This window comes from Benincasa hispida, chromosome 3 (genome assembly GCF_027475165.1).
Source record: "Benincasa hispida cultivar pf3 chromosome 3, pf3_genome.v1.1, whole genome shotgun sequence".
In the NCBI taxonomy this organism is placed as follows: Eukaryota; Viridiplantae; Streptophyta; class Magnoliopsida; order Cucurbitales; family Cucurbitaceae; genus Benincasa; species Benincasa hispida.
In genome coordinates, this window is record NC_143480.1 from 9042106 (window position 1) to 9114194 (window position 72089).

General features: G+C 37.6%; 4 protein-coding genes and 1 long non-coding RNA gene across 6 annotated transcripts; 2 read left to right on the forward strand and 3 right to left on the reverse strand.

Annotated features, from left to right (window-relative positions):
• The first annotated feature begins 1851 nt into the window (after nt 1–1851).
• Nucleotides 1852–2427, forward strand: LOC120073423 (uncharacterized). Its single transcript, XM_039026275.1, has one exon. The coding sequence runs from the start codon at nt 1852–1854 to the stop codon at nt 2425–2427; it is 576 nt and encodes a 191-aa protein (XP_038882203.1).
• A 14639-nt stretch (nt 2428–17066) lies between these two features.
• Nucleotides 17067–30511, forward strand: LOC120073791 (deneddylase). Of its 2 annotated transcripts, none has more exons than XM_039026634.2 (8): nt 17067–17626; nt 18200–18403; nt 18554–19042; nt 19700–19810; nt 20000–20188; nt 20293–20517; nt 29853–29973; nt 30054–30511. In XM_039026634.2, the coding sequence occupies exons 1-8, from the start codon at nt 17198–17200 to the stop codon at nt 30176–30178; spliced, it is 1893 nt and encodes a 630-aa protein (XP_038882562.1). In that variant the 5' UTR covers nt 17067–17197; the 3' UTR covers nt 30179–30511. The 2 variants fall into 2 exon arrangements, with proteins under 2 accessions (XP_038882562.1, XP_038882561.1); XM_039026633.2 differs by having other exon boundaries at nt 17073–17626; nt 18551–19042.
• A 1298-nt stretch (nt 30512–31809) lies between these two features.
• Nucleotides 31810–35816, reverse strand: VOZ1 (vascular plant one zinc finger protein). The gene is made up of 6 exons (XM_039026636.2): nt 35703–35816; nt 35402–35502; nt 34734–34989; nt 34382–34531; nt 33132–33654; nt 31810–32987 (listed from the first exon to the last, which is right to left on the reverse strand). The coding sequence occupies exons 3-6, from the start codon at nt 34959–34961 to the stop codon at nt 32437–32439; spliced, it is 1452 nt and encodes a 483-aa protein (XP_038882564.1). The 5' UTR covers nt 34962–34989; nt 35402–35502; nt 35703–35816; the 3' UTR covers nt 31810–32436.
• Nucleotides 35817–37117: 1301 nt separating this feature from the next.
• On the reverse strand, nt 37118–39004 carry LOC150037005 (uncharacterized). Its single transcript, XR_016528308.1, has 4 exons — nt 38687–39004; nt 38393–38588; nt 38224–38311; nt 37118–38133 (listed from the first exon to the last, which is right to left on the reverse strand). It is a non-coding gene; the product is annotated as an uncharacterized LOC150037005 (long non-coding RNA).
• A 2932-nt stretch (nt 39005–41936) lies between these two features.
• On the reverse strand, nt 41937–59091 carry LOC120074575 (Optic atrophy 3 protein (OPA3)). Its single transcript, XM_039027733.2, has 4 exons — nt 58555–59091; nt 44656–44790; nt 44130–44216; nt 41937–42335 (listed from the first exon to the last, which is right to left on the reverse strand). The coding sequence occupies exons 1-4, from the start codon at nt 58681–58683 to the stop codon at nt 42177–42179; spliced, it is 510 nt and encodes a 169-aa protein (XP_038883661.1). The 5' UTR covers nt 58684–59091; the 3' UTR covers nt 41937–42176.
• Nucleotides 59092–72089: the final 12998 nt, after the last annotated feature.

The following is a 72089-nucleotide window of genomic DNA, read 5'->3' on the forward strand; positions in this document are numbered from 1 at the left end:
ATTTGCCAGTGCAAGATCCTGTTCTTCTTGCTGCTAACCAGAACATCCCTATGAGGGAATATGCAGCACCAGATTTTTATAATTTTTCACCAGGGATTTCAAGACCAGTAGTAAGAATGCAAGCTTTGAAATAAAGCCTATCATGCTTCAAATGATTCAGAATGTGGGACAATTCAGAGGATTACAAGGAGAAGACCCACATGCACATTTGACTAACTTCGCAGACATGTGTAGCGCATTCTCCATGCCTGGTGTAACTCAAGAAAGTCTTAAACTGTATCTATTCCCGTACACATTGCGGAATGAAGCAAAAAGGTGGGCTCAAGCATTAGAGCCGGGCGAAATTCATGGATGGAAGCAGTTGGTTGATAGGTTCATAAACATATTCTTCCCTCCATCCGTCAATGCAAAGAGGCGAACAGAGGTGTTGAATTTCGAGCAAAAGAGTTATGAAACCCTAAACACCGTTTGGGTGCGATTCCGACAGTTAGTAAAGAACTGTCCGCATATCGGGATTCCTGATAGTATCTTGATGGAAACCTTTTACAATGGCCTGGACCCATCAACGCGAGCAGTTGCCGACTCCTCCGCAGAAGGAGGATTAATGAATAAGTCATATACGGAAGCAAAGAACATATTGGATCGCATATCGTGATATTCTGACGAATGGACTGATAATGGGCTTGAGGTAAGATGTCTGGATCCAGAAAGAGTAGAAAGGGCCGATGTGCCAACGGACACAATAAGCGCATTGGTCGAGCAAATGACCACGATGACATCGCTCCTCCAGACGGTGGCTAATCAGTAGAAAACTCTTTCCCAAGGAACAACGCAAGTTAATGCGGTGACTTATATGACCGCTATGGATTGCACTCAATGGGGAGAGGTACATCCACTAGACGTCTGCCCATGGGATCCACAACTCGTATATGTTGTTTATGATGAATCATGGGGCAATAACCACAACCTTGGTTGGGGGGGTCACCCAATTTTTAGTTTAGGTGAGAACCTCAATCATGAGGGCCATAGTTTCTATCGATTTAGTTATCAAGAGGATCGAGGCAATCCTCTGGTTTTCACTACCCCGGACTGCAGACCAAGTCATTCTCAAGGTATGCAACCATGTGACCAATTGTTCGCATATGATACCTCTTGTAGCACCTCGTCTCTAGAGACATCATTAAAGCATTATATTGAAAAGAGCGAGGCGATGCATCAATCGCAAGTTGACTCTCTCAAAGAATTAGAAGACCAGATAGATCAGCTTGCGAGGGAATTAAAGAAGAAAACGCCTAGTATACAACAAGGAAGTTCAGGAACGTTAGGGTAAAAAGGAAAAGAACAATGTCATGCAATGACATTGCGGAACGGCAGAACAACAGCCCCCATTATACCAAAGGTACCAGACGCAGTAACAACACTAGAGGAATTAACTATTGATGATGACCAGTTACAGAATAACGGAAGCAACCCCAATTCAAAAGCAAGATTATCTACAAAAGATGAAACTTCTCAAGACTTGAATTCTTAATCAATGTAACCTCCGATCAATGACACACATCAAGCACAAGACCTCACCAAGTAGCAAGGCGAGCAACAAACACGACGGGATCCTCCACCTTTCTCATCCAGGCGAAAAAAGAAAGACGATAGTAAGCAGTTTCAGAGGTTCCTGGATGTTCTTCGATAGCTACATATTAACATTCCCTTAATAGAGGCATTAGAGCAGATGTCGAGCTATGTGAAATTTCTCAAGGATATTCTCACAACAAGAGAAAGATTGGGGAAAATGAAACAGTTGCATTAACATATGAGTATAGCGCTTTGTTTCAAAACAATCTCTCTGCTAAAATGAAGGATCTGAGGACTTCTACATTACCCTGGACCATAGGAGGGAAGATGGTCGGAAACGCACTGTGTGATTTAGGGACGAGCATAAATTTGATGCCCTTGTCAATTTTTAAGAAGTTGGACATCGGCGAAGCCAGGCCAACCCCGATCACATTACAGCTAGCCGATAGATCAATAAAGCTTCCGGAGGGCAAGATAGAAGATGTTCTTATGCAGGTGGACAAGTTTATCTTCCTTGCAGATTTTGTTATATTGGATTATGAGGTAGATAGAGAAATTCCTATCATCCTGGGTCGCCCATTTCTCGCCACAGGGCGAGCATTGATTGATGTGCAGAAAGGGGAATTGACCATCCAGGTCGTTGATCAAGAAGTAAAGTTCAATGTACTCAATGCGTTGAAGTACCCAGAAGATATAGAGAACTGCCAATATATCAAAGAACTGCGGGGAGAACAGTGGCACGAACCTCTGAAGGAAATGGAGGAGGTAGATTTGGAAGGCGGCGCAATATTGGAGGAGGACTGCGCTGCAATTCATGTTAAATCTAATTTCGAACCGCTCAAGTTATCTGAATAAACATCGCAGCAAATTAAGCCATCTTTAGAAGAGCCACGTGTGTTAGAGTTAAAGTCGTTGCCGGTGCACTTAAAGTATGCTTACTTAGGGAGTAACGACACGTTACTAGTTATTATTTCTACATCATTGAGTAAGGAGAAAGAAGATGCTCTCATACGGATCCTAAGATGAACGAGAGGATTTAGTCTCTGTAATGCACCAGCACCTTCTAACGTTGCATGATGGCAATATTTTCAAATTACTTAGAGGATTTAGTCGAGGTATTCATGGATGATTTCTCAGTCTTCGGCAGTAATTATGACGCTTGTTTGATTAATCTCGAAAAAGTCTTGAAGAGATGCGTGGCTACAAATCTTGTCCTGAACTGGGAGAAATGCCACTTTATGGTGAAAAAAGGAATAGTTCTGGGTCACAAAATCTCCAAGGCAGGATTGGAAGTCGATCAGGCAAAAATCGATGCAATTTCCAAATTACCCCCACCTGTGAATGTGAAGACACTTAGGAGCTTTCTGGGACATGCGGGATTTTATAGAAGATTTATTCGCAACTTTTCCCAGATCGCAAGACCCTTAAGTGCGCTTCTAGAAGCTGACCGCGAGTATAATTTTGATGACGATTGCACCAAGGCATTTAACACCTTGAAAGAGGCACTAATCTCGGCACCAATTTTGATTGCGCCTAATTGGACGCACCCATTTGCATTAATGTGTGATGCTAGCGGATATGCTGTGGGTGCAATTTTGAGTCAGCGTAGGGAAAAATTGTTGCATCCTATTTATTATGCGAGCAAAACACTGAATGACGCGCAGAAGAACTATACGACCACAAAAAAGGAAATGCTCGCAGTAGTATTTGCACTAGAGAAGTTCGGACAATACTTAATCGAAACAAAAGTGGTGGTATATACGAATCATTTTGCGATCAAATATCTAATGACGAAGAAGGATGCAAAACCAAGGTTGATATGGTGGGTGTTGCTTCTACAAGAGTTTGACCTAGAAATCAAAGACCGGAAGGGCACCGAGTACCAAGTCGCAGATCATTTGTTAAGATTGGAAAATTGCGAGGTTCAAGGGACAAAAAGATATTGAAGAAAGATTCCCCGATGAGCTACTAATGGCAGTAGACGTTATTGTTCACTGGTATGTGGACATAATAAACTTCATAGCTTGCGGTCAAGTACCAGATGATTATACATACCAGTAGAAGAAGAAGCTAAGACATGACGCAAAATTTTATTTCTGGGATGATCCATTCCTATATCGACAAGGACCTGATCATATAATACATCGATGCATTCCTAAGCATGAAGCCAAGCACATTTTAGAGCTCTGTCATGAGTCTCCATACGGAGGACATTTTGGGGGGCAAAGGACTGCAGCAAAAGTCTTACAGTGCGGCTACTTTTGGCCAACTCTGTTCAAGGATGCCTATGCCCATGTTGTGCAATGTGACAGGTGTCAAAGGACAGGGAATATGTCTAAAAGAAATGAAATGCCATTGACGTCAATCTTAGAAGTTGAATTATTCGATGTTTAGGAAATTGACTTCATGGGCCCGTTTCCACCATCTGAAGATCATCTATATATTCTGGTTGCGGTTGATTATGTATCCAAATGGGTTAAGGCCATCGCATGTGCTAAGAATGATGCAGCCACTATGGCGAAGTTTCTGAAGAAAAACATTTTCGCTCGATATGGGACGCCACGAGCTTTAATCAACGATGAAGGTTCTCATTTTCAACAGCATAATTGCTAACCTGTTGACTAAATTCAACGTCAGCCATTGAGTTGCAATTGCTTATCACCCACAGACTAATGGGCAGGCAAAAATTTCTAACAGAGAGATCAAAACTATCTTGGAGAAGGTAGTTAATATTGCCATAAGGGATTGGTCACCCAAGCTTGATGAAGCACTATGGGCTTACAGGACAACCTACAAAACACCAATCGGCATGTCTCCGTACGCCTTGGTCTTCGGGAAAGCTTGTCATCTGCTACTTGAGTTGGAACATAAGGCAATGTGGGCATGCAAGAAGCTGAGGTTTGATTTAGCCAGTGCGGGGAAAGTCTGGAAGCTGCAATTGAATCAACTAGTCGAATGACGAAGGGATGCCTATGAAAATGCCAAGATATACAAAAAGAAAACGAAGAAATGGCACGACGACCGCATCAATGACCGGACATTCACCGAAGGTCAACAGGTATTGTTATTTAATGCACATTTATGACTGTTCCCAGGAAAGTTGAAGTCTCGCTGGTCGAGGCCATTTCGAATCAAGACAATCTTTCCTCACGGCGCAGTGGAATTAACAACTTTAGACGGAAATAGCACATTCAAAGTCAATGGTCAGCTGATCAAGCCCTACTATGGAGGCGACTTCGATCGACACATGGATACCATTGACTTGGGCAAGCAAGATTAGACCGCTTGCAGGGAAAGCGATTGCAGTAACTTAAGAACTTCTTTCAATCGACCTTCCTATCTATGTTTACTTGCTTTCTTTATCGCTTTCTTTGACAGTTTTCTTAATTCCGTAATTATTGTGTAGTAGGATTAGTCTTTAATGTTTTGGCAATTTAATTTCGCATAGGTTTCCATACTTTAAACGTAGTAGTGACGATCGTATAATTTTGTGAATGTTGAGATAAATTACCGCAAGGTATTTTTTACCTACATTTTTTATGAATTATGAAGAGAGGAAAATAAACTGGTATGAAACGTGAGAATGGGTGTAGTAAGTGGAAATAAGAGAAGATATGCGTCTAGTACACCCAAATGCATTGCGGTGAGGGGTGTGTTGTGCAGCATACGTCCTTTGCCCGACCTTAGTTAAATGCACCATGTTGAGGTACCCTCCAGTAATGTGTTTAGGTAAGGGGCGTGCTGCGGGGATGTATGCGTGTTGCCCGTCCTTGGCAAAAAGGTATCTGTGTTTATTGGAAGCATAGTGTGAATTTTAAATCATGCACTCTTCTTTTATTTTGTAAGTTAATCAAATTCTTTGACTCTTATACAGGCAATAGAAATTTTTTTGTAATGCGTTCATTTGTATGATATTCGCATACTTTGTTAATAGTCAATACAATCAGAGTACATAATTCACTATACTCTTTGTCTGTGCCTTTTCCTTTATCTTCCTTTATCTTCCTTTGATAATCTTTGCTATATTCTTCCTCTTTTATTTTTACGATCTTCATTGCGTTGCTATGATGTATTATGTGTTACACTTAGAAACATTTCCCATACTTAGTAAAGTCTGACTAACACTTAGTTAACTCTTAGTTTAGCAGTACTTTATCTTTTTTCTTTCAAAGTTCTGCTCAAACCTTCTTTTTGAAATTTTCTTCTAAGTGTTTGTCTAGTCTGTCCAAACAACGCAATGAGGACCTTGCTCATCTTTAAATTTGGGGGTGGGGAAGGTCTGAGCAGATGAGATCAGAAATATACAGTATTTAAGAAAATGCATCCATTTACAAATAAAAAAAAAACAAAAACAAAACAAGAAGGAAAAAATAATTTTATGCAAAACTCCAATGTCAGCGCAAGGGAAAATTTCAAAACTGTTCCCAGCCTGATAAGAGTTTAGTTGTGAAAAGAGTCTGCTCGTAGTTGGATGTTCGTATGACACCAAGCCAAAACGAAGGTGGGTTTCCAACAACAACGTAGTATGAATCAAAAAGAGAAAAATAAAAGAATGCAAGGGACAACTCCTCTAATTATCATGAGTTAAAGTTGAAACTGGCACACAATTGCAGTTGGATGTTCGCATGACACCCGTGGGGACAAGCCAAAACGAAGAGTGTAGCCATGACCGACTGTCTCTAAGTGAATAAATGACGCAGAGTATTGCTCACCGCATATAAATACATCAAGTTGCTTTGATAAGGAAAAGATAAACATTCTATTTTGGAAAACTAGAAAAATGTCTTTGAGCAGAATTTTGTTACATAGAAGAATAAAGTAGGGCTTGCTAAGAATTAGCAAGGATAGAAGGAAAGTGCGATGCCAGGTAATGTGCATAAGTGTAACATTCGGAGCAACCAATCATCACATAAATATAGGATAGGAATGGAGCATGATTGCCTTGGTAGAAGATATGCTTGAGGACAAGCATATATCTAAATTTGGGGGTGTGATAACTTGTAGAAATATAAGTTATTTATGTCACCTTATCTAGATATTGTGGCCAAAAGTTAGTAATTATGCGCCAATTATATGAAAATTAGCCTAGTATGAAAATAATTATAAATGTTTGCGACTACACCCACTAACGCCAAAAAGATGGAAGACAAGCTGAACTTTACTCTGTTTTGCAGGAGACCAAGTCACCACTTGCGCTCAAGGCTCATGATAGACTAATTAACGCATTTTTGTCACATTGCGCCCGTTGATCAATCATGAAAAGACGATTACCGCAGTGACGATGCAATGTGATAGTCGGTCTAGAGCTATGCTTCAACCGCATGCGGTAATAAACAAACACCGCATGCGAACCTATGATCGAAAGATGCAACTGAGCAACGCAAAAGCGGAGGATTAAGACACGCACAACTAACAGTTGTGCATAATTGATGGTCTGATTACATGACAGAAGGAATAATGTCCCTCCATCTTCGAAATTACCATAACAATCAAGTGGGGACCACAAGGCCGGAGTCAAAGATCTGCACCTATAAATACTCCATTGATGTTAGAGAAAAGGTATGCTATTTGATACTATGCTAAGTGCTGCAAGATTTTAGAGAGAAAAGGTTGAATTGAATACTTAAGAGAAGAAATCCGGGAAGAAAACGAGATAAGGCCGAGAGGTGAATCTCAGATCCGTCCTGCCATACACCCGATTGAATCTCTATGCAAAGAGCCATGCTACTGGTGGAGCAAGCCTGAGAGGGAAGCTCTTTCTGCCATCGAAACCATCCTATTCGGCAAGCAAATCTCCATCAAATCTGTGCCAAGACATTGGCACTTGTTTGTATCTGTTCTATCTCTCTTTCACTCTGTATTTCATGTTTTGTTTATCTCTTCATTCACACATCATGTATCAAACTCTTAGTAGAAATATTAAATGTTTCGATAGATTTCATTTACCATTTTCTGTCTATTTCCGTTCACCCATTAGTCACTTTCTTCATGATGTCTTCTTAATCTCTTGATGAGCAATATGAATCACTAAGAACTTTATCTGTATTAAAGTTATAAAATACGTTTGGCTAAAGCATGCTAGACGACATCTTCACCTGTGAGAGCAGAAGTGAAGATGTCATTCTGATATATCGAGAGAAGGTCAGAAGAGTGCGTTAACTAAAGTAAGTAGTAATTCCAGACATGGAAGCAACCTTGCGTTCATTATGTTAATCTCTGTTTCACCACAGACATGTGGGAACGCGACCGATCGCTGAGAGGTGTACGCCAAGAGAAGAGTGGAACAGTATTTGTACCTTCAATCCAATTAAGAACTTGCGTTGTTTGTATTATTTGTCTTTCTCTTTCTATTCTGTCCACAAGACTTGTCGCCGCATCCCACGTCTGTGCACAACTTTCACAGCCAGCCTTAATCCCAGCATCTTGTACATGAAGTCTGTATCTTGTAACATCTAGCTTAGGTTTATTATATTTTTATGTTTTATCACATCTTTACTGCTTTCCTTTATTTTATCGCAATTTACATACTTGTACAAACTCATTTTTAAAAGATTGAAAACCTGGTCGCATATACCATGAACATACCGCAATAACCTAAACCATTTTCCCGTGTTCGACCTAGAATCACATCGAGAAACTTGTGGTGGAATTACACTTGGTTCCATCGTAAGGAAACTTGTGACAATGCATGGCATACTACGTGAACACCTATAATTAACGTATAAATAGAAGTAGTATCGCATCATTGTGAGCACTTATATCATACATCCCATAAACGTTACAATCGGCCGCCAGGAAGACAGAATCCTAAGCCGGTTGGACAACCCCTTGGTTTACCACTGGCATCGCGTTATCGTTATTGTCCGCCATGTTGGCTGCCTTCTTTCGCCGAATTCTGTTCTGACGTACCCTTACGTGGAAAGTTCACTCGATCTCAGGGTCAACTACGAATTCCGATTCAGCACCAGGACTCATAAACCGTCAGGCTGCTCTCCACGTTGAACACACTCAAACACTAGAACAGCCAGTACAATGAGATCTGTCGTGTAAAATACCAAAAACACACTCAAACAATAAACCGTTAGCCATAGTCCCTGGCAACGACGCCATAAGCTTGTAACACATTTGGATGGATGATATAAATTGCTCACAATGATGCGATACTACGTCTAATTATGCGTTAATTATGGATGTTCATGTAGTATGCCATGCGTTGTCACAAGTTTCCTTATAATGGAACCAAGTGTAATTCCACCACAAGTTTCTCGGTATGATCCGAGGTCGAACACAGGGAATGGTTTAGGTTATTGCGGTACGTTCATGATACATGCGACCAGGTTTTCAATCTTTAAAAGTGTATTTGTACAAGAATATAAATTGCAATAAAATAAAGGAAAGCAGTAAAGATGCGATAAAAAACATAAAAAGACAGTAAACCTAAACTAGATGATACAAGATACATACTACATATACAAGATGTTGGGATTAAGGCTGGTTGTGAAAGTTATGCAAAAACATGGGATGTGGCGACAAGTCTTATGAACAGAATAGAAAGAGAAAGACAAATAATATAAACAACGCAAGTTCTTAATTGGATTGAAGGTACAAATACTGTTCCGCTCTTCTCTTGGCGTATACCTCTCAGTGATCAGTCGCGCTCCCACATGTCTGTGGTGAAACAGAGACTAACGTAATGAACGCAAGGTTGCTTCCATGTCTGGAAGTACTACTCGCTTTAGTTAATGCATTCTCCTGACCTTCTCTCGATAGATCAGAATGACACCTTCACTTCTGCTCTCACAGGTGAAGATATCGTCTAGCATGCTTTAGCTAAACGTATTTTATATCTTTAATACAGATTAAGTTCTTAGTGATTCATATTACTTATCAGAGGATTAAGAAGATATCATGGAGAAAGTGATTGGTAGGTGAACGAAAATAGAAAAAAAATGGTAAATGGAATTTATCGAAACATTTAATATTTCTACTAAGCGTTTGATACATGGTGTGTGAATGAAGAGATAAAGAAAACATGAATTACACAATGAAAGAGAGATAAAACAGATACAAATAGTGCAAATGTCTTGACACAGATTTCATGGAGATCTGCTTGCCGAATATGATGGATTTGATGGTGGGAAGAGCTTCCCTCTCAGGCTTGCTCTACCGGTAGCAGGGATCTTTGCACAGAGCTTCTGATCGAGTGTTTAGCAGGTTGGATCTGAGATTCACCTCTCGGCCTTATTTCGTCTTATTCTTGGATTTCTTCTCTTAAGCACCCAGCTCAACCTTCTCTCTACAATCTAGCAGCACTTAGCCCTGTATCAAGTAGCATATTTTTCTCTGAAATCAATGGGGTATTTATAGGTGCAAATCTTTGACTCTGGCCTTGTGGTCCTCACTCATGGTTATGGTAATTCCGAAGATGGAGGGATATTATTCCTTCTGTTATGCAATCAGATCATCAATTCTACACAACCGTTAGTTGTATACGTGTCTCATTCCTCCGCTCTTGCGTTGCTCAGCTGCATTTTTCAATCATAGGTTCGCATGCGATATTTGTTTTTATTATCGCATGCGGTTGAAACACAGCTCTCGGATCGACTGTTGCATTGCGCCGCCATTGCGGTATTCATCTCTTCATTGTTGGTTGATGAGCGCAATGTGATAGAGATGCGTTGATTAGTCTCTCGTGAGCCTTGAGCGCAAGCGGTGACTTGGTCTCCTGCAAAACAGAGTAAAGTTCGGCTTGTTTTCTATCTTTTTGGTGTTAGTGGGTGTAATTGTAAACATTTATAATTATTGCAATACTAGGCTAATTTTCATACAATTGACGCATAATTACTAACTTTTGGCCGCAATATCTAGATAAGGTGACATAAATAACTTGTATTTTTACAAGTTATCAGAATGCTTGAGGACAAGCATTGTTCAAATTTGGGGGTGGTGATAACTTGTAGAAATACAAGTTATTTTTGCTCTTAAGTTGGAACAACTAAGGTTTTTAATGATAAATTCTCCTCATTTTTAGAAGAAACACATGGATTTATTCAAACATAAGCAAACTCATGCAAAAGAAGTTTTATTACTAAATATCACGGCACTAACGCATTGTATTGTAGGATCTTTACAAAATGCTAACGCATAATCAAGAAGGTGCCACAGGGAAATGCATCGGAGGGAGTTTAACATAGAGAAGATTCATTGATCCATGCTGAATGTGTCACATCACCATTTGCAAGTATGGGCACCTGCAACAAGCGGCGTCTGAAAAGCTCCCGAGAGTCAGACGGCTGACCAGGGCATGGACTTTAATGTTGACAAGGGTATGGACTTTAATGCTGCCCATTCACCAAGTGGACATGACCAACGCCTATAAATAGATGAAGTCCCTACAGAGTTCGTAGGGAGGAAATTATCCAGTTCAGAAATTATCAAGATCCTTACTCTCTGTAATTAGTGTAGTCGTAGTTTAAGCTGTGCTGTGGTACCAGGACAATTGGAAGGGTTGAGAACCACCACCACCGCCGGTCAGGGAGCGAAGAAAGCCAAGCTTGAGAAAGACAATTCGTCCTTTTCCTATACAAGTGATTGTACACAACAGAATTGAGCCAAAGAGATACAAGAGATTGTACTCTGCGGCTTGACTCAGTTCATTTCATCTCATTTATCACTTTTGTTTCATTTGATTGAATATTGTTTTTGTAAAGGCAATTTGCTTCTTTATAAAATTCATATATTTGATCCATCACATTTTTTGCCATTGTTTATTTCTTGTTCATGTTGAATGCATTTATACTTTATGCAAAATCTCATTTCGAACGCTTAAGCCGACTTGATCAATTGGTAAAAGCATCTTTAACTTAGATTATTCGAGAGAATAACTAAGCTGCATCAAGTAGAATGCCTAATACAGCTAGAGATAGACTTACTGGTGTCTATTGCATTCTGTGGTAGACGCATGCATCTTAGAGATAGGTTTTGCTTGTTATTCGTATTGAGAAGTGTTGAATAAAGTCTAACGCATAAACAAAAGATAAGCAAATCATCCCATCTCATCCACATTACATTCTTGTTTGTGTACATTCATCTTAGACCGACGCATCCACTCACATTAAACTCTATTTTCGTATGATCCATCACTCACGACTCAACTATTTTGTATCATCTTGCACAGGCACAACACTTAGTGTAAATAACACATTTCTCTTCATATATTTAGGAAAACCCCTACAATAGATACAACGCAAGGTCTGCGTTTGTTTAACTGAATCCCTGAGTTCGACCCTGGACTTGCCAAGAGCCTAAATTAGATTTTATATTTGGGTCTGGTTTAGGAAAACTTGAACATCATTAGAAGAAGTGTTGTGCGGTCTGTTGCATCTATCTAACGCACTAACGCGTTACAAATACTTAAACGCATCAAAGCATCAACGCATCACTTATACTTATAACTTATTCTTCCAATTTATTTTATACAATACACTGCTAGAGCGAATCACGATAGCAACGAACAACCTATAAATAGCTTCTGCAATTCCATTGAAAGATATACGAGAATACAGGAATACTTGAGACTTGATACTTGAGTATTGGAATACATAGAAACGTGTATACTGATCTGAGGGAGAGACTGGTCTGAAGCGATTTCCAGAGAAGATCTAGGAAGAATAAAGAGACAAAGCCCAGAGATAAGTCTCCAGGCAAGGAATCCTTTCAATCCTCGCCGTCGAAGTTCTGTATGAAGATCACTTCTACTAGAAGAGCAAGCCTGAGAGGGAAGCTCTCCTCTTCATCCATTCCACACGCCGGCAAGCAAAACCTCCGTCCAGATTTGTGTCAAGACGTTGACACTCTTATGTATTTGTTTCTATCTCTTTTTCATCACTTGTACTCATTTTCTTTACTCTATCATTCACACCATGTATCAGACGCTTAATCTTAGTATTAATTGTTATGATCATTTCCATTATCATCCCTCTGTCTATTTCCGTTCATCCATGATTCACTTTCTCCATGATGTTTTCTTAATTCCTTGGGTAATTAGTAAGAATTAAGTAAGTAAATTAAATTGTGTTAAGGAAATAATTGTGTTTGGCTAAAGCATGTTAGATGGCATCTTCACCTATGAGAGCAGAAATGAAGATGTTATTCCGCCTATCGAGAGAAGGTTGGAAAAATGCGTTAACTAAAGCGAGAAGTACTTCCAGAGATGAAAGCAACCTTGCGTTCATCACGTTCATCCCTATTTCACCATAGAGATATGGGAATGCAACCGATCACTGAGAGGTGTACGCCAAGGGAAAGCAGAACCTTAGTTATATCTTTAATGCAATTAACAAACTTGCGATGTTTTTACTATTTATTTTTCCTATTTCTGATTCATCCATAAAGACTTGTCATCGCATACCACGATCCTTTGTATAAACTTCACAGTCAGTCTCGAACTCAGTATCATGTATCATGTACCTTGTATCTTGTATCACATTAGTTTAGGATTTACCTTTTAATGCACTTTTATTTTATCAACGCAATTTATGTTTATCGCAATTTAAATTCACGTACAAACCAAATCTTTTATTAATTGTAAAACCGGTTGCATGTATCACAAAAGTAACACATTAATGAAAACAATCCCTGTGTTCGACCTTGGATTATTCTGAAAAACTTGCATTGGAATTATACTTGGTTTCAGCGCAAGGAAACTTGTGACATGCATTACTCTATAGCATACTACAAGCATATAGTCAACAATGCATATTTAGAAGTAGTATCACATAAAATGTGCATGAGCAATAACACAACATAACATTCCATCTTTGTCACCAAGTTTATGTTTTTAACGCATATACTTGTTCATTCATTCATATTCATGTTTGTTCATATGCTGTAAGATATAAAAATAGCGTTACAATGTTACCCAAAGAGAGGGTATTTGCTTGATTTCTGATAGACATAAGGGCATTTTTGCTGCAATTAATAATGAAGAAATTGGTTAAAGTGAACCTAGAGTGTACTATCGATATTGTCTTCGCCATGTTGCCAGTAATTTCAATACGAAATACAAATCAAAGCAACTAAAAAATTTGGTGTTTAAGTCAGGAAATCAACACCAAAGGCGCAAGTTCATTCAGTTCATGAAATAATTGAAACAATTGCACTCTGAATGTCTTGAATATTTTTCAGACATTGACTTGGAAAAATAGACTCAGTCACACGACAATGGGTACCGTTATAGGTGGATGACAAGCAATGCAGCTGAATGCATGAATGGTGTTTTCAAAGGTGCTATAATGTTACCAATTACTTATTTGGTTAGGCTAACATTCAATCGCACAATACTGTATTTTAAACGTCGGAGACAAAAAATCAGTGAAGCACTGATTGTGGGGACATGTATACAGAATATGCCCTAAAAAAACTTAAGAGGTGGGAAAAACGGGCATTTGCACCTACAGCGACATCTATTGACAGGGAAAGTCAAACTTTTGAAGTACAAACTGGCATAAGTATGATTTCTCCCTATAAAGGACAACACACCCAAGTTTTGAACTTGAAAGAAGGAACATGTTCTTGCAATAAGTGACAGCCATTCAAAATTTCATGCTCTCGTGTAATTGCAGTTTGTAATTACATGCGTATGACATACATACCACTTATTGATGAATGCTACAAATTGTCCAATTTCAAGCATTGTTATGAAGGTCGCTTCCATCCAATTCAACACCCAGATTATTGGCCAGAACTGTCATTTATAGAAGTTCATCCAAATGCGGACTTACTAAGAGAACAAGGTCGACCAAAAAGTATGTGCATTCATAATGAAATAGATTGGAGAGAGGCAAGCCAAAAAATGCGATGTACAATTTGCAAGAGAGAATGACATAATAGGCGCACTTGTCCATAACATACATTAGGTGTTTCATCTTCGGATCATTAAGTGTATTTTTTTTTACTTGTATTTTTTTTATGTAATTGTATATTTTATGTACTTATATTTTTCATGTAATCGTATCTTATATGTACTTATACTTTTTATGTAACTGTTTCATTTTATGTAATTGTATATTTTATGTACTTGTATTTTTTATGTAATGAATTTATTTTATGTAATTATATCTTTTTATGTATCTTTTATGTCATGGATTTTATTATGCAATGTAATTTGAACTTCTTAGGTAATGGAGCTTGGTTCTTTTAAGTACAATTATACCAACAAAATACGCACGGTTCACAATCAGTATGGGATAGTTCTTCCACTGTAGTGTTGAGTTGTCAGAGAAGGGAGGCAACTACATAGTATACTATCCCATTTGATCACTGCATTATTCCCTATGTTCAGCAGGCAAGTTTTCTTGGGGTTGCACAAATTGGTTTTATCTAGCTTGATTGACACCTTATTACTGCTCTAGTTGAGCATTGGAGACCAGAAACCCACCATTTTCACCTGCCTAGTGGGGAATGTACGATTACGCTGCAGAATGTTGCCATACAATTTGGGTTACGAGTGGATGGGTAACCATTAACAGGTTCACCACAGTATGACTAGAATAACGTTTGTGAAGAGCTCTTAGGCATTCTACCAGAGGATCTGAAAGGATCAAGATTGAGTATCCCCTGGTTGGCGTCCCAATTTCCAGAATTACCTCCCGATGTCAACAACATCAGCGTACGAAGGTATGCACGAGCATACATTATGCAGCTTATTGGAGGATTTTTGTTTGCTGACAAGTCAAATACTTTAGTACATCTCATGTTCCTCCCACTATTGTCTGATTTCAAGTATGCTGGTACGTACTCGTGGGGTGGTGCATGTCTTGCATGGTTGTATAGAGAACTTTGTTGGGCTTTCAATGCACAAGCGTTGGAAACAATGGGGCCACTGATACTACTACAAGTATGGGCTTATGATAGATTTTCAAATATAACACCACAAGTCCAGCTACATGCCCCAGATCATCGTCCACTTAGTGCCAGATATTATTTCATTTATATATTTATTTCGTTACCATTTTATGTAAGAATATAAATTAATTGTATTTTTTATAATTTTAGATGGAATGGTGTATTAGTTGCCTCTAAACAGTCCGCAAATATGTTGCTCGTGTACAGAAAAATATTTGATATGCTGATGCATAATCAAGTAGCAAATGTATATATAAATGAATATTTATAACATTTTAGATGTATACTTATTATTTTTTTTTATCAGATTATTTATACGCTACACACACAATAGATTTGGTCATCCTTACCTGATTATTGTCGTGATGGTGAAGACATTTGGTTGACCGTTAGCCCTCTTATATGCTTCCGTATAGTAGAGTGACATCATCCAGATCGTGTGTTGAGACAGTTCGGTCTGCGACAAATGATACCTTCGTTGACCTATACACTCCCAGCATTACACCAGATCGATTTGAGAGGTAAGCATGACCAAGACTGGCGTCGAATCCATGTGGAATATTTATCCTACTGGCATGGACGACATGATCGTTGTGCATGGGAAGAATTAACAAATGGGGCAACTATATCAGACGACTATTTTTCTTGGTACAATTCAATCACGAGGCGATTTATCACGCCTGACGACGCTTACTATTATTGCATGGTAAGAGATTTAAAATCAGACATTTTTCATATATATGATATGAATATTGTTTAATATATTTTTTTTATTGTACAGAATAATTTTGTCGGTGATGTTTAACAATATTCAGTACAGAAAAACTTACCAGACTTAGGTTCAATATGTCAGCAAACATCGATCAACTTAGAAGGTATTATGCAACAAACAAGACGACTCAATATTGCTGACACCGATCGAAGACGTATTCATCGTAGACGACAACGACAACAGAGTGAACCTAATTTAGAGGGACACGAAGACAACCCCATGAGGGATAAGAGCCAATGGGTCGTTTTTAAATTTCATGTAAACTTTCATTTTCAAATTGTAAATTAAAGAACTAATTGTAAATATTCTTTAATATCATGACCTTTTTTTTAATATGAGTGCAAGATGTTTTCATTGTAGATTAAATATTTAATTAAGTTTAATAATGAAGGAATTTGTGGATCCATTCCTAATGTCTTAATAGTGTTGTACCTACAATTAAAAAAAAATTAGTCAACACTTTTTTTATAAAAAAGAAAAAAAAAAAAGAAAAGCAAATCGTGGACCGGGTCCATGAGTTTGCATCTGACCGGTCAACCAGTCGGCCGACGTGATGCTGACTGGATTAAACAGTACTCGTGTACCGGATACACGAGTTTGCCACATCGCAATCGTTACTACCAAAATTTTGTCAATAGTTTTCCCAAACACTATTCTTGGAAAAAGTTTTCATCTTACCTTATTTTTGTCATTATATATTAAAAAAATAATATTTAAAAAAAAATTCAATACTCTAGAAAATGAGGCCATCGGTAAATCACGACTAATACAACAAGAAACAACCCCAAAGAATGAAATTGTCACTGTAATTTGGGGAGGGCATAAATGGAGAAATAACCCCGAAAAAAAGGGAGGGAAAAAAATATGGACATGAGACATCTCTTCTCCGGCAACTCACACTATGTTTAGCACTGTAAAGCGAAAACCCTAGCACTCGCTCAGAGGTTTATGCCCATTTCGCCAATGGCGTTGAGTCTTTCTTTTATCCAATATTCTCCTCTCCATGCTATATCAGCTCACCGACTGTTTCCTATACCCTCAATTTATACTCCCAAAGTTGTTCTGAAAAACTCAAGGCATTGTTTTTCTACCATCACCTGCTCTGCTGGGAGGCCAATCCCGACGACGGAGGAAGAGGTTCTTCAAGCTGTGCTGGAGTCCGACGAGAAGATTCTTCCTTGTGTTAGGACGTACGAGAATGACTTGTCTCGCCTTACTCTTGTCGGAGGCGTCGATTTTCGGCAGTCTGTTACGGCAGCTGCGGCTGACGGCGGTGAAGCCGCCTCTGAGCATCTTGATTCTGGCATGTCTGCAATGGTTGTGGAGACTGTATTTCCGGGAAATTCTGACGAGCACAGCACGGTCTCGACCCGGCTGGTTAGTTATTTGTTAACCTGACTGCGTAATTTGATACTTTTTTGGTTCGCATTCGACGGTGGTTTCTTACGGAACCAATTTCCGTGACTAACAACTAAATATTCTTTGTCATCACTACAATTTCCATTTATTGGACCGATTCGAATCTTGATGTGAATGCACTCTCCCAAACTTTTGCACCTGACATGTAAGCTTCAGGAGCGGCCATTTTAATTTGGATTCTTCTTAAAAAAAATTATACTGATTTTGATTTCCACCATCGAAATAATTAACTCCATGATTGATGTATGGGATTGATATGATAGCGTTCTCCATCTCTGGTTCTTTGCTATCTTTAGCAGCTCCTTCACAAATATGTCCATTTCTAGTATTGTTCGATGTTCTCTTAAAATTATGTCGACTGTAGTATGATGTTGTCATCTCATGGAATTGTGTCTTGTTGTAAAACATTGCTCATTGTAGTATCTGTCACATTGTATCTCTTCCCCACTCTCTATATAATATTGTCAGTTTGTTAGATAAAAAGTAGCTATCCGATTGTACCTATCATTCCTAAGTTGACTGTGTTAACAGTTTTTACCTGCCAGAGAAGTTAAGGAAAAGGCTAGGAAGCTCAAAAAGTCTCTCGCTCAAGATTTTCATTCAAGTACCTCGTCCAAAAATATACTTGCTATGACGTTTAGACAAGTAGTATTGCAACAGCTCTGGAACTTTGAACTGGTTGTCTTTATACCCGGATCTGAAAGGAATATGGAAGATCTTGAAAATCCAAGAGAGGTTGGTAATTTCGCCTTACTTTCCTTTATTTTTCGTGTTTGTGGATATTTTGTTTGTTTGAAAAATTGAAACATCACGGTAGTATGTCTATGCTGCAGGTTTCGCATGATACTGATAGGTTCAGTTCTCTTGTGCATTTCATATCAGCAGGTTCCAATTTCTTTCACCCTCAGTTCATCCGAGGAACGAGCCATCTCTGTTCTTGCAGAAACTGTTTGCATGTGCGCTCTTCAAAATACAGAAGGAAAATTTGTCAATGGGACATCAAGTGGAACTTCAACTAGATTTTTTGATTGGTTCCGGAAGTCTACAATTGTTGCATCAAAGGATTCTTCAGTTATTATCTACAAGTTATTTGACAATGAGGTAGCTGATGCCAAGAGTCTATTACAAAAATTTAATTCAAATAAGGAGAGCTGGAAACGTAGGAATTTCAAGTCGATGAACTATTGGTGGATGCCTTCTGAACTCACTAAACTAGAAAAAATCGGTGGGGCTGAATTCTGTGCATGGGTTAGCGAGTATGTACCTTCTTACAGGCTACAAATTGATGCTTATCAGTTCAATGGCTTAAAATTTGGAGGCTGGAGAGAATCTGCTGAGAATAGGTGGGAAGTCCTTTTGACCCACTCCCAAATGGTATTTTAATCTTTCCTTTTCAGCAGTTCTCATTCTGTATATCTTAATGTGTCCCGTGATGGTATTTTCACTCTTTAGCCTAGTTCAAGAGTTGCCTTCTTGGAGGCGCTCCTTTTGCCGACGGCAATAGTTATTGTAAATGTGTATTAGACACTCTTATTTCTCTGCTTACATATAGTCACAAACACAAGATAGTACATTTTCTATATCAGATTGAGGCACAGAGAGTGCTCTACAAAATATTATCTTTATGTATTTTTGCGCATTAACACGTTTCAAATTTAATGTTTATGTGGTGTATAGAATTAAGGATGCAAACTTAGATTCGCACCTATTCGGTTTCAAGAAAAAATTAAAATTAAAGTATCTATCTACATGGATGTAATAATTTTGAACCACTTCATTAAATTTTATGCAGTAAAATTTATTATCATCATTGTTATTTTAGCTTCTGCATGTTCTTGTGCTTTTGTTTATGTATATCTCAATTCCTTATTTAAATATTCTTCCATGTTAGTGTTCATGTCTTCCGTGTGACTTTAGTGAATCCAAGATTTAAAATATAATCAAAAGTCTAGCGCTTTGAGACATGCACACACTGTTTACAACAGTGTCCATACTTCCTATTCTAAAACTAGCTGACCAATCGTCATGCAGGTAGGATTGGCGAACATATTAGACATTTTCTATGAAGATGTATATTCTCTGCCCGATAAACTACTGCAATGTGGTGCAATTGTGCATTCTGCTAGCTTGTTAAGCAAAAAGGTATTTGCTTATATGTAGATACATGTATATGATTATAAATTTATGTTCATGTGCATTCTGCTAACTCGTATGTGTGTCTTTGATTATACATTGGTTTCTTTGCATATCTTAATCAAAGTTGTTTGCTTCCTCTTTCTTCTTGGTACAAAAAGTTGCTTGCTATTGAAGTAGATGGTCAATATGTTTCAGAGAAACTATTCCTCCTGGGGATTGCTATCCAAGACTTTAGCTGGTGGAGTTTTTCTTGTCGCTATTGGTGCTGTTGGTCAACGTTTTATGTCTCGAGTTCATGTGCCTGGACGGTGTAGTGTAGAACGGCCCATTACATCACTCTATGGAGTTAGCTCTGTGAAAGATCAAGCTATAGAAGCTGCAAAGGTATCCACCAAACTACCCCTTTAGTTTCTTTCTAGTTTCTCACTTGATCCATTATGTATTTATATTGAGATATAAAATTTAATATATAAACCTTTTATTGACAGTTGGAAGAATACTGCACCTCAGTTGTAAAAATAATAAAAGATGCCTTTGGTTGGCATGGTGATGTACATACAGATAAGAGAGTTGGTGCATGGATTGGGGAAGCTCCTGATTACTTGATGGTGGTTGAATCTGATATTGGTAGTGAAGATGCTCCGTCTGGTACGACAGAACAAGAAAGTACTGATGGAGTAAAAGCTTCAGCTCAGGATATAGCTAGTTATCAGGTGATTTGAAATTTTCATTTGCTTTTGCTTCACAACCTCTTAAGGGGGATGAATTAGGGAATGACTCGCATAATTGCTTACAATGTTTTACATTCTAAGTGTGCAAAAGACCGAAAGACCTGAGCATTTGGTTGCTCAAATGCTATTAGTCAAACTTAAGCATGCCGAGTTCTTTCCCTCTTTTGGTTAGCAACCTGGTTAATTTTGCATTATTTTACTTATACAGCGGGATATTTTTTATCCTCTGAAAAGGGAATCATTCAGGTCTAGTTTTCAAGTTCGAATGAATTCTATTCACTCTTAGTCATATGTTATATGTACAAGTTTATATGCCATGTGTCACAGTCGCACTTTCCGAAGCTTCACTTAGCGATTGTGCGGCACTTGTTCCCGCCCACGAATAAGTCAGCCAATTCGAATACGGACAACTGATGGCACACCGGGTGCCTCTCGCAACCTCCACCCCCGTTTTAGAGAAAACGGGTTTGGAGAAAAGGTTTTCGCAAACAGTTTGATTGTAGGAATAGAGAAGAGAAAGATTGTAGTAGGCTAGAAAACAATAAGCAACAACAACAGTTTTATAACATACTACTTCGGGTATGGGGAAGTGATGGTTAGTCTTATCCCCATATAATGCATTCTGAACAAAAACACATCCGCTATCCTTGCATATGGAAATGGACGAGCGGTCACTCACTAAGAAAAGTACATATAAACCTAACTACTTAGACAAAGGAAATACATAGGATGAAAGCATAGTAAAAAGAGGTGGAGGCGGTCATGCGGCCATGGGCAACATGATCTGGACAAGCATGACCGTGACATTGTCCCCCACTCAATTGGTTGACGTCCTTGTCAATCGACTCTGATCGAACTCAGCATATTGTTGAGCAGCTGCCTTTAAGACCTTCCATGCGCTCCCAACAAACTTCTCTGTCTTGGAGGCTACTCCACTTCTCCAGGAACTCTTCCCAACTTGGCCCTGGTCCTTCCGCCCTGTCGCTCCTTCCCGCAAGTCTCTCGTTGGCCTTTTCTTTTGCCATTCTCTTCGTTGTGGCCTGCGAACGGGTCACCACCCTATATCTCCCCTCGACATGGTTGGGATGATAGGGTTTTAGTCTACTTATGTAGATGACAGGATGAATCTCCATCCACGGTGGTAACTGCACCCGATAAGAAGTTTTCCCAACTGTTTCAATGACTTCCACCGGTCCTCTAAAGTTGCTCATGAGGCGATGTTCTCTTTGTTCTCGACTTCAAAACTGTCCCAGGCACAAATTTACTCGAACCTAGTCTCCTGGTAGGAACTCTCGATGTCTAGGCTTCCTTCTTCTCCTTCTCCTCCTCTTTGGAGTCGGGAACTTGTGTAAACTGTCCGACTCAACAACATAACACTACTCCAAGACACACAGAATGTCTTGGGGGCCTTCTCTTCTGCGGTTTCGACTGACTTGTGGGTAAAGTCCTTCTCCAATTGGAGGGTCGAGATCATCCTTATCCTCTTCGGTCGTCTGATCTCAGCATGCACAATGGTGGACGTAGACTCGGTGATCACTAGATACTTGGTGAGGGGTATCGGTATTACCTTGTGCTCAAGCAAGAATTCCATCCCCGACACCACATCAAAGTCATCCATCTTAATGGTCACGAAATCGGCAGGGCCACTCCAGTCCCCCAACTTTACGACTGTCCTCTTTACCATTCCTGTAATCGGCAAGGCCTCAGAGTTCACTGCTTTCATTTTACCTGCGCCTCCTTCCCAACGGAGATTCAGCCGTTTGGCTTTTGTTTCAGACATAAAATTATGGGTGGCCCCTGAATCGACCATGGTACTTTTGGCCAATCTATGGTTGACCCAAGCATCAACATACATCAGTCCGCCTCCGTGGGATCCCTTTTCTTCTCCTACATCCTTTTGGAGGACAATAAATATCTCAGGGCCCCAACCCGTGGGGTTCTATCTTCCTCTACCTGCACATTCTCGTCTTCTACTTGGAACAACTTTGCCTTTCCAGTGCGAAGCTAATGAGGCTTGGAAAGCATTAAAGGTGGCTCGTTTCGGACATTCGCTTGCCTTGTGCGGGCCCTTGCATATATAATAGGATAAGGGCCGATAATAATTCTTCTAATTTTGCCCCCGCCACGTATTTCCAATCGTCTGCTGAGGAGGTCTACTATCCCCATTGTTGTCTCTATCTCCCCCACTGTTTTTCGATGGGCTCAAACCGTTGCTCTTTCTCCCCCTATTAGGGGATTTCAAGTGTTGTCTCATCTCTTGAGATTCATCAATCAAGTCAAATAACCGTTCGGCCGCCGCGTATGCGGTTGGGAGATCCTGTATTCTCTGCTCATACAGTTTTGTTTTTGCCCACGGTTTCAGGCCTTCGATAAAACATAAAACTGTCTTTTTCGGACATGTCTCTTATGTCCAACATCAATCCGACAAATTGTTTCACGTAGTTCCTAATAGTATCAGTATGTTTCAATTCCCATAGCTTGCGTCTTGCCAAAATCTCAACATTTTCGAGGAAGAACTGAGAACGCAACTTTTGTTTCAGTCTCTCCCACGTGTCAATGGTACACCGTCCCTCTTGGACATCCATGAAATGAGACCTCCACCATAACTTGGCATCCTCTGCTAGGTGCATCGTCGCTGGGGTGATCTTTGACTCTTCAGTCGTTGTGTTCGTAGCCCTGAAGTATTGTTCCATGTCAAAGATAAAATTTTCTAGCGCCTTTGCGTCGCGAGTCCCACAGAAGGGATTAGGCTCGGGTACTTTTACCCTGTTGAATTGGGGTGCACCTTTGACTGGGGCTTGATTTCCCACTGCTCTCATGGTAAGGTTATTTTTTGCATTTGTCTGCAATCTCTGCCCGGACGACATCGATGGTGGTTTGAAAGTCCTCGGACATTTCGGTCACCATCTGGATGATCGCTCTCTACGAGATGTCTAGTTCTTTGACACGCTCTTCTATTGGGGTAACAAAGCCAGACAAACCATCCCCATGCTCAAGAGGCCTATCCATCGTAGTTTTTTCCTCTAGGGTCTCAACCCTTGTCAACTATTCCCTGATGGGCATCTCGTCTAAGCGGCCAGCCATCACATCAATTTCATCGGCCTTGTCGGCGACTTCCTGTAACCGAGTCTCTAGGAACTGAACCTGATCAGGGACTTCCTATTAAATAGAGCATTTGCTCTTCAATCTCGACCAATCGGTCAACATGGGACTTGCCCAACTGCTTGTAGGAGACATGATCACAACTTCTCAACTCTACGAGCCGATTTGGCTCTGATACCAATTGTCACAATCGCACTTTCCGAAGCTTCACTTAGCGATTGTGCGGCACTTGTTCCCGCTCACGAACAAGTCAGCCAATTCGAATACGAACAGCCGATGGTACACTGAGTGCCTCTCGCAATCTCTACCCCGTTTTAGAGAAAACGGTTTTAGAAAACGGGTTTGGAGAAAAGGTTTTTACAAACAGTTTGATTGTAAGAATAGAGAAGAGAAAGATTGTAGTAGGCTAGAAAGCAATAAGCAACAACAGCTTTATAACATACTACTCCGGGTATGGGGAAGTGATGGTTAGTCTTATTCCCATATAGTGCATTCTGAACAAAAACACATCCGCTACCCTTGCATATGGAAATGGACGAGCGGTCACTCACTAAAAAAAGTACATATAAACCTAATTACCTAGACAAAGGAAATCCATAGGATGAAAGCATAGTAAAAAGAGGTGGAGGCGGTCATGCGGCCATGGGCAATACGCCCTGGACAAGCATGACTGTGACACCATGCACCCCTATTTGAGTTGATCAGAAAGAAAGAAAAATTACTTAAGGAAGCACCTTAGGAGTTTGGAGCACCTATAAGAGCAATGAAATCTTGCCAAATTATAAACTTCTTCGCAGGTTCTTTCTCCATTGGCGTCAATCTTAGGGTATTTATTTTCTTTCCTGAACCCAGACATTGTTTTAGAGGAAGAAGTTTGAATGCTCACCTCTACATGTTAAACTCAAAAAGAAAGGAAAAAAAAGTTGTATTGTTTTAGAGGAAATTAGTTTTTCTCTAAAATTATATATATACTTGGCTGATAGATTAAGGATCTAAGAGAAATTGAAACAAAGGAGAAGGAATTCCCACACTTCCTACTTTAAGTAAGAACACAAGAATAATAGATGACTTTAGGTTGCATCTGCATTTCTACTCAGCAGGCTTGAGATCTATTAAGGCATTCATGGGAAACCATTTAACAGAAAATTGAAATATTTCACCTTTTTTCTTTGTTGATCATGACAATTTGGCAAGATTTCATTGCTCTTATAGGTGCTCCAAACTCCTAAGGTGCTTCCTTAAGTAATTTTTCTTTCTTTCTGATCAACTCAAATAGGGGTGCATGGTGTCACAGTCATGCTTGTCCAGGGCGTATTGCCCATGGCCGCATGACCGCCTCCACCTCTTTTTACTATGCTTTCATCCTATGGATTTCCTTTGTCTAGGTAATTAGGTTTATATGTACTTTTTTTAGTGAGTGACCGCTCGTCCATTTCCATATGCAAGGGTAGCGGATGTGTTTTTGTTCAGAATGCACTATATGGGAATAAGACTAACCATCACTTCCCCATACCCGGAGTAGTATGTTATAAAGCTGTTGTTGCTTATTGCTTTCTAGCCTACTACAATCTTTCTCTTCTCTATTCTTACAATCAAACTGTTTGTAAAAACCTTTTCTCCAAACCCGTTTTCTAAAACCGTTTTCTCTAAAACGGGGTAGAGATTGCGAGAGGCACTCAGTGTACCATCGGCTGTTCGTATTCGAATTGGCTGACTTGTTCGTGAGCGGGAACAAGTGCCGCACAATCGCTAAGTGAAGCTTCGGAAAGTGCGATTGTGACAATTGGTATCAGAGCCAAATCGGCTCGTAGAGTTGAGAAGTTGTGATCATGTCTCCTACAAGCAGTTGGGCAAGTCCCATGTTGACCGATTGGTCGAGATTGAAGAGCAAATGCTCTATTTAATAGGAAGTCCCTGATCAGGTTCAGTTCCTAGAGACTCGGTTACAGGAAGTCGCCGACAAGGCCGATGAAATTGATGTGATGGCTGGCCGCTTAGACGAGATGCCCATCAGGGAATAGTTGACAAGGGTTGAGACCCTAGAGGAAAAAACTACGATGGATAGGCCTCTTGAGCATGGGGATGGTTTGTCTGGCTTTGTTACCCCAATAGAAGAGCGTGTCAAAGAACTAGACATCTCGTAGAGAGCGATTTTCTCCATTGGCGTCAATCTTAGGGTATTTATTTTCTTTCCTGAACCTAGACATTGTTTTAGAGGAAGAAGTTTGAATGCTCACCTCTACATGTTAAACTCAAAAAGAAAGGAAAAAAAAGTTGTATTGTTTTAGAGGAAATTAGTTTTTCTCTAAAATTATATATATACTTGGCTGATAGATTAAGGATCTAAGAGAAATTGAAACAAAGGAGAAGGAATTCCCACACTTCCTACTTTAAGTAAGAACACAAGAATAATAGATGACTTTAGGTTGCATCTGCATTTCTACTCAGCAGGCTTGAGATCTATTAAGGCATTCATGGGAAACCATTTAACAGAAAATTGAAATATTTCACCTTTTTTCTTTGTTGATCATGACAATTCCAAAGGCTTGTTTCTCAAAAAAGAAATATTTCACCTTTTTGAATTTTGATCCTTCTAACTTTCCATATGAATAGAGCTGAGCTTTGGCTAACTTAGATTTGGTATCTATGATCTTTGAAAACTGGCTCTTTACAGAGAATTCACCTAATGATTCGAGTGTTCACCTCCTTTTATCTTCTGCTTTTTAGGGCTGAATCCATTCAGCTACTCCAATGAATTGCTAAGGTCACAGTTTCACTACATTCAAACTCCTCCGGGACAATATTTTCCGGGACTTGGTTTTCTCTTCTCAGCCTCACTGACTGAAATCTCCTGTGAGGTTGTGACAGCTAAAGCAGGACATTTCTGCATCTGGCTTGCTCAGCTTGCCATTACTGCCATCTGCCCTTCCAAAGTAGGTTCAATACCATATTCTAGTCTGAGGTGTAATCGTACCCCTGGTTTTCATATATTTACGTTAAGAACTGGAGCAGCCTCCCCTTTTTAGTTCTCTTGTAAACTACCCCTATCTTTCTTTTATATACAGAAAAGAGAATTCTGCATCGAAGTTCATTAGGTTTGTCACGAAATTCTCATATCACTTTGTCAGCAGGCTAGGTACACAAACCTCACCAAATCAAGGGGACAAAAATAGTGTTGAAGCCGACAGATGCCCAACAATTCCAATTGTTTGATTACCCTATATACAATCTTGCATTCTTCTTCCAAAATGATGGGCATACAAATCTTGCATTCCTCTTCCAAAATGGTGGAAAGTGTCAACCACAACCCCCTTTTATGGACACATATTCGTCCTACTCTCCATTCCTCTTTTTGCCAGCTTCCATGACTTGGTTTACAGGGAGGTGGCTTACAGGGGATACCCTCCATATTTTTAGCAGCTTTTCAGCCATGCCTTATTCTGTCAAAATAGAATTGTCATTTGCAAGGTGTGATGGTCGTTATGTTTATCAATCCTAGAGCCTTCTATTTAACCCGCACCATGTGATATAGCATCCTATCTTGCACATCTCTCACTAGGATAAATAAGGAGGGCAAAGCACACCTCTTGTCTTAAACTTCTCCTGACTTCGAGGTAATTTAGATTGATATAGCATAGGAGATAAAAGGGGAGAAATCTCCAATAATAAAATTAAAGTCTTTATTATGAATCAAAAGTTGTCAATACAAGTAGACAATTTCTCTATTTTTACATAATTGGAAAGTAAACTAATCCTAATCTTAATTAATCAAGGAAACTAATCCTAATCCTAATTAGTCAAAGAAACTAATCTCAATCCTAATAAACCAAGGAAACTAATCCTAATTCTAATCAATCATGAAAACTAACCCCAATCCTAATCAATTAAGGATTTGGCCATAATACCCTAACTTATCCTAATCCTACATCATTCTATCCCTTAAAAAAAAAAAAAAAAAAACTCATCCTCAAGTTTTAAAACAAAAATGAAGATAAAAATAAGAAAGTAAGCCACTCGAACAGGCACATCTCTGAATATCAGACATCGATAACAACCAATTTTCACGAGCCATGCCAATATATCAAATATTTGATTCTTGAAAGGGAAAGTTATTTCATCAATACTATCATCAATGAACCCAAGAATTAAATTGTTCAAAAAATCCTTTGTTAAAATATATGCAGACTCCTTAAGGAATGGTGGAAAAAGATTTTCGCCCATGAAGAATTCATATCCTCCCAGTACTTCCTCTGATATAACCTTGATCTTGGTTGTTCTTGAACGATTCTCGATAAATCTTGGACATTTTTTGCTTTTCATAGGTGTCGTTGATTCTCTTGTTGTCTTTTTTGGCTGTCAAGGCTAATTTCCACTCTATTCTCTTGTTGTGAAGGTTATTGTGGTTGGTTGTGTGGTCTCAGTTAATTGATCTGACTAATTGGACACATTCTTTGTGGTGGTTTTTTCATCTTCTTCAACACCTCCATCGTTGTTTTCATCAATTAATAGTTCCTTATCATCTAGTTCGAATTGAGCAACCTCCATGTTAGTCCCATCGATTTTTTCTTCTTCCAACGCAAGCTCCTCTTTGTGCAATTTCACAACCCATTTGGATGAGTTATTGATCTTCTTGAGGGACTAAATGTGATTCTTGATGGTTTCTTAAAAAATCTTGAAGATTATAATTATGCCTTTCTTGAATTTTTTCCAAAAGAACCAAAATTTCATTCATTCTCTTCCGAAAGTCTTCTTGATAGATGTTTTTATTTGAATATTTCTGTTTTCTTGAAAATGTTTCGACCTCCAAATTTGTGTTGGACTGATTCATGGGTGTTCTTTGATGTTGGTGATTATAATTTCTTTCCCACTCTAAATCATCTAACTCCTATTTCTTACATCAATTTCTTGAGAAACTGTTTGATTGGATCGTTGGGCTCTTTGTTGATAATGTCGCCTTGTTATTCCATTCCAAACTTGCATAAGATTTTTTATCGGAATTGCTAGAATCACTATAATCAAATTTCAAATGTGGATAATGATAGGTTATTTGAGAAAATCAAGCACATGCAAAATTATTATGTTGGAATTCTTCTTTTGAATCACTTGAATCAAAATTCCAGCACTGCTTTTGGGAGGAAATTCGACTTTCTTGCCTATACCCACTACTATATTTTTTCTTTGCCGTCTTCCTTGATCGATAATAATTTATTCTAGCAAAATCTTGAAAAAAAAAATCCTCTGTATAGATGTGGACTGTTCAACAACAAGCACAACTCACGAAGCTCCCTCTTGCGATCGGCGTCGCCAAGAGTTTCCCATCTTCCACCGGTGGCAGTTATGTTGGTCCGGACGGCTGCTCTGATACCAAATTGATGTAGCCTAGGAGATAAAAGGAGATAAATCTCCAATAATAAAATTAAAGTCTATTATGAATCAAAAGTTGCCAATATAAGAAGACAATCTTAATCCTAATCCTAATTAATCAAAGAAACTAATCTTAATCCTAATTTGTCAAAGAAAATGATCTTAATCCTAATAAACCAAGGAAACTAATCCTAATTCTAATCAATCATGGAAACTAATCCCAATCCTAATCAATTAAAGATTTGACCATAATACCCTAACTTATCCTAATCTTACTACATCATAGATATTTCGTAAGGATCAATAAGCACTAAATTCAGTTGAGCTGATTGGGACCAAAGATTTCTCTCTAAAAGGGATTTTTATTCTACAGAGTTGTAAGCTTTCTCTGGATCGAATTTTAAAATCTTTCCACTTCCGTTCCCCATCCTTTCCTCAATGGCCTCATTATCCATCTCGAGGGAAACCGTTATTTGTCTCTATCCAGCCATTGCCATCTAGCTACTAAGTACTTTCAACGAGCACCTCCGAAATGATTTGAATAATCTTCTTTCATCAAGTTAATTGGTCTGAAGTTTAATCCTTAATTGTCCTTTTGTAATTTAATTTATTTCTTTTTAGTGAGGCAAATTATATTTTCTCCGAGGCAAATAATATGAAATGATCCACAAAATTCTGGTTTGAAGATTTATCAAGATTTTACGAGACTGTTGGCACCTTTACCTGTGCAATAATGGTCGATACTAAATATCAAAAGTTCTCATACTTTAGTAAAATGACTATTAAGTACCCCTTTTGTTTATTGATTATTTATAGATAATGTGTTTGCTCACCTCATTGTTAAAACCTAGGTGGTCTTGTCGACTGAAGGAAAGATTGTAGGATTCCAACCAACCAGTCGGGTCGCTGTTAACTATTGGGCTGCAAATCCTTTAGCAAAGCAATTATACGGGGGGAGGAATTTGTCCCCGGGTAAGCCAAAATTCTCTTGCGTGGAAAATCCATCTCTAATGCCGTCAACTTGTGCAATGATTCGTCTGTGTATCATGCAGGGCTTATCGAAACTGGGTTAAGGATCAGGCGCCCTAATGAGGTCATTGTAATAGAGTTGCTTATGTCAGTGAAAACTGATGCTTTCTTTGCTTTGGCAAGGCCTGCATATTACTCAATCCCCTGAGTTCGCAGGCAGCATGGTTGGATTTTCAGAAACGCCATTCTCAACATGAATCTGGATATTTAGACGCTAGTGCAGCTCCTGGATAATTTTATTACCTCCAGTCTCCCCTGAAGAGTCACCATGCTGTGCATTTCGCCCAAATCTCCTCGATGCTGTTGGAGTCGTATAGTTATTCAAGTAGCGTAGGAAATTTTGTATTATTGACATCCAAATTAGTTTTCATGTTTGCTTATTATGGATGCTATGACCAACAGTTTATATTGATCTAGTATCCATTTGTGCATATTGAATTAAGATCCGTACAAGTACTATATCCTCTTTTGCATTTCTCTATTTCGAATGAGTTTCTTCTATCATAGCCACGGTTTTTTAAGTCATGGGGATCGACCATGCCATAGGTTCAAGAGCTTTTTCAGTACTAAATGAATAATATTATTTTGTTATGGATAATGCACTTAAATAATCGTAATCAATTCAATTTCATTTTATAATTGGTTATTTAACTTATGAAATTTCTGACTCTGTAGGTTCATGCTCTACTTTCATTTTTTTTTCCTTCTTTTTTTGAATATATGGATCACTATAAAGTGGTATAAGTTGTTTTGGATATTCTAGTATAAACTACTGAAAATATATTAGACGACATTGGCTTCCAGAAATGAGATTCAATCAGAAGTTGTACAAGCTCTCTTCCCTCATGGATTTTCTGTTGGAAAAGTATTCCCTTCCCACCAAAGCGACATTATAGGATTGATCATAAACTGAGATGGTTTCATAGCAAGATGTCAATTATCAACTTTCTTCCACTCCCGCAATTGGTGAGTAGCTCTTACAATAATCGTCAGCAGCCTCGTATAGCGAGCAACCTTACTTGTATGGCATTCATTTTTCTTTTTCTTTGGGGGAAAAAACGTAGAAAATTGACGGGCAGCCTTACTTGTATAGTAGAGCAGCCAAATGATTACTGATGCAACTCTTGTAATCTACATTTGCAGATTGATACAATGGGAAAGTAGGGTTCTAAATCTTTCATTTTTAAGTTCCATAAACACAAGCTAACATAGCCACACTACCTATTCAAAAACCTAATTCATGAGCCTAAAACACCCAAGAACTCGGAAAATTGAAGTGAAATTAAGGCTTTATATGGTAGCAGATATGTTTCTTTTGAAAGGATGGTTGAGTTCTTCCCACAAAATAATAATAATAATAATAAATAATAATAATAAATAATAAACTTATTATTTTTATTTTTTTTTAAAAAAGTTATATCGCGTTAGGCTGAAAAATTAAATTCAATGCAATATCAATGAAAGGATCTTAAATGGAAGAGATCATTACATGATCTTAAAGAAAGAATCGATCTTAATGGATATAAGACAGTTGGGTCCAGAGAAAACATCAGACAACTAAGACTTAGCCTATTTGCAAATGGAACATACAAATACTCCCTTCCCACCAACAAGAGCGTAGCTCAACTGGCATAATGTTCATATTATCAACCTCGTGATTTGAGGTCCGATCCTCCCACCCCACACTTTAATTACAACACTTCTTCAAAAATAAAAAAATAAAAAAATACTCCCTTCCCTTGTTACTTCAATATTTTCAATCCACTTGCACTCAGAATATCAATGAAAGGATAACGGATGAAATTCAACATGAAACAATTCGGCAAATCTACATTTCTGACAATGGTTAACAAGGTTGTAACCTTCGAGCAATATACATTTCAATATCTTGAGAGATGACCGAAAAGATTACTCAAGATGTGTATGTTGACAATTGACGGCAAATAAAATGAAAACTACTATTATCCGCATACATAACATAACATAATGTAAGCGGTTTTCATTTCATCGAAATCCAGACGCCCTAAACCATTATTGGAGTTTGTGTAACGCCAGCAGAAACAAATATACATCACTACTTAGGCTTCAGCTGAGTTTCAGGTGACTAATCTCCCTCTAGAATATACCAATTGCAAATTGTAACCCAAAATATTAGGGAAACAACCGGCCTTACCGTTTCCAGAAGTTAGAAGCTCCATATCAAGGTGTATCCGTTGCAGCTCCCATGAGATGAGTATCGGATAGTATACCATGAGAGAAAAAAGAAAGAAAAAAAAGAGTTATTTATGTTATTTGAGGCCAAAAAGAAAAACCAAATTCTGAAAGAATGAACCGTAAACTCGATCCCATCATATTCCGATGGAAACCATCAGAGCAAGCAATTCATTCGACGACTGAGCTTCTTAACTATGTAAGGTAATATTCACTCAAATTCTCCACAAGGTAATCATATTGTGCATGAAGCATATAGTCATATGTTCCGTTGGGCGGCATGACTCTATTTGCTGAGGGGTAAACATTTCCAAGACCAACTTTTGTGTTAATTCTGGTCCTCCCCTTAACAAAGCGTTTATTATCAGGAAATTCAGCAGTCAATCTCCCCATTTGCCTCTGTAAATCAGCAACTGAATCATTAGATACCTTTGCCTTGGAACCTTTTTTCCCATCGACAAGTTTCAGCTCCAATCTATACAAAGCGCAGGCATCATATTTATTAATTTCATACTCATAAAGATGCCACTCAAAGTGGTTCAATGGCTGAGGATCCATGTAATAAGATCTTTTCAACCCTCCAAACTCATTCATCACTTGCTTTCTTGACTCGTGCCAACCACGTCCACTGTAATCAGGCAGTGACCTCTGCTTTCTATTCCCACTCTCAAAAGCTCTACGAGGCTTATCAAAGAAAAGCCACTCCCTAATCATCTCACCCTCCAATATTGCCAGATCAAAAAGCTCTGCAATATAGGAAAAAGATGTTAGGTAAATATAATTCGACAAAACATATTTCACAATTGAATAGAATGCAGCCAATTTCAACTATGAGTTACAGTACGTGCATTCCATATCAATACAAACATACAAGAGATGCATAAACTTACCAGGGGCATTCCATGGGGATTTTGCCGTGGCAGCTCCCTCACATTCAGGGATACCAACATCTTTCCCTTGTGCCTTTGCACTAAGAGCAGCAAAAAGCAAACCATCCTTCAGACCAATTCCACCAGGTCGTAAAACTGGACCCATTCCAGGAGGGCCTTCATTCAATGCTAAGGCAGCATGAAAGCTGCTACAGTAGTCCTCACACCAATCCATCCCTTGGGCAGGTCGTGGGCAATCCCAAAGTGCACATTTTGGGCCTAAAAAAGCAGCAGGTGGAGGGCAAATGCTGGGACAGTAGCTAGAAACATGAGGAATTGCACCCTCCCCACACAATCCTCTACCATTAAGGATAGAGTAAAAGTTGTGCTCAATGCCTTGATGTAAATCAAACTGATGACACTCCAAAGGTGTAGGTCCTTCCAAGTTATTCATAGCCATACCATGAACTCCTGAAGGGGAGTTCTTGCATTGATCAACTAGAGGGAAGCTTGGTTCTTGGTGTACGTGATTCACATTATATCCCTGAAGTAGGTTAATAGTGATACTAAGAACCTATAATAACATGCATGAAAGGCAGCAGATTCTCAAATTTATAAGGCATATTTTAAATGCAGGGAAGAAACCAAATGCTGGGACAACAAACTAGAATAGAAGGGAAGGAACCAACTTCCCCAACAAAATTCATGTTCATACAACTTTTAGAGTTTAAACACATTGCATGGTCAAAGTCCAGGTCATGGGGCAAGAGATAGAAAATCCCATGACGGGCATGTATCAATAACTCCATGCTTGTATCCCAATGTTCATCTGTGTTAGAGAAAGGGATGGTCAGGCAAATGTGGTGGAATCAAAATTTGTAATCTCACCAACTATCATAGTTGACATGCATGGCGTGACTGCATAACAAGGGCCTAGATGCATATTAGGGGAGTTCATTTCTTTATTATGATTCCCATATCCAATCTAACTGGAGGCTAAAAACTGATTTTGGCCAAGTGATTAATTCATTTATAAATCTTACATCTCTGTTTGCAGTTATTTTTTTCTCAGTATCTTTTGCAAAAGGCGGAATCAATACAAAAATATCATTAAAAGTTCTAACCAATAGGAGCTTTCCTCTTTTGTTTGAACATACTCCATCACATCCAACAACTATCAAGGGCCACAGTTATAAAGGAAAGAGGATAAAAGACGAATTGCAACAAAATGTAACATCTATTCGTAATACAAACATAAAAGAATATCCCACCTCTTGAAGTGCCATAGTATCTCCAACCTGCAAATTTTGTTCATTGGGTTCGGGCTTAGGAGCAGCTAATGGACTAGAAGCATCATCCTCCTCCTCGCAAAGTTGCAACAATCGACAAATGTCCGATGAAAATGAACCAAGACTTCCACCCTAATTCAAACATACACTAAAAAAATCATTATCCAAAAATCCATGCCTCCCCATTGAAGCATTCGTAATTCACCACTTAAGTTCAATTATGCTAGCTGTCATCCTAAATACCACATGCATAAATGATGCAGCTCATCATATTTATTGATACTCTTCATCTTAACTCTTAAGACTGAAAAGGAATTCAATATACTATGCTAACTTGTTGCAAAGAGGAGGCTGGAGAGGGCTCGTTCAGCTCAGCTTTCCACTCACGAAGCATCTGATGAACTTGTTCCTCGAGAACTGTGACATCAACTGTGCGGCTCTCCTTCCTTGCATACTGCAAATCTACAAATATACTTTGCAGATCATCAACCCGGTTCTTTGCCTTATCCTTAAATAGCTTGTGGGAGGCCGACTTGCAACTGGTCTTCGAATGCTTTCCCATTACAGAACTCAAACTTTTCTCCTAGCCCCTACGCGTTCAACCAAAGGTGTGCATGTTAGATCACAGGTGTAGAAAATTATCCATTAAATTTCAGCAGAGAGACAGAGACAAAACCCAACCGATTCATCAAAGGAGAATCGATATTAGCGGTAAGAACTATAAACAAATCGCCTTTAGACAAACCCATTAAAAAAATCACAGTACAAAACCCTTTTGAAGCAAGTTCGATTCAACTAGTCGAAGCAGAGATCAATTACACAATTAATCGAAATCAAGCAGATCCCACATGAGAACGAGCATCAAGAAACTAAATTTCCCTCTGTGGGGCTAAATTATACAAATGGGCACGAAGAAAAAGAACTAAAAAAAACGGGGGGGGGAAAAAAAAAAGAAGCAAAATCCATATCAGATCAAAACCCATAAAGGTCACATAAAATTACCAAGGAACTCGCAGCGAAATTGGTAGCAGGTGAATGGCAAGCCCTAGTTCTGAACAGGGCTTGAACCTCCCACAATATGGAGCAAGAAAGTGCAAGGACACCTGGTGGAACAAGAGAGAAAAGAAACAAGAAAAATGAAAAGTGAAATATTCGCGATGAAGGGAGTGATCGAAAAGCAGATGCTCTTCACTTCAACAGTTCAATGGCTTCGATACCCCAATTTTCATTTCAATTTTCTTCTCTTTAAATTCTTATTTTGTAGGTGCGAGAAACAGAGAGAGAGAGAGAGAGAGAGAGTTACAGTTACGAATGATTTTTGCTTTGGAGAGAGCTCTGTAAGCATTTTCGTCTTCTTTCCCACCGCCTCTTTACAAAACACATAAATTCCCTAAATATATATTAAATGACACTTTTTGACTCTTTTTTTACTCTAACTATAAAATTACTTTTTAATACTAATTTATTAAAATTAATTTCACAATTAAGACTTTTTTTTTTTTTTTTTTTTTTTAATATTAAGGCTTAAGCATCAATTTCAGTTTTCAATTTCATTGGTTATTGGAAATATTACAATCTAACTTATTACCAACCAAATATTCTCTCTCTTCTATTTTCCAAATTTTAAAAACTTTTTTTTTTTTTTTAATTTCTCAATTACATAAAAATGGAAATACAAGGGAGTATTTTAGAATAAACAAGAAAAAATATGTCTTAAATTATAACTCAAAATATCTTCATTTTTCCCTTGTACTTTTATACACTTATACCATATACTACATGATAATTTAACAAGAAAACACATTTAAATTTTAAACCGAGTATATTTCAAAAAGGAAAAATTAAAAGGATATTGTCCTTTTGGAAACTATTTAGGAAAATATTGTTGTTTTCAAACTATTTGTAAAAAATATATATATATATATTTTTAAATAAGTCGAGGGTTGAAAATTCGACCTAGATGGGTCGAATTTTGAACCCTCAACCCTCAACCTTCCCCTTTCTTTTGAGACTTTCCTCATAACACTCATAATTATTTGATGTGTTAAAAATAATTTTGTATTGGGAGAGAACGAAAGAAGAAGAGTAAAAGAGAGAGCAAGATTATGAGAGAGAGCGAGATTTGAGAGAGCGAGAGTTTGAGAGAGCGAGATTTTGAGAGCGAGAGTGAGATCAAGATTTTGAGCAAGAGCGAGATTTTTGACCGAGAGTGAGAGTGAAATATCCGTACAAATTTTCCTTTTTTTTCTTTTTTTAATTATTACACATTCCACCTTCTTCTCTCTTTCTTCCTTTTTTTATTTTCCATTTTATAAAAACAATTTCTAAAAATATTTTTTTATTATTTATAATTTTTTTATAAAAAAAAAAAAAAAAAAAAAAAAACTCCATCAAAATCTTGGTAACAAATGTACAAAAGGAATCCAAGATCATTATTGTAAAATCTTTTAAACTATTGACTTCACTACTATGATTAAAATTTCTGTTCTTTATATCAATAATACAGTCTTATTTATAGACTTGCATGTGAAGGTTTTGAGTGTTGATTTGATTTATTATGTCCCCAAATTATTATCTAAAATATGTAAATTTGAATATTGAAGTTTTTTTTACCTAACTTTTTAGATTTAGACTATCTGATGTTATTATTTATGTAAATGACATTTAAAAGCTTTTATACCAAAATAATTACTATTCATAATATATAAAAAGAATAAATTAAAAAAATAATATCTCATAAAAATAAAAAAATGTAAATTAAATATCTCATTTATATAAGAATAATTACAAAAATCAATGTGTCCCATAAGGCGGACGTCGTCGATTTCGAGCTGGTTGTCGTCGTCGACTTCGAACTTGAGGTTGCTCGGGTTTTTCTTAATGTTGCTATGGTACCTCTGTAGGCGCTTCATAATATAAATATTCATTATGCTCTCCACGACCCCGACCATGTCCATGCACGTATGAAGACGAAGGACCAGCCTCTGAGTCATAATGTCCTGAACCAAATGCTGGCATCATCATCATCGGACTAACATAATTAGTTTGACTTTGTGTTTACGTCATAAGGGGCAACTCGTCCACATTATGTGCAACCTCATCAAACTCATCCTCTTCCCGAACAGGTCATCTACGTCTAGGAGCTGGTGGAGGAACAATAGGTATATCGTACATATAATGAATTTCCTCCATATAGCTTTGGTTGTCACTACATATAGCGAGAACCTGGTTCGAATCATTCGCAACCTCACAGAGTCTATGGTTGTTCGATCTTTGTGAATTATAAAACAATTAGACAATATTTAAAATAAATTTAAATTAAAAATAATTAGTTCATTTACCAAATGACCCACAACTGCTCCCGGACGAGTGACGTAGCGCCTTGTGATATTATTATATCAATGAATATATTCTTGAGTGACATCTGTGTCAAACTGTTCAAGAGAAACCCCCACTGCAATAAACTTTGTACGATAGTGCCATCGTACTACCAAATGTGCAACTTTTTCGGACCAATCTCCAGTCCTTAGGTCAATATCATGCAGTACGGATTCAGTATTACAAGACGATGAGACATTCTGCTAAAAACCGAATTGTCTCATCACCCTGTCAGGAAGATGCCACTCACTAATGTGAAAACATATGAGAGGACTCATCGTCTGCCATATGTTTTGACCATTCGTACAAAAATTAGGTAAAGTATGCATAATAATTTTGTACGACTCCCAAATAACCTGAAACACAAAATATTATATTAGAGAATATTAAAGACAAATACAATAAAAATGTGTATAAAATAATCAATTAGGTTTAGTATAATGTACCTGTTCAAATTGAAGCAGATCAAACATGTATCCATATTGGCTGACTACATGTGTGGCTGTCCTAGTCACACAAAATTTGTCTCTCCACCTAAATTTTTAAATTGATAATTTATAATTTAAATTAACTAAATCAGTGATATAAAAATTAAATTGAATTAAAACAACATACCGAGAACCATACGCTCATCCAACCAACTGAGTGTCATTAACATGTTGTAGCTGTGGAACCATTGTTGGAAATCGCTCCCAAGCCCATAGTTGCAAAAGTATGAGAGGGTCAGCTATCTCTCGAACCTCAGGTCTTGTTGCTTTGCATAGTTGTCTATACAACTATGCCAAGCATGCTCCACCCCACGAAAACCGCCCTGCATCATGGAGGTTAGCTAACAGTGGCAGGAACATCAAGTGAACAAAATGACTTGATTTATCTGAAAACAGACTTCCACTCCGGTGACCGGCTCACCGTCAACAGGTAACCCCAACAACACTTCTATGTTTTGTAGAGTGATAGTGTACTCTCCAACAGACATATGGAATGTATACATCTCGGACCTCCATCTGAGCAGGATAGTGCGCTGGAGAACTGTCTCTCGACGTCTGCAAGATATTTCTCCAGTAGTACGATCTCGTCATACAACAGATGATTGATGAATGGACTGGTCGTACAAAACATCGGGATCAACAAGTCCTGGGTTTAAAGCCATGATCTGAAAAAAAAAATATTTATTTCTCAATTAAAAAAATATTTGTTTCTCAATTAGAAGAATAATGTACAACTTAATTAGAAGAATAATGTACGACTTAATTAGAAAAATAATGTACAACTTAATTAGAATAATAATGTACAACTTAATTAAAAGAATAATGTACAACTTAATTAAAAGAATAATGTATAAGTTAATTAGAAGAATAATGTACAACTTTATAATAAAAAAATTGAATATACAATAAATTTATTTACTTTCCATAGAAATATATATATATATATATATATACACACACACATGACCAATGAGAAAAAAAGCTAGTAATCATTAATGAAAAAATAACAACAATAACAGAATTTTGAATTGTAAGAGAGAGCGAGATGTTCAGAGAGCGAGATTGTAGGAGAGAGCGAGACGCATACATTCCGTAGACGTTTTCCCATCCTACAATCTCGCTCCCTCCTACAATCTCGCTTGCAATCTCGCTCTCTCCTACAATTTCATTTTCAATCTCACAATCTCGATCTCAATCTCGCTCTCTCTTACAATCTGCTTCACCCACTTATCTTCCTTGTCGAGGGTTGAAGTTTCGACTTATGTAAAACTAGTGAGATTTCTTTTTCCTTGTCGAGGGTTGAAGTTTCGACTTATGTATGTCGAAACTAATCTCGACAACCCTTGTTTCCAAGTTTTTCTTTGTTTGTCGAGTTCTCAACGTTCGACCTCTACATTAGTCGAATCCTCAACCCTCGACTTCTAGCCTCGAACTCCCAAAACAACAATATTTCACTAATAAGTTTCAAAACAACAATATTTATCTAATAAGTTTTAAAAACAACAATATTAATATTAAAGGTCCTTTAAAAAATAACTAATTTTGAAAAAAATAATTTAGAAATTTTAAGACAACAAATAATATATATGAAAACAAAATATTGTTTTATATTATGCTATTCTTCTACAGAAAATTGTATTGGGTAGTCCAATACAACGATTGCTTTCAATTTTAGAGAAATGGACCAAAATATTTTCAAAATATAACAAAATTTTAGAACTATCAATGATAGATGTTGATAGACACTGATAGATGTTGATAGATGTTGATAGACACTGATAGTTCTAAAATTTTGTTATATCTTATAAATATTTTCAACAGTTTTACACAATTTTCCCCAATATAAATGTGTATTTGTAATTATAGCTTGAGTTTTTAAAATATAATCGATATCACTGGTTGCTATTTGATTGTTGTAATCAGACAACAATCACGAAACAATTAGTATCATTGATAATTTGACAATCATTATCATATATCAATCAATTGATAATTTGACAATCATTATCATATAGCAATCTATATGATTGACAACCAATATTAGATAGTAATCATACAACAATCAGATAATAATTGATATCATTGATAATAAAAAAACATTCAATATCAAATAGCAATAAAACAACTATTAGATAGAAAATCAGTATAAGATAACAATTAGATAACAATCAGTATCAATAGCAATCAAACAGTAATCAGACAACAATCAGTATCATTGACAATTAGTATATCATATAGTAGTCAGATAACAATCACATAACAATAAATATCAAATAAAAATCATATAACAATCAAATTTTAGACAGAAGTTAATGAATCATGACCGCATGAGTGGAATTTGCCATATTTGCAAAAAGCATAAATTAGAGACACACTCCAAATTTTCAATTTATTTATTTTATTAAAGTTGCAATTGCCTCTTCTTCCATTTAGGATATGATTATAAAAAATAAACATTATGAAATTATTTATATATACCTCCTTATTAGAAATGTTTTGACTTTCAAACAAGCCCCTAAATTTCTTACTTATATGGGTGTCAGTATAAAACATCATTATTGAAATAAGAAAAAGGTTGTAGAAAAAAAAATATATATGAAAAGCTTATCATACTGACTTCGCTTAAAGGACAAGAGTTTTATGGTGATTAGACAACAATACATGGGAAAAAAAAATCTTTAAAAAAAAAGTGATAAGATCTCCAAAAGAAAAAGGCTAAAAATTTTCTACCAAAAAAAACTAAAAAAATGATAGGTAGAGATAAATAGAAGAAGAAAGGAATAAAGGACATATTTCCACTATCCATCTCCTAGATTCCCATGTTATCTCTTCACCATAGTTGTCCTTTCAAAACACTATTTCACCTTCCCATTTCATTTATCATTCATACTTTCATTGCCAATACCATACCCATAAAATATTTCCTATCCATCAATAATCAAATCTTCTATAACTCAAAATTAAAAACATAAGAGAATCAATCTAAAATCAATGATCAAATGTTTAAGAAGTGTTTGAATCTTTATCTCCATATATGATGAAAGATTCTTTTATCGTGAAGGTCTGAATTCTCACTTATATGTTTTAAATATAATTATTATTTTTAAAAAAGACCCCCCCCCCCCCCCCCCCCCCCCGGTATAAATGGTATGAAGGTTTTGTTTTTCCTGTGAAAATGGGCAAAAATTTAGACCAAACAAGTGGTGGGATGCATGAGTCTTGAAATTGAAGTCAACGGGCTCTTATCCAGAGTGGAGCTAACAGAGAAGCAACCAATCAAACTTGGAAAAGTAATGATCCACATGGTTCTTTGTGTTATAATGACCACTTTTTTCAAGGAATAATAACTAATGGACCAGAATAATTTCATGAAATCAGTTCACAAACATGTCACAATAGTCAACAAAGTATGAATACTCAAAATTTATCTCTCCCACCAAAAGAATTGAAAAGAGTGATGCTAATCACTACAGAATTCATAAATCCCCTTTTTGAGACCAAAAAGAAAACATTTGTTTGTAAAAGAATAGTAATATTGAAGCAATTCTTCTAGCAAAAGAGGAAGAAGAATGATATTTTCATGGAAAGTTGGGTTAGCTTATAAGGGAAGGCAGAGTTTAGGGTCATAAATCATATTATATAATTGATTTTGGAACCATAAAAGCAGATGATTAGAGGCAGCATAGGCAAAGTTTTCATTTACTAGATACTTGAACAGTTACACCCCATTATCGCAGGGAGACAGAAAGAATTTTTATTGGAATAATATTCATATACAGATGTAAATACTAATACCAAAAGCAAAGGGTCCAAAAATGGTGCAATGTCAAAAGAATTAGGAAAATACACCTTCATTTTTCAAGAGCATGTTGATCAAATCACATCCCTTGGTGGACAAACTTGCAACATAATCAAGCGGCCTTTGTTGAAGTCCCACTTTCTGAATGAGCATGTTTGAAGTTCAAAATACCACCAAGACCTCGTCCTTTGGCTGCTTGTTCCAATTCTACAAGTTTATGCTTCAAAAGTTCCATTTCTATTGATAAGCTTTCGTCTCTTTGCCTCAGTGCCTAAATAGAATAAACCAAATCAGATGAGCTTTACGTAAACAAGATCTGTTCTATAGGTTGTACAACTATGTCCTCGATAGGGGTGTTCAAAAAATCCAGTAACTCGACCAACACGGACTACCCAACCCAAACCGTAAGGGTTGGATTGGGTTAGATTTTTATTTTGGGTTGGGTTAAAAATGTTAAAAAATATTAAATTCGGGTTGGGTCTCGAGTTACCCCATTTCAGGGTCGGGGACAACCCGACCCGACCCGAATATATATATATATATATAAAATAAATAAAAGTTAAAAAAACAGTAAAAAAAAACCCGGTGACCCAACCCGAAAATTTTGGGTTGGGTTGACCCTCCAAAAAAGAACTAATAGAGTTCATTATTAGCTAACCCAAATTTTTGGGTTGGTCCACAAAAATCTTCCAACCCGGCCCAACCCAGACTATGTACAACCCTAGTCCTCGAGTTCTAGAAAACCAATCTAGAAAGAAATTACAAAATGAAAAACCTGAAATTTGAGATTACTTTTTAGATTTTTTTTCTTTTTTGAGAGGAGCTAGGGTTTGATTGGCCAAAAAATAACACAACTGGATGAGTGATGCTAGAAGTGGTGAGGAATATAGGAGCTGATTCCCTATGGGAATAAATCCACTTTCTCGCCAACCCCTGATCGGTCATTCCAACGGTAATATTTCTTAGGGTCGAAGGATTAATTCCTTACATCATACCTTACCTCAGCTCAATTTCTCCATTCAAGTGGTTACCATACCATAGAGAGAGAATAAGTGAAGCACTATTTTTCATAGGTTCATGTTCTAGATTCTAATAAGTGATAACTGATATATATAGCTTCTTTTTTTTAAAAAAAGAAAAAAAAACAGAAACAAGACTTTTCATTGAAATAATGAACGAGTCTAATGCTCAAAGTACGTAAGAGGAAACGAAAATGAAAAGCTTCTCTTAATTTCTTGAATTTTGTCATTGATGATCATCAAATATGTTCTGCCAAGTCCCAATAACTATACAAAGCATAGAAAAAGAAATAAGCGTAGCACTATCATATATTTTAGAAAGTGGTAACAGATATATATAGCTTCCTAGTTTCATGAACTTTGTTATTGATGTTCTTCGAAATAATTCTAGCAAGTCCCAACTAACTATACAGAGAACAGTCTTGTGGGGAAGCAAACTCATTTCTGCTTGTTCGTATTTTCAGCCAGACTTGCCATCACGACAGTCTGAACTGAACCTAAAAGGCATGTTTGAAAACTGTTAAAAGAAGCTTTGTTATGAAAGCTATTTTTAAGAATCGTGATTCAAAGAACTTGTATAAGATAATGTTATTATACAGGTTGAAATTATTAATCTTAAACTGAAGCTTAGAAATGGAAAATAATATCATTCATTTCAAAAAAATAAATCAACTCTGAAGCGAGATGTGTCAACAGTAAACAATTAACTGTTAAATCATTTTCGCTAGTCATATAACTGATTGTTTAAAACTAGTTTTCAAACTTTTATCCAAGATAAGATGCATTGAATAGTTTTAGAACCAAGCACAAATCTCAAAAGATCAAAGTGTATTTTACCCAAACTTTTATCCAAAATACCTATCTGAAACTTATTCTTAAAAAATAAAAATCTTCTATTAAAAACAATTCTCAATCACGCTATTAATTAACCAGAGAGTTCGCTGCTATCAGTAAGTGAGTTCAAACAGCCATACTACTAAAAAACAAAATGTGATCTGCGAAGTTTTGTGCTTTTGTGCCACTGAAGAAAATGAGTATATTATTACCTCCATTTCTTGTCTGCGTACTTCTTCTTTTCTGGCTTCTGACCTAGCACTTCTCTGAACCTCAAATATCACTATTGCTCCTGCTACCTATAAATTTCCAAAAACTAAACCGTGAAAGAAATGATCAATAAAATGAAGAGGTGAAAAGTTTTCAAGCATGCACAATAAGTCTAACTCCCAAAAAGCAAATATACATATACAGCCCATCTTCTATTGTATTGGTTGTCCAAAGGATTGTATTCCCAATAGTTTGTAATATCTGAGAAAATTACCGGCACAATTCTCTAGAAAGTAAAATGAACCCAAAATAAATGAGACTTACTTTACATTTTCTTATAATAATAAATATGCACAATAGTGAGCTCCCTAGTTTTCAAATACCACGTAAAATATATGCGAAATATATAGTTGACCATACTAGCCGTAAAAGGTCAAAAGCACATACATGGTATATGGTATGCTTCAGTTTAGACATTGTCATAAGCAAAAGAAGAGGAAGTGATTCTACTTGAAAATGAATATTTACCGAGAAGACAAAAACCTCGCCAATCAGGTCAACAGCAGCCTGAACTGCTTTCTCCTCATCCAGAGGGCGAATTTCTACATCAGTTGCATGACTATATATGCGTCTTTGCATTTGCGTCGACATCCGGTGATTAATCTGTCAGTTATGGCATTGAAGAAGTGCAGTCTTAAGAACTATTCATGAAGTAACACTTGCAATATACCAACTTAAATTCAAACATGAAGCACCCACTTTAATTCTGATACTTGAGTGTCTCCCTAACAATCAATGCAAACTAACCCTTTGAAGATTATGCTTTCTAAAGCATCTACAATTGGACAGACTAAAACTGATTGCTTCGATATGACTTAAGGTAAAACTCCATCACTCCTTGATGGTGAAGCCCAAGTCTGTAAAAAAGAAACACAATACCTGGGATAGACAAATATTTGGAATTATCCAATTGATTTAAGTGGATATTACTTCACAAATTTCTTCCCCTTATAGCTCAGAGGCTTAAGTGGATATTACTACGCTGGGAAATTTTGTAAACAAAAAAGAAAACAAAAAAGAAGAAGAAATGTACTGCCATCTTTTGAAATTTAAATAAATAATATCCGTCTCAAAGTTTACTTCTATCGTATGGCATGGTTACAGGACCTTCTCTTTAAAGAAGCATTATGGCACCATAAGAGTTAGGTGCACTAGTGGAAGCAGGCAAAGAGAATTCTACGTTTTCTATAGAAGTATTTCTAGTAGGATTAAGGGGGTGGGGGGGAGTTCCTTGCATATTATAAGGCTCTTTCTAGAGGAAAGACTTTTACCTGATGGACTGGATTTGAGGCTCGTCTCTTAAAAAAATACGGACTCTAGAGATTGCTTGATGAAATACTCTCAAAGCCAAGTCTTTTGAACTTGCTCCTTGATGTTCATAGACAAGCGTTATGAACTCTGGTACCAATGGAATTTATATGACCTACAAGCCTTACAACCTATTTGTATAAAATTGTCCAAGTGTTCTAGCCAATAGAATGATCACAGTTCTGCCTTGCATTCTGTCTGAAGCTTAGTTTCTATTTGAAGGACATTGTCAAATTATTGCTCCTGTCTTGACAGTAATAAAACAGTGAATGTGGTTAAGGAAGAAAATAGCTGGTTTTCAAAGTAGATACTGAAAATGCTTCTTAATGTAAATATGGAGAAAAAAGGATATGATCTTGGATGGAAAAATAATATTAGTAGTAATTGGTGAGTTGGTTAAAGAAGTTTGCTGGAGTCTGGCAGATATTCATAAAAGGGATGCAATTTCGGAATTTAGGCAGATTTAGGAGAGAGTAGCGTTCACTCCAAGTGCTAAGAGCTTGTGATTTTTCCTCCTTATACGTATAACATTTTCAATTAATCTGATAATTCAATTTCTCCTTCATATCAAATGTTATTCTATGATTGTTCCTTTTGGTGCTGATTCTGCAAAGGAAATGCAGAAGATACTTTGCACCTTTTCCTCCAAATCCCTAATACACTAAGTCGGGGGTGGAAACTTTAGGCCAGAGCATTTGAATCATCATTACAGTTTACAAATGACCAATAGAGTGAAAGGTGGTTTTTCTCAAAATTTTAATGGAAACCCCTTCAACCTAATAGCTAGTACTCCGTGCCTTTCTTTTACTTAGTTACTACGGGAAGGTAGCCAAAAAAGTGATTCAAGAGATAGAAAGGCATTCGTGTGAACTTTGGGAGTAATTATTATTTAGCTAATTGAAGGATAAACCATAATTGGATGCATAATAGCAAAGACAGCGTACAACATAAAGCTTTCCAACATCAGCTTGAATCTTGAAACAGCACGTATAAAACGACACTGTACACAGGGAAAATAATCCAACGAAATATTCTATCTGATGGAATATTCCCTACAGACAACTCTTTATTTTGCTAATACCCAATCCAAATCTCATCTTGGTATCTGCCCCAGTCAACCACTCCCCAACGTATTATTACTACTATTCGTCCCCAAAACAAAGACTTGGAAGGGCAAAGGATGTGTTTTGCCAGAGAAAGATACTGGCAGAAACATTATTTGAATATAATATGCACAAGGAAGTTTTCTCCTACTCTTTGTCAAATTTTCAAATAATTCACTAAACACCTATAAATGTCTTTTCTGATTAATCTTTTCACATTAAATTTTTAGGTTACTACAAGCTGCAAGTTTAATATCTTGGGTCTAGTAATCAAAGTGGAGTAGGTTTCTATATGACATCTTCTCTTAGGGTTTTTAACCTAGGGGACTTATGTAATTGTGTAAGACCCCTAGGGTTTTCTACTATCTATTTATACCGTGTGTCCTTGTGTATTTAGTGTATCAATTTTAAAACAAATAAGAAAAGACTTTATATCGTGGTTTTTCTCCTTGCATTAGGGTTTTCACGTAATCTTGTTGTTCTTCTCTTCCCTATTCTTTATTTTTAACATGGTATCAGAGTGGGGTGACGAAAACCTAGCCGTTATGGAAGAGAATCAACCTCAATCCTCCTCTGCTGATGGGTCTTCAAGTTTTGACATGAGAATGGCAATCCGAGCAGCGGTAAAGGAATGTTTTCAAGATGCCCTACCGGAATTAATTTTTGTTGTTCAGGTACAATCCTTGGAAAAATGCCATCAGTCGATCGGGTATCACCATTCCGAGACCAGTCAGAATCCGATCACGATCGGAGCTGGAGCCGGCCGCGAGGAACCAACGATTCACGATCAGAGCTATCACGGTCATGGCAAAGTCGGCGGTCTCGGATGTGAAGAAGAGGCTGGCCGCGAGGAGATGTTGACCTTCGATCGGAGCTATCAGGGCAGAGTGAACAGCATCGGAGGCGAGGAGCAGAGGGGTAGTGATGATCCAATTAGGGTTAGTACTGGTCTGGAGCAAACCGGACAAGTTCGGGTTGAACCAGGGCAGACCAACCAGACCTGGTATTTTGACTTTAATTCCGACCCGAACCAGTCCGACCCAAGGCTAGCCCGACCCGAGAGCTCTTTTGTCTAGTTTTTTGCGCCAGCTGTTCCTTTTTCAGCCCATCCAGCCTGACCCGGTGATCCGGTTTCCTTCAACAGTCGACCCGATGGTTTTTTCACATCCAACAGCCGTGGTCTCGAGCAGCCTGAGCAACCAGCACCTGTTCCAATCAATTGTGGTTCAGCTCGTTACCCAGACGATGTGAGACAACGGTTGGCTTACCTACAACAGCAGATTTCTGATTTGGATACGATGTTCGGTGCAAATCCTCAATCGGTCTATTCAGAAAATCCGGTAAACTCATTACCTATAGTGCCTAACGTGTCCTACTTATCTGGTTTGATGGGTAATTCTGCAGGATTTATCGTCGGAGAAAAATTAAATGGTCAGAACTATTTCTCCTGGTTTCAATCGATCCGGATGGCCTTGGAAAGGCGTCACAAGTTTGGATATTTGACAGGGGAAATTCCAAAGCCGGCCCCAGGTGATCCACAAGAACGAATTTGGAAAGGAGAAGATTCGTTGCTACAGTCTGTCTTGGTGAACAGTATGGAACCCTAGATAAGAAGACCGCTATTATATGCTGCAACAGCCAAGAATATCTGGGAGGCGGCGCAAGATCTATATTCTAAAAGACAGAATGTCCCTCGGCTATATACACTCCATAAACAGGTTCATGAATCCAAACAAGGGTCCATGGATGTTACCTCTTATTTTAACAAACTGTTGATGCTGTGGCAGGAAATGGACTTGTGTAGAGAGATTGTCTGGAATTGTCCACAGGATGGGGCCAATATTTGAAGATTGAGGAAGCAGATCGTGTTTATGTGTTTTTGGCTAGATTAAATCCAAAGTTTGATGGTGTTCGTAGTCGGATCTTGGGCCAGCGCCCGATTCCTTCACTTCGAGAAGTCTGTTCTGAAATACGGCTGGAAGAAGATCGGTCGTGCGCCATGAATAATACCACCTCAACTACTGATACAGCCGCCTTCTTTGCCAAGCCGTCCGGTATTGATGGTGATAAGAAACCTTCTCCAGTTTGTGAACATTGTAAAAAGCTTTGGCATACGAAGGACCAATGTTGGAAATTACACGGGAAGCCCCCAAATAGCAGGCGACGACAGTCTCATGAAACATCTAATACTAGCCGTGCCCTGGCAAGTAATTCAGTAGATGAACAAACTAAGAAGCAATCTTCTGATGACGGTAAACACAGCTCGAGTACGGTTGGGGTGAGTGCAATTGCACAGTCAGGTAATTTTCCTTCTTTTGGCTTAATTAATGTAAATGGTAAGAAACCATGGATTGTGGATTTAAGGGCTACTGGTCACCTTACGAGTTCCTCAGAGTTATTTATATCATATAATCCGAGTGCGGTAATAAGAGGATTCGAATTGCAGACAGGTCTTTTGCCCCTGTTGCAGGAAAGGGAAATATCTCTCCGTTTCATGGTTTAATTCTACGTGATACCTTCCATGTGCCTAAAATATCATATAATTTGTTATCTGTCAATAAACTAACAAGAGATTTGAGGTGTAAGGCGATTTTCTCACCAGATTCAGTTTTATTTCAGGATCTGAAATTGGGGATGACGATTGGCACTGCCCGGCACGATAGGGGACTCTACTTCCATTCTGACGAAGCTTCCTCTAGGACTAATCACCAATCTGGGTTTATGTCTTTAAATTTCTCTGTTTCTGAAAATGATGTTATGTTATGGCATTTTCGCTTAGGACATCCGAATTTTCAATATATGAAATATTTATTTCCTCATTTATTTCGTAATGCTAGTACTTCTTCTTTTAATTGTGATGTTTGTATTCGTGCCAAGCAACATCGTGTTTCTTTCCATTCTAGCCTTACAAACCCTCAGTCATTTTTCTCTTGTTCATAGTGATGTATGGGGTCCCTCACCGGTTACTACTTCCATGGGAAAACGGTGGTTTGTCACGTTTATAGATGATCACACCCGTCTCACCTGGGTTTTCCTACTTACTGATAAATCTAAAGTGTCCTCTGTTTTTCAACAGTTTTACACAACTGTCGAAACTCAATTTAAAACAAAGATTAGGATTTTAAAAAGTAATAATGGGCGAGAATTCTTTAATGCCTCTTTCAAAGAATTTCTCGATTCTAAAGGTATTGTCCACCAGAGCTCATATGCTTACACTCCGCAACAAAATGGAGTAGCTGAGCGTAAAAATCGGCACCTGGTTGAAGTAGCTCGATCTCTTATGTTATCCGCCACCCTTCCGTTATACCTCTGGGGAGATGCAGTTCTTACTGCTGCTCACCTCATTAATCGGATGCCCTCTCATATTTTAATCTTCATACCCTTTTAGAATTGTTTAAAGAGTCTTTTCCTAATACTCGGTTGATTTCTGATGTTTCTCTTCGGGTTTTTGGTTGCGTTGCTTTTGTTCACTCCCATGGTCCAAACCGCACAAAATTTACTCCTCGTGCTCAAAAGTGTGTCTTTGTTGGATATCCACTCCATCAACGTGGATATAAGTGCTATCACCCGTCATCTCGAAAATATTATGTCTCTATGGATGTCACCTTTCTCGAGGATCAATCGTTCTTCCCTGTTAGTCATCTTCAGGGGGAGAACATAAATGAAGGAACTAACTGGTCATCTTATGCTATTCCTTTAGAGTCAGCGCCCATTCAAACCTTGTCTAAACCTAGTCCTGAGCATGATAGTCTGGTCCTTCCTACCAATCAAGTTCCTTGGAAAACATACTACAGGAAGAATCTCAGGAAGGAAGCAGTGTCACCTGTTGAACCAGAACTAATGGCTCCAATACAGGAGTCAGACCTGTCATCAGGTCCAGGTATGTGTATTCCTAATGATGATGATTTATGTATGGAGAATGATGAAGGCAGGCATGACAAGGGGGAAGGGAGTAGTGATACTAAGAGAGTGATAGAAAGGGAAACTGTAGAGGATGAAATGATTGAAACTACAGAGGATGAAATGGTCCGTGCTAATGATGATGTGGAAGATACTACTGAAGTTGCTGATACACAGATAGTAAATCATGGTGAGAAGCCTGAAGAGGTGAAAGAATGTGATGCATCACTTGACCTTCCTATAGCCCTGAGGAAAGGTACCCGTTCATGTACTAAATATCCTATGCATAGTTACATGACATATAGTAATCTGATATCCGAGTTCAAGGCTTTTACTACTAGCTTGGACACTGAGGTGGTTCCAGATAACATAAGTATTGCAATGAAAAAACCAGAATGTCGGTATGCTATTATGGAAGAAATAAGGGCTCTGGAAAAGAATAAAACCTAGGAACCGGTGACTCTGCCTGAAGGGCACAAAACAGTAGGATGTAAATGGGTGTTTACTATAAAATACAAATCAAATGGGACGATTGACCGATACAAGGCTAGACTTGTTGCAAGGGGCTTTACCCAAACATATGAATTGGATTATTTTGAGACGTTTTCACCTGTGGCTAAACTTAACACGATCCGAGTGCTTTTGTCAGTAGCTGTGAATAAAGATTGGCCCCTACACCAACTTGATGTTAAAAATGCATTTTTGAACGGAGAACTTGAGGAGGAAGTCTATATGAGTTCCCCTCCCGGATTCGAGAGTCAATTTAAAAATAAAGTGTGTAGATTGAGGAAATCACTATACGGATTGAAACAGTCTTCAAGGGCCTGGTTTGATAGGTTCACGACATTTGTGAAAGCACATGGATATGTTCAAGGACATTCCGATCACACTCTTTTTATAAGAAGATCAACATCAGGGAAAATAGTTGTTCTTATTGTCTATATTGATGACATAGTTTTATCTGGGGATGATGATGTAGAAGTCACAAGACTAAAAATAGAGATGGCTAGAAAGTTTGAAATTAAAGACCTCGGGAAGCTAAGATACTTTCTGGGAATGGAAGTGGCTCGCTCAAAAAAGGGTATATCAGTTTCTCAACAAAAATATACATTGGACTTGCTAAAGGAAACAGGTATGACTGGGTGTAAACCTGTTGACACGCCAGTAGAATACAATGCGAAAATCGGTGATAAGAATGATGGAATTTCTGTTAATAAAGAAAGGTATTAGCGGTTAGTTGGGAAGTTGATATATTTGTCTCACACAAGACCAGGAGTTCCTTTCAGATACCAAAGGGCCTAATGTTCAGGAAAACCGATAAACAATCTGTTGAAGCGTACACTGATTCTAACTAGGCAGGGTCTGTTGTTGATAGAAGATCTATGTCTGGGTATTGTATGTTTGTCTGGGGAAATCTAGTCACATGAAGAAGTAAAAAACAAGGAGTTGTTGTTAGAAGTAGTGCTGAGGCTGAGTATCGGGCCATGAGTCTAGGGATTTGTGAAGAAATCTGGTTGAAGAAAGTATTATCAGATCTCCAGCAAGATAATGAGCTTCCAATGAAATTGTTTTGTGATAATATAGCTGCCATCAGTATTGCAAACAACCTAGTTCAACATGACAGAACTAAACACGTGAAGATAGACAGACACTACATTAAGGAGAGGTTGGACAGTGGAAACATATGCATCCCTTATATTCCTTCGAATCAACAAGTTGCTGATGTACTTACAAAAGGGTTATTGAGAGAAAATTTTAATTATTGTGTAAGCAAGTTGAGGCTTGTTAATATCTATGCACCAACTTGAGGGGGAGTGTTGGAAATAGGGTTTTTAACCTATGGGCATCTATGTAATTGTGTAAGACCCCTAGGGTTTCCTACTATCTATTTATACAGTGTGTCCCTGTGTATTTAGTGTATCAGTTTTAAAACAAATAAGAAAAGACTTTATATCGTGGTTTTTCTCCCTGCACTAGGATTTCCACGTAATCTGGTTGTTTTTCTCTTCCCTATTCTTTATTTTTAACACATATTAATAGTCTTTGGTTCACACTTGGAGAAGAGTACTGAAAGCACACATTTTATCAAAATTACGTTCCTTTTAGAACTAGTGACCAACTCCAAAGAACGCTAAAAAATTTTAATGCATAGCAATTGCTTTTAATGGGATATAGTGGCTCAATCACAACAGCTTCCTTCCATTTGTTACTGATTGGTGGACAAACCACCCTATTATCGGCCACCCTGGACATGGTTTCATCAACAAGTTGAAGGGGCTGAAACAAGCAATTAAAGAATGGAATGTTGCCACTTTTGGAATTATTGAGGCTAGGAGAGAAGCTCTTCAAAAGGAGTTGGGCCAAATTGATCTTGCTGCGAAAAACGGCCCCATATCAGTATCCCTCGTGATCTCAGACTTGAGACTAAAGACTAAATTCAGTCTATCAATGTATCTGAGGAAATCAAATGGAGACAGAAATGCAAATCCATTTGGCTGAAGAATGGTGACAAAAATACATCTTTCTTCCACAAGTTTGCTGCAGCAAAAAAGAGAAAAGGTTGTATCGCTGAAATCCGTAGTGAACAGAATGTTTGTTTGCTGCAAGACAGGGAAACTGAAGTCGAATTCCTCTCTTTCTACAAAAGGCTCTTCACAAAATTGCCTGGAAACAGATATCTACCACATCCTTTATCATGGAACCCAATTGACAACGATCAAAGCACTTCCCTTGAAGCTCCTTTTACCGAGATAGAAATCTGGTTGGCTATTAAGGCTTTGGGTACTAACAAATCCTCGGGGCCTGATGGTTTTCACCACATAATTCTTTAAAAAATTGTAGAACATCCTAAAAAATGACCTACTTGGTGTGTTCCATGATTTTTTTAGAATGGAATCATCAACGCAAATGTTAGTGAGACATACATTTGCCTTATCCCAAAGAAGATCAATGCCAAGAAAGTGGGGGATTACCGACCTATTAGCCTAACCACCTGCCTTTACAAAATCATTGCCCGTGTTCTATCAAACTGCCTCAAGAAAATCCTCCCATCTACCATTATGGCTCACCAATCTACCTTTGTCGAAGATAGATCTTAGATGCTTCCTTGATTGCAAATGAGATTATTGAACATTGGCATTCTAGTAAAACCAAAGCGGTGGCAATCAAACTTGACATAGAAAAGACTTCTGACAATGTAGATTGGGACTATCTCGATGAAATTTTGAAACTCAAGGGTTTTGGAAACAAATGGCAACTCTGGATTCGAGGTTGCATTCCTTCTACCAACTTTTCGATCATCATTAATGGCAAGACTAGAGGGAAATTCAAAGCCATTTGGGGCCTTCGTCAAAGCGCTCCTCTCTCCCCGTTTCTCTTCATCCTCATTATGGACAGTCTTAGCAGGATTCTCTCATTGGCTAGTGATACGGTGGTGTAAGGCCGAAAGGGCCCTTTTGTAAATAACTAGTTAAAAAAAGGTAGGATTTAGTTAATTGCTAATTGTTAGTTGTTATGATAGTTAGTTAAACATCTTGTAACTAATTTCTTCTATAAATAAGATCCTTCTCTCCCATTTTGAGAGAGAATCATTTTATTCAAGAATTAGTTTTTTGGTATTGCACCAAATTTTGGTATCAAAGTACTTCAAGAATCCAGGCTGATGGCGGGAAGAAGGGTTGCCACCTAAGAGGAGGAGACGTTCAAGCGCAAGACCAAAAGAAACCCCCACCCTCTCTCCCAGAACTACAATGATACACTTGCTGTCCATTGAAGATTCTTTGGAGGGAAATCATGGATCATTGAACAGCCTTCAAGAAACGGTGGAGACGCTTGTAAAAAGGTTGGATGTATTGACAACACCACCCCAACATGATGAAGATGCCCCGACATTCAATCAAATTTGGGGAAGAAGAGGTAGATGTGGTGTTGGACAGCCAAGAAATTCATCAAGAAATGGCTCCAAGATTGCATAGGCAGCTCCAAAAAGATCCAAGATGTTTGAATAGGAAAGAATGGCAACAAGAATTCCAAGATTGGGATTCTTCGAGTGAGTATGATGAAGAAGAAGAGTTTTATGCTCCAAGAAGAGGACAAGACGGAAGATATGAAGCTAGAGGTGATCCACGCGACTACAAAATGAAGATTGACTTGCCATTCTACAATGGTAAGAGTGACATCAAATCGTTTCTTGATTGAGTCAAAAACACCGAGAATTTTTTCAATTACATGGGCATGTCGGATCACAAGAAGGTATGTTTGGTAGCATGTATGTTGAGTTGAAAGGGGGAGCTTCCGCTTGGTGGGACCAATTGGAGGTCAATCGGCAAAGACAAGGCAAAAGACCTATACGAACGTGAGAAAAAATGAAGAGGTTGATGAAAGAAAAGTTCCTTCCTCACAATTATGAGCAAACATTGTATAATCAATATCAAAACTGCCGGCAAAACCCTTGAACAGTAGCTGATTTTGTGGAAGAATTCCACCGTTTAGGAGCCGGAATTAATTTGCCCAAAAACGAGCAGCACCTAATTGAACGGTTCATTGGCGGGCTAAGAATGGACATCAAAGAGAAGGTAAAGCTTCAACAATTTCATTGGTTAGCTGATGCAATTTCTTATGCTGAAACAGTGGAAGAGTTAAATGAAACTCGCTCCAAGAAAATTTCAAGAAAGGCTCCTTGGGATGCTTCCCTCAGTAGAAAAGCTAGCACTTCGAATTATGCTTCTACTAATCACTCTTCCCCACCAACAGTAACAGAGGAAAAGGAAAAAGAAAAGCAAGAAGAGGTTGGTTAGAAGGAAACAAAGGTTGTTTACGAGAAGAAAGTTCAAAATCCTTGCAATTGGCCTACATTGGGCAAGTGTTTTAGGTGTGGCCAAGTAGGTCACTTGTCTAATGAGTGTCCCTAACAAAAAACAGTAGTATATGTGGATGAGGAAGAGGATTCGTTGGCTGAATGCAATGAAGATAATGAGAAAGAAGCCAATTATATTGAAATGGATGAAGGTGATAAGGTGTCTTGTGTTCTCCAAACAGTGTCAATTGCTCCCAAAGGAGATTTTAGTCCTCAAATACATTGCAAAATGTTTGTTAAAGAGAGAGAGACTAATATAGCTGAAAAGACAAAAAGTACAAAAAATAGTGAAGACATTCAACACCATATTGACTTGGTTCCGGGTGCTACAATTCCTCATCTTCCTCACTATAGGATGAGTCCTAAGGAGTATGAGATCCTCCACTAACATATTGAAGAATTGTTAAAAAAAAAAAAGGGGGCATATTCAACCAAACCTTAGCCCATGTGCAGTGGTAGCCCTACTCACGCCTAAAAAAGTTGATAGTTGGAGGATATACGTTGACAGTAGAGCTATCAACTGGTTTACAGTGAAGTATAGCTTCACAATCCCTAGAATAGGTGATTTACATTATCAATTTGGGATTTTTTCGAAAGTGGACTTGAAGAGTGAATACCACCATATTCGAATAAGGCCGAGGGACGAATGGAAGACTGTATTTAAGCCCTACTTCTCATTTGCAGACCGATGACCAAACCAAGTTACTGCATTGAATTGCCTTGTGACCTGCATATTAATCCAGTCTTCTATATTGTTGATTTGAAGTCATATTATGCCCCATATGACTTTCATTTAGCTTCTTAGCTCACTCAAGGACAAGTTTGATTTTGGGAGAGGTGGATTGGTGTAAGGCCGAAAGAGCCCTTTTGTAAATAACTAGATAAAAAGGATAGGATTTAGTCAATTGTTAGCTAATTGTCTGTTGTTATGATAGTTAGTTAAACATCTTGTGACCAATTTCCTATATAAATAAGATCTTTCTCTCCCATTTTGAGAGAGAATCATTTTATTCAAGAATTATACTGTTGGTATTATACCATACAGGCTTCATTTGTGGTTATCGAGTACCTAGTTCTACCCTCAACATCACTCACATCCTCTTTTCCGATGACACTCTTCTTTTCTCCACCTACAATGAGAGGAAGATTGAAAATCTTGTCAATCTTATTGGTCTTTTTGAAGGAGCATCGAAGCTGAACATTAACAGGCACAAGTCCGAGTTTTTGGGTATTAATTATGAAAATTCATGGGTTACTTCTATTGCTGATAAATATGACTACAAAATGGGACAGCGGCCTGCTACTTAGCTGGGTCTTCCCTTATATGGCAACTCGTCCTCTACTACCTTTTGGCAGCCAATTTTGGACAAGATTGATAAAAGACTAAACTCCTGGCAGCATAACTTTCTCTCCAAAGGTGGCCGCCAGACCCTTCTCAATGCCACTCTTTCTAATCAACCCGTTTATTACCTCTCCCTCTTTCGTGCTCCCACTAAAATTACCGATGGTATTGAACGTTCCTTCAGAAACTTCTTATGATCTGGCCACAGGGACAAAAAAACATCTCACCTTCTTAGATGGGATTGCCTCAAGAAACCCTTGGATGAAGGAGGGCTGAGAATTATTGACATCAGTCAGCACAACAAAGCCCTATTTGCCAAATGGTTTTGGCATTTTCACCTTCAAAAGGACTCTCTCTGGCGTATTTTGATTAAGGCCAGATATGGCTCACAGTATTAAAACTTTACGGCTTCTGTTGGAAGGCCTTCTTCATCCAGAATTCCTTGGAAGTACATTCTTCAACAAAAGAACCTTATTTATGGCAACATTCGATACAACATTGGTAATGGCACATCCACATCTTTCTAGCACAATATTTGGCTTGGTGATCACCCCCCCCCCCCCCAAACATGTCTTCCCAAAGCTTTATCAATTGACAGGTACCAAAGAAGCATCGGTGAAGGAAGTTCAAAATTTCGGTCATTGCACCTGGAGGTTGAATTTTAGAAGACTCCTTAAGGATGATGAAATTCTTGAATGGGTTGAGTTCACTCATCTTGTCCCTAATCTTCCCCATACTGACCGTTAGATAACGTATGGTCATGGAATCTTGAACCTAAAGGCTTCACCACCAAATCTTTGTACTCATCTCATTTCCAGCATGCCTGCTTCTTTAGACATATTATTCAAGGCGGTTTGGAGTTGCCCCTGCCTGAGAAGAGTCAAATTCCTTCTTTGGGAAGTGACCCACGCTTGCCTTAATACTATGATAGGCTCCAAAAAGCGTTGCCCTTGGATTAACCTCTCCCCCTCATGGTGCTGCCTTTGTCAACAGTATAATGAATCTGTACAGCATGTGTTCTTTGACTGCCCATTCACTAGCAAGATTTGGTCCGAGGCATTTAGCTGGTCTGTGGTTCTCCCTCATGATACACAAAGCTGGCTTTGTTTGATGGTTTGTCACCACCCTTTCAAAGCCTCTGAGGGTCGTTTATAGCTGAGCATTATCAGTGATGTTTTGTGGAAGATTTGGGACGAAAGGAACTCAAAAATCTTCCAAGGCAAATCTAAATCGACAAAGGACATTATAGATATTTGTATTCAATCTGCTTTTTTTTTTTTGTGTGTGTGTAAAGATTTAGCGACTATATATTGTCATAGCTTATTTTTCCTTATCGCTAATTGGATACATTTTTTGTACACCCCCTGAATGAGGCCCCTATATTCCTTCGTCATCTTTGGATATTTCATTCTATCAATGAAATCATGTCTTATCCAAAGAAAAGTTATAAGTTTATAATATAACTACGGTCCCTAAAGTTCACCTGTTAAAAATTAAAATTAATTGTGGATAAGTTGAAGAGCTTCTTAACTTCACTTGAGATGAGAATTCATTATCATAGGGTACAGTGTTTCGCCAAGTTCATTTGGCAAGGGACACATTTGAAAAGCTTCTTATAACCCAACAAGCACAACTTCTTAAGGAGAAGGTAACGCATGAATGAATGATCAAAACCAATTAATCAGAGGAAAAGATCGAAAGTAGGCCTTGATTTTTTGTTATAAACAACAATAGCTCAACGACACATGATCTTATATAAATCAGTACAGAACAATCAACCACAACCAAACAATCGAGAACCCATGAGCAGAAATGCAGGAAGAAAAAAGAAAGCAGGAACACAACTAAATTATAGATACCTGGGCCACATTTATGATGAACTGCCTAAATCTGGGGTGCAACGCAGCTTGTTTCTTGAGCCTATTTCCGAGCGGCTTGCTCAGAGTTTTCAAAGCCAGGGTTCCGAGCTTCAATAACGGGAGTACCATACCTACAGCTAAAAGGGGTGATCTGATTTGAACGCTTTAATTTTGGTGTTATTCAGAAACTGAGAAAAAGGGTCAAAGCAAATGAAGATCAAGGAATCAAAAATTGTCAAAGAAGATGAAGATGGAGATGGGTCATTGATGATCGATCGAGTTTCTTGGGGAAGAAGGAGAGGCGGGTCATTTGCAAAAGATGAATTGTGGGAGTAAAGTCGCCAAATGAGCAAGCGATGGGTTCCCCGCGAACAAATTTTTACAAATTTCTGATTTGCTAATTCGAGTGTGGGACCGACGCGGACGAGACAGAGTCGACTCGATGACTTTTCGTTCCATTGGTCGCCGCCCTCATCTCCACCAGTTTGAAAGCCGCTATAGACTAAAGAGGCCATTGGAGGCTTGGAGCTTCAAATTATTTAATTGACACCCGATCTGTAAAAACAAAATATTATAATTCAGTCTATACTCGACAAAATCCGACGTTGTTTAGGAAATAGAACGATCATGTATAGAAGATAACTATCTCCACTAATATGAATTTTTTTTTTTTAGTTTTAGAGATAAAATCAAGAGAATTTATAGATAAAGTGAACAATATCAAATCAATTATTGTCTTCTTCACCTTGAAATTTTTATTTTTAATTTTGAATTTTATCAAAGTTAAGATCGTAACTTTAATGTGTAAATTTGATGAAATTGAAAGTAATAACGATACAACTCAATAAATTTCTTTTAAAAAAAAATGATACAACTCAACAAATTTATGGGCAAAATTTTACTTTTTCCTATAAAATAACATAAATGATAGATCAATTTTTATCTCTATAATTTTTTTTTAGGTGCATATCCCTGGAATTGCTCGTCTCGTCTATTATAATTGTTGTAATATTTATCTTTACCTCATACTCAATTTTCCCCCTTTCGTATACTAATTTTATAAGTTTAAAAGAAAAATTGTAAAAATGGATCATATCTTTTTTGTTTTTTAATATATAGGGGTAGGGGGATTCGCACATATCTTACATAGAGATATTCCAGTGAAGGAATCAAATTCCTCGATATGAACATCGTGCAATTGATTACTAATTTTGAGAACATCAAAATGTAGAGAAATTCACAAGATAAACATATTAACAACTATAGGCATACTTCTCTACATAAAGGAAGAGGAAGAGAATACAACCCTTGTAGAATTTATCTTCTTCACGAATTTCCTCTCCAAGATCATGAACAACATCTCTGCACGAACACAAGTATTCTTCCAACACACAAAACACTACCACGTAGCAACCTTGTTATTCTCCAACAAGGAATAAGGATGTGTGGGTTCTTTAGAGTTCTTGGAATAAGGGAAGGAAAATTGGTAAGAGTTTGAGAGAGGGAATTTTTTTAGAGGTTTTCTTATGTGTTTTCACGTTAACCACTTCACTCTCACTCATTTTTTGTATTCCTCAATACAGATCAAATATGAAGAGGGAGAGGGAGAGAGTTACTCTAACTCTCATCCACATGTTGAAGAATAACTTCCCTGTAATGGGGAATTATCAATTAATTATATCATGTATTATAATACAAATGATTAATTATCTAACTTAAATAATCATATAATATATTAAAATGCACATCTCTCGTAACCTATGAATCATAGTCACATGAAATTTTAACCTATAGTATTTTTATGAATCTCATTCATATAAATAATAATTTAGTCTCATTCAAATATTTATTTCTCACATATTATATAGTTGTAATTATAAATCATATTTATGATTAACTATATAATATATCAATATACATTAAACTTTATACTAATCACATTAATATAACTAATACCTTTAATTCTCTTAAATATTTTGAACAATGCAAATTATTCCAAAAATAATTATTCCTTATTTTATCCAGCTAGCAAGAGGACCTTATAAATCTAGAGATTACTCGTAACGAAATACTTGTAATGAAAATTGACCATTCACGAATTACTCGTAACGAAAATTAGGTCAAATTATCGGTTTACCCCTGTAATTACATCTAACTCCTTAAGTACTACTAATCCATTTAGTGAACAATCAGTTGGAGTTCCTATGATTGAGCTACCAAAAAAGAAGGTGCACTTTGTTGATACAGGTAGTAACTTTCAATTCTTTTAAGCCTTTCTTAACCATACTTTCATGTCCTTAGGATCCCTCTCATTCGAATGTGATACCGGTTCATTCATGTACCCCTCCTGAACTCGGGTCGTTACAATTCATCTCCTTACCTTCAAGACAGGAAGTAGTGAATTTCATCTTATGTAGTTGTGTTTCTAGCTCCCCACTCGGACAAATCCCCAAAATAGTAGGCTTACTGAGTCGCGAATTTGACCATTCTCACCAATACATATCAAAGGATCATCCTCATAGATAATAGTACACAACTTACTCAAGATTAAGGTCAAGTCACCTACGATCATCCTAGTGAAATATAAATCTTTTCAAGCAACGGTGTTATAAAGAGAGACTAATCATTTCGCGGTCCAATCTTATATAAACTCTTTGTATACTCATATGTCTCTACATGAATGACCAAAATCAGATTATTTGTAACATTTTACAATTATTATAACAACTACAAAGTGGATCATATCCGTAATGTCACAAGGATAAGATATCTAACCTTATCCATGAAGGAACTCATTTTACAAATAACTTATGAGTAGAAGTAAATCGTCAAAATCTCATTTCGATTGAAAACAAATATTTACAATAAACAGTACAGATTATGCATCATAACATAAATTACAACATACTTTTGAACAACAAAAAGGGTTTAAATATTATACCTTTGAAGAACTCTTCTTCAAGTAAATCTCTCGTATTGTCACGAACACTTCGAACAAACACGAACTCTCCAAACAACAACAAGAATGAACTAAAGGAGGAAGGACATTACTTGTCACACCCCCTCCCAAATTACCTTTTTCATCTGGATGAGGATATGACCGTGGTAGTTACTAACCATACTGTCAGTACCCACCACCAAAGCCTTCTAATCTAAATACCAACTTGTTTAACACATTAGTATTATAAGCATACAGCAAGCCTCCCTTAAGGTTCTACAAAGGTACATAAACACATGCATACAGCCATGTCATAATATCTACCAAAATATATTCATAAATGGCCCAAAACATTCCTAACAAAGTCCTAGTCTCTCTCGAAACATGTGTACATAAACAAGCCATCAACCTAAGTTCTTCTGAACAAGCCGGGCTTTTCAGTGGCAAGTAGTAGTAAGATCAACCTTGAAGAATCTGACCACTACCTGAAAAGAAAAACATTTGAAAACATGAGCTAGAAGTCCAGTAAGTGACTTAATAAAAACGTAAATCCCATGCTTAAACTGAAAGCTTGAAAACATAATACTAGAACTAAAATGTACCAAGCAAACGTGTACACAAAACTTTTAAAACCACCATTAAACATCATTATTCCTTAGTTGAGAACGAGCATACATTGCTCTAGCTCCCAACGTCTGTTACCGGCCAAGAGACCCATACTTCGGCCTTCTTTTGCTGGTATATAGCCTATGAGACTCATACTTCGACCTTCCTCTATCCTTAGTTGAGAGTGAACTATTAGATCTAACCCTCAACGTTAACCTTAGTCGGGGAGAACCCTTTTGTTCAATCCCTCAACGTCAACTTTAGTCGAGGAAAACCCTTTTGCTCAATCCCTCAACATCAACCTTAGTCGGGGAGAACATTTTTGCTCAATCCCTCAATGTCAACCTTAGTCAGGGAGAACCCTTTTGCTCAATCCCTCAACGCCAACCTTAGTCGGGGAGAACTCTTTTGCTCAATCCCTCGACATCGTATTACCAATGTGCATGTGGTGTTTTCTATGTACAGTCAACACCTTCGGTACATTTATTCAGATACCTTCCTTACCTTCAGTATCCGGCTCACTTAAGCTATCAAGTTCTCGAAGAGCATTAAAAGAATAGTTTTCAAATATAACATAGAAAACTCTTTAGGATACCTTCCCTACCTTCAGTATCAACGATAGATGTAGAAAAGGATGGACAAACTATCTTGCAAACCTTGCTTACAGAAGTAGTTGGTCTGGGCTGCAGATGAATTACAGGCCTTGTTTGCGGTTAATCAATACTGAATTTAGCTATCAACCCTAGTAAGCAAGTGAAAAAGCCCTTTCTCCTTTCTCTAATAAGAAGGTCCGCTTTGAAGCTCCAATATATACAGGGGCCTTAGCCTAGCTTACTAAGTGCTGGTTTGAGACCGGCCAAGTAACCCTAGGGGTAGGAATAGTCAAAGAAAGATAAGGGGAAGAAACGGGGTAGAGAAATTGGTCGACTCATCAGGCCCATGACCTGAAGACTACAGGTTCGAATCTTGTCCCCGCCTAATCAGTGGAACATTGTTCACAGGGAAAAAGGCTGGTCCCAACCCGTCTACCAATGTCATTTCATGAAGATGGACACTGGCTTGGGGGTGGGCGCCTATCCAACATATAATCGGTACAGCCGGTATAGAAGATTCTTACTATGAATCAGAGTTCCACCTTATTCTCAACTCTACTACGATTAGTACCTCTAAAATGGCGGAGGCTTTTTTCACACTCTCGGATGATCAAGTATTACCAGGTACTCCGAAGATTTAGAAAGAAAGTCTTCTTATTTCACAGCTCGACTTTTTTCACTGCTTTCGAGCCCCTTTCTTATTATTAGTAAGATAGGGCGCTTGAGCGCTCCTGCGTGATACGGCTGAAAAGCCTGATCTTTTCATTATGTTTAGAAATACCAAAGTATGTACTTTGACAACCTTAGGTATTTAAGCATCGTACATCAATACTGTCGTACCTTATATACTTAACTAGGATACTTTCTCATTGTCTTTCAGTATCCGTCATGTAACTAGTCACAAACATTTAGTTGAACACTAAGGCTTAATGCTCAAATCATCATACTAGTTCATCATGAAAACAGAGTTACTAAAACATGTTGAAAGTATTTGGACAAGATAACATATTTAAATCGTGTCAATTTTCGTGGAAAACATGCTTTACTTAGCATGAGAAATAGCTTCAAACATATGTTGCTTGGCACTTCATTTGAACACTTAGCCTGAGAAATATCTTCTAAGAAATCATAGTTTCTAAATCATTAAAACATTAAATTATCACATAGTCACTCACAGTTTGTTGGCCTCTTAACGGGTTATACGCCTCTTCTAGCTCTTCTTGGCCCGAAATGACATAATTCTCGGTTAAATTACTCATAATTCTTAGCAAAATACCTCAAATAGTTCATTTACTAATGGAACTTCCATCATCAAAGACAGTTTTACTAGCGAGATACTCATCATGAGTGCATTCTTCTCATGAGCGAGATCCTCATGAGTGAGATCCTCGTGAGTGAGATCCTCCTCATGAGCGAGATCCTCCTCATGAGCGAGATCCTTCATCTTAGCGATACTCACCTTTTCAGCGAGATTCAGCCCAATTTCTAGTGAGATTTCCTTCTAGAGTGAGATCCTCATCACAAAATTAACGCAATTTCCTTCATTAGCGAGATCCTTAGCACAAAAGTAGTGAGATTTCCTTCATAAGCGAGATCCTCATTCTCCATATGAGCTGTTTGCTTATGCACAGCTTCTCTGTTACAACTTAAAAAATTCATAACTCAAAATCCAACTCTTTTTTGAAGAAACTTCCTTCTACAAACATGTTTAGAATTGAGTTAATTTCTTACTTTAAGATTTCAGCCAAAAATTCCTTATAGTTTGGCTTAAAGCTTCCAATCTTCACCTCGGGCCCTGATTAATCCGCGATTCTACCTCTTCTGCAAATTCCTCACTTTTTGTTCTTTTTCTTCTGCAATCTTTCTCCGACAAGACAATCTCGAAAACTAGATTTTCCCAGCTTTCAAACAGCACCAATTTCACTAAATTTGCTCATGTAGATTGCCGAAAACCAAGCTTTCAAAGTTCCTTTTCCCTTTTAATCTTCCTGCCGCCTCCTGAATTCAAGGATTAACCGCCACGTGCCAAACAAATAAGTGAGTTTCCTTATTTAACATGTTTTTCCTTTCCTTTCTCAACAACTCCTATAAATAACATGGATTTTCACTTATTAGATATTTAATATATCATTCATTTGGCTAAACATACTTGTTTAGGAAACTTAGAATTCGGGGTTTACACTTAGTTACGCAAGAACTTATTTCTTCTTGCTTTCATCCTCTATCCCTCCTAAAACATGGCTTCATTTAACTCACTAGAAGACATCACATTACTTACTCTTACTTAAAGTAATTAAGGTTCGGGTTTTACATTACCACTTGGTTTCCTTAGTATTCTCAGGGTGAGAACCTAGGAGTGATGGACTCTGACTATTTTGATTAGGAAGATGTTTGTGAGTTTGGAGGAGGAAGACGATTGAGGAAGAACAACACTATCGCATAGGGAATTCTTCAATCATTTGGAGTCAGTGAGTTTATTGTATAGTCTCTCTGTTTGTTGTCGTGAATCTCTCTCTTTTGAAAAATAAAATCTTATTTTATTTTTCTTAATTTTCCAGAAAACCATTTAACTTCCCACGAAGGTGGTTAGAGAGAAAAAATGAATTAATTATCAAGTAATTAAATATAATTAGATATAATAACCAACTTATCATATTATATTTATAACCTATAGTTTTAATATTGCATTATATACAATATAAGTTATAGTTCTTTTTCTCTATTTTATGACATTTAATATAAATCATATTTATATTAAATTTAATAACTATGAATCTCATTCATAGAAAAGATATTTGAATCACATTCAAATATTTATTCCTCCAATTAAACTATAATGTATCAAATACATTATATCAATTATATTATATATAATTGATTTAATTTAATTATATCACATATAATTAAATTCTCTCTTATTAATTTGAACATTTCAAATAAACCCAAAAACTGATTATCAACTAAATCCTTTTGAGTTACAAAGGGGCCTTATGGACCTGTAGCTTGAAGCATCAATGGTACGTGAATAATTAATTAAACTCTTTATTTACATTATCCACCATCCGTTAACTGTCGGGCATTCCACTAAAGAACGATAGCTGCACTATTCGCACTACAGATATATTTTTGTGTCCATTGGATATAACCAATCAACAGTACGATGACCCTTCACAAATTGCTCGTAAGTACAACAGAGCCAAATTATCGTTGTGCCCCTACAATCACATCTAACTCCTTAAGTATCATCAATTTTTCTAAGGAATAATAGATCATAGCCCTACTATGACTAAACCCCTCTCTGGCCAAGAGAGGGTATGGCGCCACATTGTTCAAGACCCAAAATCAGCTCTTAATGAAGCAATTTATCTACTTACCCCTGCTTCGGGGAAGGAGTGAACTCCATCTTGTGTAGCTGAGTTTCCAGCTCCCTAATCAGACGAATCCCAAAAATGGTAGGCTTGTTGAGTCGGCGATCTGGCCACTCTCACCCATACAAATCAAAAGACTGTCCTCATAGGAAGGAGTTCGCAGCTCAATCAGGATTAAGGTCATGTTTAAAGGAACTCTTATTCAAGAGAACCAGTGAGCGGAAGCAAGATCTTTCCAAGCTCATTGTGAAAGAATAAATACATTCACAAACATACAGAACAATTATGCATCTTTAAGAAAATTACAACATGCTTTCTTAATCAAATACAAAAGGAATTTAGAGACATACATTTAAAGAACTTTTCTTCTGGAAATATCTCGCTATCATGAGCAATCGCACAATAATATCTTGCTCTCACGAGCAATCATCTAGCCAACCTCTCACAGTCGTTACAATCACGAACAATCTGCTCCCCAAATAGTAACCCTTCGATACTACCACTCAGCAACCTTGGTATTCTCGGATTTAAAATCCAGGAGGCATGAGCTCTCTGTGAATTTGGTAGAGGGAAGGAGGAAGAAAACAATCGAACTACACGATCAAATAAATGGGAGAAAGGTTTTGTCTATCATATAGACTGAGAATACTTGATCGTTTAGTAATCTCTCGCTCTCATGAGAATCATCTAGCCAATCGTCTAATAATATCTCGCTCTCGTTAGAATCGTCTAGTCAATCGTTTAGTCTCTTGCTCAATTGTTTACACGATCGTTTAGCAAATCTCGCTCGATCGTTTAGTCTCTCGTGAGGACTATCGTGTAGTCTCTCGTGATTAAACAATTAGTGAAGCACATCAATGAAGCGATATTTCATAAAATGAAAACTCTTTTCATTTTATCCTTCAGTTATTCAAAAAATGAAATTAGCCTCCCATTTACACGGTTAATGGAGAAAATAACTAACAAATCAATTATATCACATATAATTAAACCAATTTAATTATATTATATATAATAAAATTCCCTCTTGTTAATTTAAACATTTCAAACTAACCCAAAAAACTGATTCTCAACTTGAATCCATTGAGTTACCAAGAAGACCTTATGGACCTGTAGCTTGAAACTCTATCAGTACGTGAATAACTAACTAAACTCTTTAACACGATATCCACTATCCGTTAACTGTCGAACACTCCATTAAAGACCGATAGCTACACTCTTCTCACTATAGATATATTTCAGTGTCCATATAACCAATCAATAATGTGATGACCCTTCATAAATCGCTCGTAAGTACAGCTGGGCTAATTTACCACTTTGCCCCTATAGTTACATCTAACTTCTTAAGTACCACTGGTTCTTTTAATGAACAATAAGTCATAGTTCTACTATGACTAAGTCCTCTCTTCCAAAGAGAGGGTATGACCACTGTGTTCAAGACCCAAAATCAGTCATTAAGAGAGCAACTTATCTACTTACCCCTGCTTCGGGGAAGAAGTAAATTTCGTCTTGTGTAGCTGAGTTCCCAACTCCCTAATCAGACGAATCCCCAAAAAGGTAGGCTTGTTGAGTTGGCAATCTGGCCACTCTCACCCATACTAATCAAAGGACCGCCCTCATAGGCAAGAGTTCCCAACTCACTCAGGATTAAGGTCATGTCACCTATAGTCATTTTAGTGAAATGTAAGTCTCAATTATCAATGGTGTTATATAAAGAGACTAATCATCTCGTGGTCCGGTCTTATACAAAATACCTCTGCTCGCATGTCTCCACATGAATAGTCAGGATCAGACATTTGTAGCACTTTAAAATACTTGTAACATCTACAAAGCGGGTCGTATTCGTAGTATCATAAGGATAAGGTATCCCTCATTTATCCTTATACTACAAACCATTTAGGTTATTACTTAAGGCATGATCCACTTGTATGTCTCACATACATGCTTAAGTTACATGAAATAAACACAGGTCTTAGTTTATTAGATTTGAGTAAATGCATATAAAATAATATTTTTTTTATTAATAACAATGTGTATAAAATGTTTACAAACTACAAGACCACCGAGAGAATTAGGACACTAATCCCAACAATCTCCCATTTGTTCTAATGCCTCGGGAGACTAATGCACAATAAATAAAAATAGTATAATATACAATAAACTAGGGCATACTCTATACCCCAATATCATCTCCCACTTTCCCTAGACAAGGTGCCGCATGTCTCATAGACCCAAACTCTCTAGATGACCCTCGAACACTTTAGCCGTAAGATCCTTTATAAACGTATCAACAACTTTGTGCTCCAACGTGATCTTCGTGAATATCACATCACCGCGATGCACAATCTCCCTGATCAAATGATACTTCCATTCAATATGCTTGCCTCTTTGGTGACTCCGAGGTTCCTTAGAATTTTTCATAGCCTCGTTGTTATCACAATAGAGAGTGATCGACAAAGACATATTTGGAACAACTTCCAAATCAGCAAAGAACTTCCTAAGCCAAATAGCCTCTTTAGCAGCTTCATAGGCGGCTATATATTCGACTTCTATAGTGGAGTCTGCGATGCATCTTTGCTTGATGCTTCTTCAAACTATAGCCTTTCCATTCAAAGTGAACACTGGCCCTAATGTCAATTTCCGAGAATCTCTATCAGTCTGAACGTCAGAGTCTATGTATCCTGTAAGGATCAAATCCTTATCTCCATACACGAGCATATAGTCCCTCGTTCTTGGAAGATACTTGAGGATTGTTTGACCGTCGTTCAGTGATCTAATCCTGGATTGGACTGATTTCGACTGACAATCCCTACTGCATAGAAAATGTCAGGTCTAGTACATAACAGTGCATACATGAGGCTTCCAACAACCGAAGCATAGGGAATCTGTCTCATTTCCTAAACCTCTTGAGGTGTCTTAAGACATTGTTCCTTAGACAAAATAATTCCATGCTGGAAGGGTAATAAACCCCTCTTGAAATTCTGCATCAAGTACCTGATCAACATCTTGTCAATATACGATGCCTGAGACAAGGCCAACCTCTTGTACTTACGATCTCGAATGATTTGGATCCCTAGAACAAACTGCGTCTCCCAAATTTTTCATTTGAAATTGGGCAGCTAGCCACGTTTAATGTCAGTTAAAAAACCTACATCATTCTCAATGAGTAAGATATCATCCACATGCAGCACCAAGAAAGCTACTGAGTTGTTGATAATTTTCTTGTACACACAAGACTCATAAACATTTTGATCAAAGCCAAATGATTTGATCGCACTATTAAATCTAATGTTCCACGATCTAGATGCTTGTTTGAGCCCATAAATGGACCCATTAAGCTTGCAAACTTTTTGCTCTTGATTTGGAACAATGAACCCGTTTGGTAAGCCATCAAGATTACCATTCAAAAAGGCAGTCTTGACGTCCATTTTCCATATCTCATAATCATAAAATGTGGCTATGGACAGAATCCCGATAGACTTCAACATGACAACAGGTGATAAAGTTTCTTCAAAGTTCACTCCCTCAAATTGGGTATAACCCTTTGCCACGAGTCTAGCCTTAAAGGTCTGCACCTTTCTATCTACACCTCATTTTCCTTTGTAGATCCACTTACATCCTATAAGTTTTACCTCATCAGGCTGATCCACAAGTTCCCAGATGGAATTGAAGTACATAGACTCCATTTCCTAATTCATGGCTTTCATCCACTCATCTTTGTCAACATCCTCCATTGCTTGCTTATAAGATAATGGATCCTCAACTCCATCATAAGACATGATGTTTTAGGCTTCAGTCAAACCCATGTAGTGTTCTGGTGGGTTCGCAACCCTCCCACTACGTCGAGGCAGTCTCAACTCTTGAGATGGTTGACTAGATGAATCGACATCAACAACTCTTGTTGATCTATTAGTCTGTTCAATAACTCTTGTTGAACTCTCAGTAGTCCCACCAGAAATCTCATTTAAAACAAGCTTACTTCGTGGTTTATGATCCCTGATGTGGTCGTCTTCCAAGGAGATAGCATTTGTTGACACAAACACCTTATTCTCACTCGAATCATAGAAGTATCCATCCTTCGTTTCTTTGGGGTAGCCTACAAAGAAGGAAACTCTTGAACACGATTCCAACTTTTTAGGGTTACCCACGTGGGTTGGACATTCACAAATCCTGAAGTGGCGTAAACTACCTTTACGGCCACTCCATAGCTCAAATGATGTTTCAGAAACACTCTTTAAGGGGAGCGTTGTTCAAAATATAACATGCAGTCTCCACTGCAAATCCCCAAAACGAATTTGGAAGATGAGCATAACTTATCATAGACCGAGCCATGTCCAACAGGGTTCTATTTCTTCTCTCTGATACACCATTCTGCTGAGGTGTACCTGGGGTCGAAATTTGGGATGTGATTCCATGTTCTATCATATTGTTCAGGAATTCTAAGTCCATATACTTTCCATCACAATCAGATCGTAGTGTTTTTATATTCTTACCTAATAAGTTTTCAACTTCGATCTTATACTTCTTGAACTTGTCAAGAGCGCGAGACTTATGTTGCATTAGGTATGGATACCCATATCTTGAATAATAATCTATGAAAGTGATGAGATATTCATACTCATCTCAAGCTTTAACATTCATTGGACCAGAAAGGTCTGAATGTATCGGCTTTAAAGTCTCCTTAGCTCTATAAACTTTTCAGTAAAAGGTCATCTGGTCATTTTACCTTCAAGGCATGATTCACATACCGGAAATGAGTTTTCTTCTAGACTATTTTGAAGTCTAAATTTCACCAACTTCTCAATCCTATTGAGGTTGATGTGACCTAACTCTTAGATGCCAAAGATGAGTGTTTTCCTTAGGAGAAACCTTTGGTCTTTTTGCAGTTGTCACTGTTTTGGATATTTCAGTATTAAGCAAGGCTTTTATGACTAAAGAACTTAACACATACAAGTTATTTTCCCTTGAACCAAAACCAATCTCCATACCATTCTTGAAAATAAACACTTTATTCTCAGAAAAAGAGACGGTATAACCTTGTTCAATCAGACAAGAAACTGAAATTAAGTTCATCTTGATATGAGGAACTACATAAATATTATCCAGTAACAGATAACGTTTCTTGTTCAAAAATAACTTTAGTCTGCCTATAGCAACAGTTGAAACAATCTCACCAGTATCGACTCAAAAAGTCAACTCTCCATTTTCCAATGTTTTCCATAAACTAAATCCTTGGTAGGAATAACTTAGGTGATTAGTAGCATCTAAATCAAGTATCCAGGCATAATCATCATTCTCTACCAAACATGTTTCCAAGACAAATAAATCATATTTACTTTCTTTAGACGTCTTCCTCTTCCGGTGAGAAGTGGGATCAGTATCAGAACCTAAATAAGCTCCAAGTTCCATTTCAGAGAACAAGTCTCATCGATGAACTTCATTTGAGTTAGCAACAATTGCTTTCTCTTTCAATCTATTGACATTCAAGAAAGACTGGAGATTATCTTGAGAACTGACCCTACTGGTATCTTTGCCACTCATCCCTTTTTGCTCAAAAAGTGAGAATTGACATTCAAACAATTCTTACAACGAGTCCATGATCTGACATGCAATGACCATGTTCTCAACCCTTTTGACTAATGCATTAGGTATGCTAGCCAAAATATGAAGTCGGGCCATCGAATTAGCCTTCATCCACACCTTATATGCATTACGCATATTTCACGGTGCATCAAGGGTCGAGACTTGAGGACACTCCTCAACCATGACAAATTCAAGGTCGTTTACCACAAAATACGTTTTAACATACTCTTTCTAATGTATGTAATTGGTCAAATTAAAAGAGGCAGCTAAAGAAAAATCATACATGTTGCTAAAAAAACAAACACATTGATCTACATTAGATTTAAGCAAATACTCTTGAAAAACAAAATCTAATTTGATTTAGCAAAATCCCCTTATGACGCTTCAATGGTTTAGAACAAAAGTCACCAAAGAGTAATCAATTTATCCCTCCTCTAAATTGAGACA

Bases quoted from the DNA above. Each gene is read 5' to 3' on its own strand.
- LOC120073423 (XM_039026275.1), top strand. From the start codon at position 1,852: ATGAAGGATCTGAGGACTTCTACATTACCCTGGACCATAGGAGGGAAG.
- LOC120073791 (XM_039026633.2), top strand. From the start codon at position 17,198: ATGCCCATTTCGCCAATGGCGTTGAGTCTTTCTTTTATCCAATATTCT. The intron at 19,043-19,699 runs GTATTTTAATCT...ATCGTCATGCAG, and splicing joins TTTTGACCCACTCCCAAATG to GTAGGATTGGCGAACATATT. The intron at 29,974-30,053 runs GTAAGCCAAAAT...TGTATCATGCAG, and splicing joins GGGGAGGAATTTGTCCCCGG to GGCTTATCGAAACTGGGTTA.
- VOZ1 (XM_039026636.2), bottom strand. From the start codon at position 34,961: ATGGGAAAGCATTCGAAGACCAGTTGCAAGTCGGCCTCCCACAAGCTA. The intron at 34,532-34,733 runs GTTAGCATAGTA...TGTTTGAATTAG, and splicing joins CAGCCTCCTCTTTGCAACAA to GGTGGAAGTCTTGGTTCATT. The intron at 32,988-33,131 runs GTAAGTTTATGC...CCTATATTGCAG, and splicing joins ATCCCCATGGAATGCCCCTG to AGCTTTTTGATCTGGCAATA.
- LOC120074575 (XM_039027733.2), bottom strand. From the start codon at position 58,683: ATGGTACTCCCGTTATTGAAGCTCGGAACCCTGGCTTTGAAAACTCTG. The intron at 44,791-58,554 runs GTATCTATAATT...CATAACTGACAG, and splicing joins TCATCATAAATGTGGCCCAG to ATTAATCACCGGATGTCGAC. The intron at 44,217-44,655 runs GTAAATATTCAT...GGAAATTTATAG, and splicing joins GCGAGGTTTTTGTCTTCTCG to GTAGCAGGAGCAATAGTGAT.